This window comes from Chinchilla lanigera, unplaced genomic scaffold, assembly GCF_000276665.1.
Source record: "Chinchilla lanigera isolate Chin_1 unplaced genomic scaffold, ChiLan1.0 scaffold00111, whole genome shotgun sequence".
Taxonomy (NCBI): domain Eukaryota; kingdom Metazoa; phylum Chordata; class Mammalia; order Rodentia; family Chinchillidae; genus Chinchilla; species Chinchilla lanigera.
Genome location: NW_004955512.1, coordinates 247609 through 319697, shown reverse-complemented (window position 1 = coordinate 319697; position 72089 = coordinate 247609).

Here is a 72089-nt window from a genome sequence, read left to right as displayed (position 1 = left end):
ATAGCGTTAATTAGGCAGGCAAAAGGGCTAAGGGTAAGCGGACAAATGTCAAGTGCTCCAGTTGGATCACACATAGAATGCAAAGCAGTTTTTGTAAGGAAAACAGCAAAGACTAAACTCCAGGCAAAGAAGCCTCAAGCCACCCGCTGGGTTCACTAACCCACTATGAGTTTCCCTCCCCACACACTTGCTGCTACATTGTTTGTTTATGCAGAGGTGGAGGAGAGAAGCAAAGGCTCTGTCCTCACCAGCCTTCTGAGAGATGGCAGATGAAGTTCTGTGAAACACTGCTCCGGCCTGATGCTTGGCAGTGTTCAAAGCTCTTCTTCTGGCTCCAGGAGGAATTTTGTGTTTATCATCTTCATAGCAACCTGTACCTTTATCACATTAAAGGTAGAAGCGTGTTAAAGTCTGAAAAGATTAATGAGGTCATATAAAATGAGGTCACTCACTCATTAAATTAAGGAACTAAGCTTCTTTAATACCAACTTTGACGTGCACCTGTTTTACTAGTTTCCATCTGTGTTTGTGGAAGCCAGCGTTGCCCAGTAGTTAGAACTCTGAGCGTAAACTTGTGTCACGATATCTCTGTATCCCGAGCTGACCTCCACAGCCCAGCAGGGAGTACCATCTGTGGGAAGAGGGGGCTGATCTTAATGGCAGCAAAATCTGACTCTCTCAGGCCCTTCCCACAGCAGTGGATGACAGTCTAGCTGCTCCTAAATTGGTGGACAGAAAAAATAGGGACATTTTCAATCATTATATCATTATTTTAATGCATTGACCTAGATTTTTCTTGTATTTATGAAATGTCACATTCTACAAATCAGAATGGTGAATCTTGGGTCTGTGGATGAATGCCAAGGGTAACTGTAGAACCACTGATGTTTATTTAAACCATTCCACTCACCTCAGGGCATCTCTTCTATCCTCTACCATCTTCTAATCTTGTCAAATTAAAATGAATCAAATAACCACCCACAGTTGTGGGTGCAAGAAAACCAGTGTATACGAGAGAGCTCTAAAAAGCTCAGTGAGTGGATTAGCTCACTGGACCAAATAGCGTAATTGCTCTAGCTTGTGATGTTCATCCTGAACAGGCACTGAGCTGTTTTTCAGGCATCAGGTGTTAAGGGGACACAGATCAAGAGAATAGAGCCCGATGTTCTTTTTAGAAATTTGAAAAATATCTATGATAATATCGTATCTTTGTGAATTGGGAGCAAATTAGTCTGACTCAAGTCCATGTTGCTGGGGAGAGGGTAAAAGATGAGGCCACCACAGAAACAGATATTGAGGACATTGTGTGCCACGGCAGGAATTTTGTCCCTTGTGCAATGCTCACTAGGAGGGACAGCAGGTAAATGACTCATTCTGAGTATACGTTTTCTTGTTTGCTTTTTGCCTTTTCCATTTTGATTTCTGAACTTAATCCTTTTTTGGTCTGTTTTGGTTTTTTGTTGTTGTTTTTTGTTTGTTCTTTTGTCTTAAGCATAGCAGAGTTGAGGGGAGTTTTGTGGAGGAAGTTCAATTATCCACTTTGAAAAATAAAGGAGAGAAATGGCACAAGACTAAACTAAGGCATGAAAATTAGAAACAGAAGAAGACATTTGAAAGTGAAATTGATGTAACTTGCAACTTTTTGGTATTTGTGCATGGAGACGGACTAGCTGAAGATAACTAGGTTTTCCAACTTGGTATAAACATTTGTAGAGTGCAGAGAAAAACTCCAAAAGCTTGAAAATGTGAACAAATTGCCAAAATGTAATAAAGAGAAAAGAATTATCCTTGGTGACTCTAAGCTCTTTTTCTTACTTCAAGACCTAAAAAGGGATCAGAAGAGGTAATCAAACTATCAATTTGCATTTATCTGTGAAAAAACCAAAACTCTTGTTTGCAACCACAGCAGCACTGTTAAGAGTGGGATTGTTCAGACCAGTTTCATTTCTTCTGTGCTGGAACAACAGGCCAGGAGGAAACATTTGCTGTCTACTTGGACTTCAACTGGTGTTTGCTTCTGATCCCATTTTACATGGCATTCTTATTAACAAGTTAAGGAGAGGTGAACTAATTCCAAGATTGTGCTCAGAAGAGTCTTAACCAGGGACCAAACTAGCAGAGGGCATCCCACTCTGGTCAATCTAGTTATTAATGTCTGTCTCAGTGGCCATTGAGGAAAGCAACTAATCCTTGCTTCCTCATTTGGAAGGAGGTGTTAACAAAATTTTACAGTAACAATAATGGGCAAGGGAACATCCTCCTTGAATGCATGAGAAATAGAAAAGGAGGTCTTCAGTGTGTGACAGATGGCTGCATGGTGGAGAGAGACAGTGGAGCTATGTGGGTGAAGAAGCAAAGGTTATTATTCACACAAATACATAAGTCAACTGAATTCTGCACAAAAATCACCAACCTGCTCTGCAAAAACCTTCATCTGGTTTCAAGTCAAAGTTTAAAATAGACTAAAAGTAGTTGCAATACATCAGTTTTAGAGCTATTTGAGGGCACTTGAGAATGGAAAACAAAGTTGTTTAAGAGAAATTCCTGTTTTCCATGCATACAAGAATAAGGACGAGATTCTCAACAAAGATAAGATGGGCTTCTGGGTTTTAAATGAGCTGAATGCATAGCTATAGTAAGTAACTTTCTTAGAATGATTTGAAGGAGGCTAAGCAAACCTGTTACCCCCAGAAAGCACCTCCCCTAACTGCTGGATAATATCTGAATTTCCATCATTAGAAAGGGGAACTGAAATTTACTGAGTCACTCTTATATGCCAAACACCTGGCCTGGCCTGGCCTATCACAGACAACATCTTAGAAGAATTCTGCACGAGACACTGTGCTCTTCATCCTCAGCGAAGGAACTGAGGCTCAGAGATGCTAACTCACGCATCTAGAGTCCCACAGTTAATCAATAGCAGAGCCAGTACTTGAAGCTAAGCTGCTAACCTTCAGAACCTATGCTGTCTATAAAAAACAGGGAGAGGGGGCAGAGAAAAAAAGAATTGAGATGTGCTATGTGTGTGTGCCAATTCCCTACAATAAATGCAACATGTGTACTATAAATATGTACTACTAAAAGTTTTACAAAAACCAGAACCCATGCTTTTTATATTCTGAAACATAAAAAGGTTAGTTCTTTGAGTTAACCCTTCTTATACCCTTGAGAAATCTGACCCTTCTAATGTTGGCTCGCATTTGTACCTTAAAATTTTCAAGACCTCCTCAGAGATCCTAGGAAGAAATGGGTATTGTAAAGAAGAGAGATGAACAACTGTGGAGTAGGTCCTCGTTGCCAAATGTAGGGTAAGACTTCATTTAGGAAACATACAACAAAAGCAAACTCCTTAAGGCTGTTGCTTGTTAAGCCTATCAAAATGCACAGTAACAGGCACTGGCTTAAATTTCAATATGGAGAAAAAGCTGAGTGGTCCCCTTCTCAAAACATACACATACACACACACACACAAATATACATCACACAGAGACATTATACTTAAACATGAATATATTCAATTATGATCAACCTTAAAACTAGCTAAAAACTTTGGAAATGCTCTGTTGTCATTTATTCACTTTAAAGATAACAAGATGGATCCAGAGACATGAATTTCTACTCAGAGTCCCTCAGCTACTTCTAGCTAAAGGTTTATTCGATCTGAGGTCTTCTGACTTCCATGGATAAGTCTCCATGCTAGGGCATGATCAGAGTTCTTAGGGTTAGGTTCATGCCATTTTAACCAGTGGATGTGATCAAAACTTTCCCTTGGAAACTTATATCTTATTATCACATTAGTTTTTTGCTAAATCAAAACATAAGATAATACCAGAAAGCTATTGTACAGAACATTTTCTATGTTTGATTTTCCAGAATCCATTCCTTTTTCTCTTACCACTGGTGACAACATACTGACTACATTTTGACCTTGGCTCTCCCATTCATGGAACAGTGGAGAAGTTTGACTACACAGACTCCCCCTTGACCCTTGCTGGTATTTTTGCTGGTGAGCATGTGATCCAATTTGCACACAGGAAATATAAAGAAACACTTGTGAGAGATTTCTGGGAGAAGAGATTCTTCATACTTTCATGAGAGCTACAAGAAGAAGGTGCCATTTTTCTCTGGATACCATGGATTGGAAAAGTGTGTTCTAGAATTAACATGGCATTTCTCTTGCTACACACAAACGTTTCTTTTGTATAAGGGGATTCCAGTCAGAGAACAAATTCAATGCCCAAAGAAGAGCAAAACACATGAAACTAAATTAGGAAGCAGAGGCTTGCTGACATCAGGAACCTCAACACCAAATTACACCAGAACATACACATGAACCTGAACTGTCAAGTCCCATTTTGAATTTATATCTGTTCAAATCAAGTTTCATGGGTTCACTTTGGCAGCACATATACTAAAATTGGAATTCAGTTTCGTGTTACTGGTAGCATGAACATCTCAACAAGATCCAGCTGTACTTTGTATGGTTGGAAGCTGACCCACTGGAGTTTGACTGGTTGAAGCTAACTGCGAGTTCACAAGATGACAGAATCGTTAAGTATATTGCAAGGCCTTCCATGCACAAGGCATTGTGGAGTGTGCTAATATTAGCCCAGGAGCGACTTCGCTTTCCACAGACTGACTCCAGTTAGGGCAAGGGGAAACAACCGATGGGAACGAAAGCTGGGCAGGGCAAGAGGGCTTGGTACAGATATGAAGAGTTTTAGAGAAGCTAAATTATGGGAAAGGTCCTTTGACATAGAGTTATAAGGAAAGAATTAAAAAGTGGTGAGATTTGAGGTGTGTGTATGTGTGTGTGTGTGAGAGAGAAAGACAGAGAGAGAGAGAGAGAGAGAGAGAGAGAGAGAGAGAGAGAGAGAGAGAGAATGAGAATGGTGGTACTGATATCCATTTGGATTCTATCTAACACACCTGGAAACCAGGTGAGAAATCCTACAGTTCAGGGCTGAACATGTTCCCCAGTGTTTTCCTGTGAAGGACTTGTATCTAGAACAGTGTTCTCAAAGTGGGGTTCCTGGACAAGCAGCAAGACTAGCATCTGGGACTTGTAAGAAATGTACCTTTCAGGCCCCAGCACTGACCTACTGACTCAGAAGCTCTGGGGAGGGGCCCAACTATCTGTGCTAACAAGCCTTCTGGGTAATTCTGAGGCACACTCAATTTTAAGAACTACTGATCTCAAAGGGTTCTTAAGTATTTTTAATCTGGATGCTATTGGCTGAATATTGTGTCCCTCAAATTCATATATTCAAATCCTAACCCACGCTGTGATGGTATCAGAAGGTAGGGCACCAGCAGGTGATAAGATCCTGAATGTGTGACCCTCACAAATAGGGTTTGTACCTTTTATAAAGACCTCGGAGAGATCTTTTGCTTCTACCTGTGGGGGAAGACACACAGACAAGATAGCCATCTATGAACAAACAAAGGGGCCCTCATCAGACACTGAATCTGCCAGTCCTTGTTCTTGGAGTTTTCAGCCTCCAGAAATAAGTTCTTGTTGCTGATAACCCACCTAGTCTTTGGCATTTTATTATGACTGCTTAAGTAGACCAAGACAGTGAATGTTCACAGATTCGAAGAGGGACAGAAATTCCATTTCCTCTAACCATAATTTAGTATTTCCCTCTATTATGAAGATGGATAACAAACCAGAATTGTTTTGTATGCCATTAATTAGATTCAGAGATGATTTTGTGTCATATTCTAGGGGTTGCAGATATCTCCAAATATCACTAACACTCATTGCTACTTTGAAAGTAGGGTAAGTATGAGGCTCATTTTCAGATATTGTTATTAATGTGATAAAGACTTACAGATCTTAATTTACCTCAAATTTAAAATTTTTTTGATAACCATAGTTTATTTTTATTTATTTATTTATTTATTTACCGGGAATCGAACTCAAGACCCTGTGCTTGCCAGGCAGGCACTTGTGCCACTGAGCTATATCCCCGGCAGATAACCATGTTTTAATATAATTGGTTTCTTTTACAAGTTGATATATTTTGTATATTGAAACACTCAGTCTAGGAATAGGGCAGAGGTGTCACTGGATCTCTGAAGGGAGGCACACCAGTGCAAACACCAACCTGTGGGTAGGGCTGGTGTCTTCCCTAGCCCTAACTCACTGTTCCCAGCGGTGGGGTGGGGGTGTGGTGATGCTGAGTGGCCAGGGTTCTAGAACCTCTGGAACATCCTTATGCCAGCCTCCTCCTTGTCTCCTGCTGGATCTGCCAGGGCGCAGAGGTCGCTTGCTGGCCTGCACTCTGCCAAGCAGTGGGCTTGACAGTGTTCCAGCCCTGGCCCCGCTGGTGAGTGAGTCTGTACCATTCTGGGCCCACACGGGCCTAGATCTAATGCCACAGTTCCAATTCAGCTTTGCCTATTCACATAGCTAATTATTTTGATCTACAGCTGTCTGTTTTGTATCTGTCTCTTTTTTCCTTTTTTTTTCCCCCTCAGTGTAGATCTCACTAAGTTGTTCAGGCTGGCTTTGAACCCCTGGACTCAAACAGTCCTCCTGCCTCAGCCTCTGGAATAGTCGAGTACAGGTGCATGCTAACACACCCAGCTCATATCTGTTTTCTTAATTGGTTCCAAATTCTCAAACAGCACAGAAAAGCACCACATTTTGGCTTTATAACCTTCCCAGGAAGTAGGTCTATGTCCATCTCTTAGTTTTCTTCTGGGATTCGACTAGCGTAAAGGAAGCAATGCAGAAAAACAGTCAGTCATGTCTCCTCTCTCGGGAGGTTTCTTAATAGTTTCTTAAGTAGCACGGATTGTGCATGCCAGACAAAGGCTGGAAATGATGTACTTCCTTCTGGTTTGTCCTAGAAGAGAGTTATAAATTAGTTGGGTCATTGCCCTTTAAGAGAGAAGGAAAATATGAGGTGATAATAGTTGAGGTCATCACTGTGCATCCAGTGAATCCTGTAAACCAGCTGTAAACACTCTCCCTTGACCACAAGGCGTAGCGCCCCACACAGCTCTACAGAGAGGACTCTGGCTGATTTCCTAGGTTTTCAGACCAGACTTTTTCTCTAAGTGTCTCTTTCCTCTTTCCCACTATTAACCTCTTAGAAAAAATATAGTTAACCTTATTCTGGAAGAACAGAGAGCAGCCCTAATTAGTTATGCAGTACATAGGGCACAGCAGGACACATGGCACCCGAAAGACTGACTCTGGAACTGTGAGAGGGTCCCCAGAGCAACTTCCTCCTCTGCAACAGGTGCCACTTATTGACACACCAAGGACTGATGGCCATGGCTTTTCTTGTGTTGTTTATGATAGTGCTGTGAGTTGGGATTACCACTGTCCTTTTCCAGATGAGGGCATTAAGGTTTGTAGAAGTTAATGTAATTTCCCTACGTACATGGACCACGGCTGTGCTAGGACTGAAAAGCCTGGGCAGGTACTACTGTCCCAGAAATTATTTCTCTCTCTTTTTACTACAGATTTTAGCATCTCTCTCCTAAGAATCCTGCTGTGCCTTCAGCTCAGAATCCACAAAAATTTAGGGTGACTGACTCCATGTGTTTTCAGAAAGTACCTAATTTAAACCCAATAACAGCCATGTTACATGCATCATATTATCACCTGATAATACAGAGCAGAAAACTGAGACTTAGGAAGTAGAAGTAAATGCTCTGATATCAAATGCATAGCTAGTGAAGTATCAAAACTGATATGTGAACCCCGGACTTAACCCAAGTCAAAATTGTATAAATTCTGGAAAAGCTTCAGTGACAAATATTCTCTATCCTGTATCTCAACCCAGCCAGTCTTGTTGGAGCGAGGTAGGAGGAGTTGCAGTGCTGTAATGGTTGATACATTGCGTCAATTTGGGAAGTTTAGAAACTTAATTGAGTATTCAGCAGTTCTACATCCTAGGATGCCCTCTACATGCCCTTACCTCTAGGATGTTGTTCATTGTGTCAACTTGAGAAGTTTAGAAGGTTAACTAAGTGATTTAGCAGGGGGCCAGGGTCCTTACTTTGTAAACATCCTGAGCCTGTGCAAGAGGAGGACACAGAGATGGTGTGAGTGCCACACCTACCCTGGAGCAGGTAGGCTGCTTATAATATAAGGGAGGAAAAGAGACTTGTTCTACCCTTTTTGCTCTTCTTGGTTTTGCTGTCTTCTGCCCCTTTGAAGTGTTGCCCCTGTGCCATGCCACTGTGCCTTGGAGCCAGCTTACTATGGACCAAAGTCTCCCCAGTTTCCTCCTTTAACTTTGGGTGTCAGGCATTTTGTCTCAGCAACAAGAGGAAGGTAACTAAGACAAATGCAGTGTGCTGCCCAAATTGTGTCGACTTGTAGTCTACCTGAATTTCCACGAGTAATATTCGATTGTTTTCTTTAAGACCTACTGAATTCTTCTGAATCTCACTTCAGACAGCTATTTGTTCTAATACAGTAATAGTATTTCTGCACATGGCCTGTAGACTTTTTGAAATTTTGAAAGGAAGCACTGATGTAATTGTCAGATCTCCCCCTTGGAATAGAAAGAGAAATCTGGAAGGACAAAGCAGCTTTGACATTTGTCAGCTCATCAGTAGCAAGAATCTTGAAGAAACCACTCTGCTTCTAGTGGTTAGTCCTGCTCATTGTTCACTCGTGGAGAATGCAGTCCGAACAGAGAAGAAACGTCATTTTCCATGAAAAATAAATAACTGCATAAAGAATTGGGGAAATCAAGCCGAAATTGGCCTTGTCAGGCATAAGCTGACCACGCTTAGTTGGGGTCCTTAAGAGGCACTGCTTTCTGGAACAACGGTTTTCGACGCTCTTCCTTTGCGTGGAGACACTGGACAGGATCTCTAATTCTGAAGAGAAACCTTACTTCAAGGCTGATATGAGAATGACTATCATCTGAGAGACTGGAGCAAAGGCAGCTCAGAAAATGAGCTGAACAGAGGAGGTTTTCGTTGTTTAGCTAAAAATAAAAACCTAGTAAAAGGGAGTTTTAAATGAATTATATTTCACTATTTCTCTCACAATTAATTTTTGTGCAGCTCAATTGCAATTCAGATACTTCTACCCTGAGCAAGGCGGTATGCATCTGTTGGGGGCCGGCAGAGGGCAGTGCTGAGCCGAAGCTGGTGCTGACGCTTTGCTGCTGGCTATAAAACTGTGCTTGTTATGAAATGAAATCTTAAGGCTAGCTTAGCCACAGAGGAAATTAAACTGCTAATTATGCGTGTATAAACCACTAAAAATGGGTCCAGTTGTTGCTCGAGATTTCAGAAACACCCACCTCTTTGGATTTAAAATATGTAATTATTCCTGGAAATAGTATCTATTAACAATTGCATAGAATTAAAAAAAAAAATCTTGTAGCGCTAGCCCATCTCTTTCTAAGTAAATAAACAATAGATTGGTCCTTTTAGTTTAGTGTTTTTTAAAAAAAATCAACGATATCAATGTCTCTATCTGAGTAGTCCACATTCAAGGTATGTAGGGCAGAGTTCTAAATGATTGATCACTGCGGCATTTTTAGAGACTTTTAAAAAAAAAAAAACAAAGCAAGATTTCTGGGAACAGACTTGTCATGTTTGGAGAGGAGCTTATTCTCACCTTGGGGAAAGAAGGAGTGTGCCATCCTTATGTGTACCGCTTTTGAGAGGTGGTGTCATCGTGTACTTAAATTCATGACCCAGCCCGGACTAACAGAGGGGCTTCTGAGAGTGTCTGAGAAGTAAGAGAGCAACCAGTATCACTTGAGGTCCCTGTGCGGAGCCCCAGCATGGTTAGATAAACAAAAGGAAAGCAATCTGATACCAGGTGCTGACAAAAACATAAACAGAAACAGTGAGAGCCAACATTGCGTGAGTAATTTGAATGATTTGCACTGTTTGGGTCCGTGTATTTGCGGAGAGCTTTTTTTTGCATCTCTTAGGGCCCTGCTCCTCACATTGGGTCCAGGGTCCAGCCTTATCACTTGGTCAGAACCTGCATTTTAACAACCTGCAGACGAGTCCATGGTGCCCTCACACTTGAGAAGCACTCTTTGCAGTCCTTTTATCCAATCATTTGCTTTCCCTGAAAGGGGCATCCCTCCTGCTTTAGTATAGAGATGGTTCCTAAAGCCTACAGTCATTCATTCAGGATCAATTAAAGGAAGTCTTTGTGGTTGTTTTCCTCTTTCCAACAAATAAAGCCTTTTAAAGTCGGTAATGGATGTTTTTTTCCCAGCTGGATTTTGAATGGACCTAAAACATTGGCTGGTCAGGACTTGAGGAGAATCCTGTAAGAAGTAATGCACACCAAGGATGTGGTATTTGCAAATTTATTTTCTTATTCTAGCAGGTGGTCCCAGCGAGAACAGAGAAAGTCTGAGGCGTCACCTCCCCTTCGGCTAGCTGGCCTCTCAGGTTTATTCCGTGCTTTTCATAGCGTTCGGGAAAGGAGGACCTGACTTATGTTACTTTTCCATGGAGCGCTATGAAGATACGGAAGCTTCTTCACTTTTCTGGAGCCAGGCAGCGCGGTAAGGTCAGCCAATCAGAGTAATGAGGCTCTCCGGCCTGGCAAATGAGATTAATCTAAATCAAATACTTTCCACCTTGGCAATTTTAACTCGTTCCCTCGGGAACGCACAAGCGCCGGGCCAAGCCCTTCCAGGGCCGGGCAGGCCCCCTGGTAAGGCGAGGCAGGTAATGCCTTTTAAGCTTGTTAATGTCTTATCCTGCCGGCTCTACGAGCGACTCGGAGAAGAGCTGCGAGGCCGAGCCCAGCCGTGCAAAGCGCGGCCGCTGCGGGCGAGGGAGCGGAGGTCCGGCGGCTCAGCGGCTGCGTCGTCCTCCCGCCCCGCCGCAGGAATCAGCGGGGATCTGAAGCGCTCGGACTCCCGGCTGTGCGCGGACACCCCGAGCCGCGGAGGCGGCGGCCTCGCGCTCCCCGCGGCCGCAATCTGCAGGGCCCGGCCCGAGCCCTCCCGGGCTCCCCGACGCCCCTCCGCCCGCGGCCGCCGGAGCCCAGGCCTCGCGGCCGCACCGCCCTGGATCCCGGTTCTCCACGCGCGGCGGCCCGGCTGTGAGCCCGCCCGGCACTCTGCCCTAGCGCCGTCCCAGACTTCCCAGTGGGAATAAACTGTCAGCCAGCGAGGGGTCCAGAGTCTACATCCACAATGGGGCTGGCCCCTGAACCTTTAGAGATTTGTGTGTTGGGTTTTTTAAAAGTCTATTTTGTTTTTTAAGTTAGGTGGACTGAGATATAACTTAGGTGAAATCCGCCCTTTTTAGTGTGCCGTTTGGAGTGTGAGGAGTGAGGAGTACTGCAATCAAGACGGAACATTCTACTCCCCCCGCCGCTTGTAGTAAGCCCTGCCTCAATCCCTAGCAACCACAAATCTGTTTTCTATCCCTCCAGAGTTCCATTTAGTTCTCAGATATGTCTTTAGTTTTTACAGTCACCCTCCTTTTTTAAACAGGTCCTTTTTTAACAGTAACACACAGGTCAGGTAGCACAAGATGATACTCGAGAGAGGCGCGGGTTCGAACCCCAGCTGTGTCCGTTTGCTCTGTCGGTTTGGGTCCTATTACTTCACCCCCTCGGACCTCAGTGTTCTCCCCTAGTAAATGACGTCAACAGTATTCAGCAGCAGTCACTGAACGTCACACCATTTACTGACTTGTGTAAGTCACTGAGACCCTACCCAACTGATGTAATAATATCCTGGTTGCTTTTTGTTCCGTAATTGAACTTACTGCCCATAGCAGAGGATAGAAACCCTAAATCACACGTATTTTATTCCCCATATCTATCACAGTACGTAAGAGCTGTGTAGAATACGTGTATATGTATACATCAAAACAAGGAATAATAACATACTGAAAAGTAAACACATCCACATTTGTTGTTTTACTGCTACCTATATAGTATTAACGTTGTTTATTAGTATACCGCTGCAATAAATAATAAATGTATTCTCCGTGAGGTGCTGGTGCATAGACATAGCTCATCTTGATCCTTTAATTCCCCACCCCCTCGCCCATCTCGTCTCCCCATCCTCAGATCCCCTCCCACCTCCACAAAGTCCATCTCCCTACTTCCTTGCCTCATTCTTTTATTTTGCTCTTTCCGTTATTTGCATGTAACTTATATCTTTTGTGTATATGTTCTGAAATTTTACATGACTGTTTACACCTTTGTGCAGTGTGCCATTTCACCGGGAAGATTTTTCAGATGTATCCGTTAACTAGTATATTATATTCCATTTCATGAACAAGCTATATTTATCCATTCTTTTCATTCTGCTGTACAGAGACAGGGTGTTTCTAAGCTTTTGCTGCTCAAACCTGTGAGCATTGTCTTGAATAGGAATGCAACTCAGAAAGCCAGGGAGGGAAGGAGAGAGAAGGGATAGTGGGGAACTTTAGCTGTAGTCATAATATATATTTAAAAAGTAAATCACTTGCAAGCAGTGCAGCTAGCAAATTGTATCTCTTTATTCATTCTGGTTGATGAGTTGATGATTTTTCCTTATTTCAGTATTCTATTTTAAATTCTTTTATAATTAAAATGAAATTAAATCCTAAAATAAACACACCCACCCACATAAAATCAATGGAAACAGCTCTAAGATGTATAGTCTTCATCAGTGACACTGAATTTGTCCTCTTGAGTTTTTCACAATAATTTTTTTTCCATGACCAAGACATTTGTGATAAATCCTAGCTAGTTTGACAATAAAAAGTCAAGAGTCAAGCTTTTCCCCTCTTAAGTACTGCGCCTTCATCAATAACTAGGTTCTGCCAGGTTTTCCAGTAAGAGTCCAGTTGCATTTTTCCTGCTGTTCTTGTTTTTGTTGTGGTGAGAAGTAGTCAGTTTTATATGTGGAGAAACATGCACAGAACCTTTTGAAAATAACTAGATGAGGTTTATATGTTAAAGAAAAAAGAGTTATGAGGCACCTAGCAACTCATCACATCAAAGTCTCTGTTAGCAGGACTTGGCCAATGCCAGCATGGAAGAAATAAGCAGGGTTTTGCCTTCATTTTGTTCGTCTTTTACAACATAAAGAAAACTTGGCTTTGGATAGGAAATAGCTAAGCTTTGGAAATAGTTGTGAGGCTTATCCTATTCTTTCCTTTTAATGACTTTCCCTGGTATTTAATCCCATCGTCCCCTTCTTCTGTGACAACTCTTATTAGTATGCTCTTCAGGTAGCTGAGAAAACAAACAAGGCTATCAAAATCCAGGTCACACCAAATCTCCCTGGCTGAGGTGGCCAGGGAGCAGGTTCCCCTGCCCCCTTGTGGATTGATTACAGAATTCCTACTGTGGTAGCCCCCAGGGCTCATTCCCCTGGCTGACAGGCCAAGGAATGAGAGGTCCGTAATTATAACTCTGCCTCTGGTACAGACTACACGGGCATTTTATTAATAAGCATGCTTCATCTCTCTGAGAGCCTTTGCTTCTAAAGAAACTGTGGGCTCTAAAATGTTCCTGATCAAAATGGCTTCAAGAGACACAGACTTCAATTCAAGAAGGTCCAAGACTGAATTTCTATGTGGAAAAGCCAAGTATACAAAATACACTGGGATGTGCACACAGACATTATGAGTCAGACCAATAAATGCCTGAGAGTAGCCATGACTTTGGAAGACAGCTCTTCCACTAGATTCTGTGACATAATCTTCAAGATAAACCTACTTATTACAGCCAACAAAAAACTGTTTTGTGACAAAGTTTCTGAATGTCAAAAAATGTCTGCTGGATGGGATTTTGAGCTGAGGGATGTGTGTAAGACCACACAGAGTGGGACACAGCTTGTTACCAGTAAGAAGTAAGGGGCCAACTTCATGGTAAGTAAAGAACAAAAGTTGCATGGCTCAACTATCATGAATATTTTTGAGACAGGACATAGAAGAGAGCAATAAACAACTCTCAAACTGAGAGTTCTGAAAATCCATCGAGTGTGATCATCGTTTAATTTAGTCAGAGCATGCTTCCAAAATTTCTATTTCCCAAGAGTGAGTTGCAAAAGCAATCACTGCCCTTGGATGAAAAACTGATATATGTTGGATTATTACCATTTTACAGAGAGAAAAGCTGAGTCACTAGTGAGTTACAATTTTCTGTTGCAGATTGCATAATAAATCAGCTGCAGCACAGGAGACAGAAAGGAGAGTATCCCGTGCTTTAGGTAAGAACTGTTGTCTCCCGAGCAGAATTCCTCCTGTAACAGTAATGAACTGCTTTGCTGCTTCCTAATGTGCCATGTGCCTTCATCAACTTGTCCTTCTAGGCTGCTGGAGGCACTGGGTCACCATGTCACAATGCAATGTCAAAATGTCACAGTAATATCAACTGGGTGATGACAACAGAGATGCAAGCCAAGGGTTACAGAAACACATCAACATTTGTTTCATGCAGCATACAGATGGCATTGTTTCCCGTACCAGCATTCAGAATAAGTGCTTAGGAGTAACATAGGAATTAAAGAATAAAAGTGAATCTCCATACCCCTTCCCCAATAAAATAGCCCACTATCAGTTAACTAGCCTCACCTTTCCATCAGGCAATCATGTAGGAGTTACGTTTTGAAAACTGTAAAATGAGGAAAAGGCTGCATTTTGATAATGTAATCAAGCAGGTAATGTTTCTCAATAATTGCAGCTCTGAACTTTGCTATCAAAATATAAGTAGTCAAATATCTAGTATACTGTATGTGACATCAGTGGCATTTCCTTATATCTAAAATAAAGCTAAGGAGATCTAAGAAAGTAACATTATATGCATGAGTGTATATATATATATATAGTCATGCACTGCATAGCAATGTTTTGGTCAAGGGTGGACTGCGTGTGTGATAAAATTATAATGAAGTTGAAAAATTCCTATCAGCAAGTGATGTCACAGCTGTCTTAATGCCATTGCACATCACAATCTTCATATGTTTGTGGTAATGCATGTACAAATGAACCTCCTGTGCTGCCGATTGCATAAAAGCATAGCATATGCAACTATGCATAGAGCATAACATTTGAAAATGACAATAACCATTTTAGTAGTTTATGCATTTAGCATACTATATTTATTATTATTTTGAAGTGTACTTCTTTTACTTGTAAAAATGCTTTTATGTAGTATGCCGTGTGACACCAGCAGCGAGCAGCCTCAGATATCTCCTGTTTACTATGACTCCTGACTGCATCATTTCCTCTTGCGCTTCAGTGAATCTTCTATTGCTTTGTTCATCATAAGTATACAAGATAGCCTCGGTGGGTAGTAGCACACCAGCCAGGTTACTGTATGCCCTCTCTTACCATGTTCACACAATTAACAAAATTGCCTAGTAGCACATTTCTCAGAATGTGTACCTGTTTTTGAACAATGCCTTACAGCATATAAAAAGATGTAATATATGTGTATATATTTCATGAGTATAATCTAGAGTGAGATAAAATATTAAATTGTAGAATAATGATAACTGTTTTTTGGAAGCATGCCTTTTTGTTCTTCAAACTAAAACAGATACCCTATAAAGTTGATCTAGGACATACAGAGAGACCAGCAGACAGATATGCAGATTGTACATGATTTTTTATCCTTTGGCTTTCCCTAGCCTCTTCTGCTTTGCTATCTTGCTCCTTCCCTACAAGTGATGCCCTTGCTCTGAGCCCTGCCCACCCCCATTATGTGGCTGTGCTCCATGAGGTCACAATGACTATTGGTTCCTTGTAAGTTATGGATAGTCAGTCAGGGGCCCGACTGAATGTTTTTGACAATATGCATCTGTGGCTTACCTAAATACGCCGAATAGGATGCTTACCAAATGCTGATTAGTGTTCTCTACCAGACTTACTGAAACATCTTTTTGTTGTCATTTGTTTTATTTTATTTTGCTTTTGCAGTACTCAGGGATGGGACCCAGGGCCTTTGCAATGAGCTGCATCACTAACCCCTTTATTATATTTTTATTTTGAGCCAAGATCTTTCTGAGTCACCAAGTATCTTGGTTACTTTTCTTTCGTTGCTGAGACAAAATACCCAATGCCCAAAATTAAGGAAGAAAAGGTTTATTCATCTCAGAGTCTGTTTAGGTTTCAGTTCATATTTGGCTGGCTCCACAGCAGAATGGCACATGGCAGAGGGCAAATGTTCATGGTGGTGGTACACAGCAAAAACAACCAGAGCAAAAAGGGAGAAATGGCAGCAAGCATCCTCTTCCTCTCTCTTACACATGCAAACTATCTGCCCTAGGGCGGGTGTGGCACTCACACCCATAATCCCAGCACTGGACTACGGATCAATCAAATATCTACAAGCCTTTCCCATGACTGCATGAAGATTTGCGGGGACATGCAGACACAAACCATAACACCAGGTTCCCCCCGGCTGTGAACTTGTGATTCTCCTGCCTTATCCTGGAAGGAGTGTAGCACCACACTTGGTGTAGCACCTGGGAAGAGTGTAGCACCACACTTGGCTTGAAACAGATCTACGTTTAACACACAAACTGGAAAAACACTTTCCTAGAGTGGTGATCCTCAATAGGGATGAGTGAAACCTGAGAATTTTCTTAAAAATGCAGATGCAAATACAGATACTACAGAGCTGTCAACTCCTATGCTTGATGTGGTGGTAATGGTGATGGACAGGAGTCTTCACAGTACCCCCATGATACCAACTTGGAAATAACATATAAAGTTCAAGGGCTTCCCTTGCCACTGTCAGAGGGGTTCCTGCAGTGATGGGACAGTGCCCTCTTCTATGGGTGTGTTGAAGTAAGAATTGTCAGAATAGTTGTCCTTGGATTTTGCAATGCTCCTGAAAGCAAATAGTTAGACAGGGAAAAATTGCAATAACATTTCATATTTAACTTATTTATATGTTATTAATAGATTTACTTATATACAGTCACATAGAAAGTAAGCAAAGTTTTTGTACAACTGAATTGATTAGTAAATGCTATAAGCTTTTTTTCTAGTAATACTCAACATTATACTTTTGAGGATCAAAGTATATAAAATGCTAGCTTTTTCAAAAATGGTTACTTTTGGTAGCCATGAAGGTCTGTCACTTGGACCAGAGAGCATGACTAACAGCCCTTTTGCTGCCTGTTTGGACCAAGAGTCCCATTGACACCAAAGTCCCGGTGTGTTCAGGCTGCTCTTAGCAAATGCTTGAACACAGAGTGGGTGCCAAGGCAGGCCCACTCCAGGGAGATGCAGATCTTGGCAACTTTGGCTCAGGACTTCTCATTGCTCTGGGTGAGTTTTTCATGGAACTAATTGCATTGCAGTTCCTGAATCTTCTCACTCTGACTTCCTTCTTCCCTCTCTCTTTCTGAAGTTGTCACACCTGAATCCTGCTCACCCTTCCTCTCTCCATCTTCTGCTCTTCTCCTCTCCCATAAATCTCATGCCATCTTGTCTTGACCCTGCTTCTGGGAATGCCTTGCTTCGCTGGAAACACTAATCATTTTGGGTTCTGTCCATCACACTGACCACAGGCACACACAAGCACATGGACATAGGCTAAGCTGCTCACGTTTTCTTCATGCTACCTTCCCCTTGGCCATCGGAATCCTCATTTCTCAGCCCCATTCTTATTAATGCTGATCACTAGTAGTGTACTTTTTAGGTAACATGTCCTCTTCTGACACTTTAATTATTGTATCTTGTTGATTTAATGCTCTGAACAGGAAACAGGCAAAGGATTCCTACATATCCTTATAGAGCGTATCTAATTGTGGGAATTTCAGCATCCACCTAGGGAAATACTTGGAGTACCAGAGGCACCTCAAATGTCTTTATATAAGTAACCAATTGCAGTATTACTCTGTCAATTGGTATAATCATCACTTGCCTCTTCTTTCCCTTTCCATTCCTGCCTCTGAAGCAATGCTGGGAGCTGGGAATGTTTTCCCTTCCTTCTAAACTACCATGATAATGTCCTTATCTGCAATACACAGGAACTGTTTGTTACTTTTAAAGTAACTTTAAAAATTCTTTCCTATTTGGTTCTATTGGAACCATGATGCGGGGAAAATGAAAGTCTGCTCAATGGTCTATAGTTTAATATAACCAGGGTACATTCTTGGTTCCATCCAAGCATATACAAGAGAAAAACAATGGGGAGATGGTGAAGAGTCCCACAGTTTTTTTTTTTTTTTTTTTTTTTTTGTTTTTCTCCGGTACCGGGAACCGAACTCATGACCTTGCGCTTGCCAGGCAGGCGCTTTTGCCACTGAGCTAAATCCCCAGCCCCTCCCACAGCTTTATAGTGATATGCAGCCATGAACATGACCTAGAGACTATTTATGTAGTTATAGTTTCTGCACCTAAGCTTAATATAGAACATAGGCTGATACCCTAATCTAATATCCTCTGTGAAAAGCTCATGAAGATTGAAACATATAGTACTGTCAATGGCAAATAAAATAGTACTCTCCAATTTTTATCAGAATATTCAAGATATTTCAGGAAGAATTAATGCAATTAAATAGATGTTAAGGTGTGATAAACATTTCGAGTCAGTTCTAACATTCTTTCTAATTGCTTCTACATGTAACTTCAATTAAATTATATACGTACTGTCCCATTTGCTAACTATGGAATGAAACTTTACCATGCACTTTGAATAATTGGTAACTATAGCAATGGGAAGGATAGTACAGAATAAATATGGAAATGGCCACATTTACTTAGAAAGTCATTTTAAGAACAAGAGTTGCACATTAATTATGCAACGTTGTGGTGGGCTTTTCACTCAACTTATGTGTTTAATTCACCTACTTTATCCTCATCTTTGTATACGAATTCCTACTTAGAAGCAATGCCTTTACGATAGCAGTGAAGAAGATAGATGCAATAGCTTCCCATTGCTGAAGAAAAAAATCTCAGGTTCATTACTTTTTCAAATCCTATTAAAACCTGATATGTACTTAGTTGATACTGTATTCCTGCTACCTTCCCACATCTATCTTATACACCAGCCACACTCAGATATCTCACTCTTCCTAGAGGGGGATCCTGGACCACATGACTTTTCTTATACTCTCCCACCTGCTTAGAAATTGCTACAATGCAGCTCATCTCTTAAGATGCGGTCGGATCATAATTTGCTCCTTCATGACACCTCCCTTGACTGTTCAGGCACAATATGTCCTCTGTACCGTTAAGATGAATATCGCATGGGTCACAAGCACACATTCTGGATCTGAACTCTGAAGTACGATCTCCATAGTGCCTCTGTATGATCCTGAGCAGGCCAGCTAACCTTTCTGAGCCTTATGTCCTTATGTGTTAAATGGGGAAAAGAACAGTTTAAGCAAATATTGGTTTTGTAAATTAAATAAGTTTATTTTCATTGCACTTACAATTTTGATACATGCATATCTCATACAGCAATGTGGCAAACCCGTGGCACATGCGCTGCAGCTCGCTGTTATCATTGAAAGCCCTGGAAGGTTTGTGACCACTGCCATGTAGTCTTATAATTATTTTTGTAAGATTTATCTACCCTAGTAGTTTGTAAACACCTTGAAGTTAGGAATTATGGCATTTGGGGGGCTTTGTTTATTTGTTTTCTTTCTTTTGAGTGCATCTCTGTACCCCCACCACAGTTTGTGTGTAAAGGTATAAGAAGAGCTACTGTGATATGAGGTAAATGAGAAATTTCCTCTTGGGGCCACAGGTAGGCAGGACATATCTGGTTGTGACTTATTGGATTAGACTTTGGATGACCTTCCATTTTCCCTGTGTCTAAGTCTCTCCCTCTCTCTCTATTCCCCTTTCCTAATCCTGTGAAATGGACTCAGGGCTCCTGCATGCAAGGTAAGTGCTCTGTAACTGAGCCACACCCCCAGCATTTTTGTGGGTTTTTTTGTTTCATTTTAACATATTGAGACAAAGTCTTGCTAAGTTGCCTAAGGCTGGATTTGAATTTGCAATCTGCCTGTCTCAGCCTTCTGAGTAGCTAGGACGACAGGCATGTGCAACCATGCCTGGCAGCTTTTATCTGTTAATGAAAAAATTCCAGAGAGGTCTACAGGCCAGTAGGTTACAATATGTGCAACAGCAGAGAAAGAGCAGCTAGAGGTTGCCAAACAAGGCAGTTCCCAGGAAACTCTGTGATCTGGGGAGTATGAAAGACCCAGAGGGGGCTCGGAGGGCCAGAGGCTGAGTCTGGGTGCTCACAGTGCTGATTGCCACTCCAACTTCAGTTTATTGCACTAAACTAACATCTGCCTTGTTCCTTTGGATTTATATCTGGAAGCCAATTTTGAATGCCATCCACCCTATTAGCTACAACTTACTGGTATAATTTAAATATGAGTCTCACTTGAACACGAAATTATCTTTCTATATGTGATTAGTGACTAAACGTCTGAAAAAACTCTATATGATTGTTTTTAATATGTACACCTGATTGTAGCACATCTAAATTTGGTTGTGAGAATGAATTGGAAAATGAGTTTTGAGGCAAATTTCATTGTGTATGCACTGCACACCTGCAGGGTGAATGTCTATGGGATGGAAAAATGCTATTATTTTCTTAGATGCTTTGTTTTCTTTTTACTCTGTCCTTATTTCCATAGAAAGAAAGAGCAAACAGTCTGCCTTCAAACCTATACATCCTTAGGTAATGATTGGGGCTCTGTGAGAGTACAGAACCCAAGATATGGAAAGTAAGAAAAATGTCGTACTGTATTTTAGCTGTTATCTGAAATAAAAACTTTTTAAAATGCAGATTGCAGTCACTCTATTCATATTGAACCGAATCACTAATCCACCACATGCAGTAAGACTTGTGTGGAACATACATAAATGCTTGAAATCTATGTCTTAAGGGAGACCAGCCATATTTTTGGTATGCAGGTTGTAAAAGGGGATATTTGTTTTCATACCATTCTTTCATCATCATTCTAATATACAATGCAACGTTGAAACTATGAGAGACATGACCATTTTCTCGGTTATAGTTTGTGTTAGTTTTCTGTCACTATGACAAATACTGGAGATAGTGAACTTATAAAGAGTAGACTCTATTTTGGCTCAAAGTATCAGAGGTTTCAGTACATGGTCAGTTGTTCTTGTTGCTTTGAGCAAGGTAGTATGGTCATGATGAGAGGGCACAGCAGGGCAAAACCTTTCGCCACATGGCCGGGATGCAAAAGGCAGAGTGGAGTCTCTATCCCCCCGAAGGACTTACCCTCAATGACTGAAAGACCTTTCTACAGGTCCCCATCTTAAATTTTACACCACTAGCACCATGCTAGGGACCACACCTTTATCAAGTGGACCTTTGGGGAAAACTTAAGATCAAAAGATTTCAACCTCAGTTTATAAATGAGGAAGTTGAGGCATGGTCTGAAAATATTTTAGTTATTATTTAGTTCTTGCTCAACATCATACAGCCAAAAAAAAGTAAATTTTGGTTACAAAACAGGAAGTCTGGCTTTGTACCCTAAGTTCTTGACCATTGTGCTTTATTGCCTTTGAAACAGACCCATGACGTGTATTCTATTCAAGAAAACCAGATGGGAATCATGTAATGTAAAGCCCACTTATTCTTCATTCATTGAACAAATATTTATCATGTGCTTAGTCTGTCCAGCTTTTCAATAACCCCTTGCTGGGATTTTAAAGCTGAACAGGAAGAGGTCACCTCCTCTCAAAGTGTCCACAGCCTTCTAGAGGAGTGATTCAGTATGGTGAGGACTATGCTACAGGTTGAACAAAGGACAGTGAGGGTCCTTTCCAGGGATTACCAGCTTACCCAGGTTGTCCGGATTTGCTTTGTGGTGGAACTGGGGGACTGTTTTGGAAGATGGCCAGGGCACAGACAGAGAGTATCTCATAGAAGAACAGCAGGTAGAAAGATATAGAGATGAGAAATCCCAAGGATGATGTGTTTTGGAGAATTGAAAGTGATAAAGCAAAAACAAAATGTAAGCAGAAAATAGTTTACCAAAAGGATCATATCCAGGTTTATAAGTGCTATTTATGATCCTCAGATGGAAAAGCCAGGCCTGTTGTGTAGTCCAACATCCTGTCAGCAAAGCGTCTTGGTTTGAGCAGCTCAAGGTACAGACATATTCATATCTCTATCAAAATGCTAGTTCCTCCTCACTCCATACTCACTGCCCCTTCTCAGACATTTCATTTTCACTTTCTTAGATTTTGTAACCGAAATTTAATTAATTGTACCAGCAATTCTAGGTTGACCACTAAAAGGAAAAAATCAGACTTCATGTTGACAGTAAAGATGATAGATGTTTCCCTTATTTTTGAACAGTTTTACCAGGCATGATTGATTTAATAATAGAAGGTTTCATTTTAATACTAGTGACAACTAGGGGAAGAGTTGGCAAGGAGAATAAGAAAGCAATACTCTATAGCAGATATTTAACGAAGACAGCCTAAAAATCAATATTAATCCTTTGCTGGCAGCTGAAAATTTCAGACAACCTAAGCAGAGGAATAGGGCATAATGTTAGTCAGTAGTATTAGGCTATTCATCGGCTGACTCGTGAACTAAATGAGAACAGTTGTTGATTAAAAATCCATTTCACAGATGCTACCACACATGTTAAATAGTTCTCATTTTCCCCACAGGCCAGAAAATGTTCTCCCTTTGCTTTTTCAGGTCTGCCTTTAATCCCATCAGTCTCTCAATAGGTCTGCACTATCCTGTGGGCAAACTTCTTACAAATGCTTCCAAGCTCCAGAATCTCTTGCCTACAAGCTCAGTATCTCTTGCCTAAAAGACATGTCGGTGACTGCATAGAGCCCTCCCTCACAAAGAGTGTCTTCTTCACACAGAAGATATAATCCAGAGCTCTTGTAGTCACAGAGACAAGTCCTATAGCACAAACTTCAGCAAGACAATGTGGCTGGAGTGGTTACCCTTATGTGTGCACGCTGGTAGATCTATAACAACAAAGCTGTGAAGAACTGAGAAAGATTCCATAAAATGTACCCCTGGGTTAGGATTATACAGGAATTTGTCTATTTGGGGGACCTGCAGGAATAGATCTTCGGTTAGACCTGAGGCTGTCTGGAGGCTACCCATGTGAAAGGCAAACAAGAGGTGCTGGAAAAACGTGTTGGAATCTTTATGTTAATCAAGTGCCGCTGGGCACTTTGTGAGGACTTCACAGTCAAAGCAGCGCTCTCACTGGAAATGCTGTACTGTCCATTTCCCAGTGTAGTGCATTAGCGTATGCTCTGATGGCTTTGACCTGCACTATCAGAATGTACATATATGCTATTCTTTTGATTTTCTATGTCTTTTCATCAGGCAGGTCTTTGTAATCATCATGATAGTGTCCAAGAACCTAGGTTATCACATTGTTCTTTTCATGCTCTTGATTGGAAAAGATCTATCAAAATGCAAAGGTTTCACCAAGGTCTTTCAGATTAGAAATAAGGGAGGGAAATCTGCACAGTGCAATTCACTATGGGAAACTAATCCTTGGTATCAGATCCTGACTTCACACCCTAGAGGAAGTAAATTCTCTCTCTCTCTCTCTCTCTCTCTCTCTCTCTCCCTCCCTTCCTCCCTCACACACACACACACACACACACACACACACACACACACACACAAATTGCCTCTCTACTGAAGAGGGCAAACAAAAAATTTCAATTTGGAAATCTTATAGAATTTGAAATCCAAAAAATTGATGGAGGCTTGATTTAACCACAGATAACCTCCCAAATGGGCCTGTTGTTATCAGGTTTGGAAGGGTAAGAAGTAAAAAGGATCTAACTTGTTTTCATTTTTATGTGTTATAATACAGCACAAAGCCAGATGCATTGTATCATTATCCTATTGGACACTCATGACCCTGGAGAGCTTGGTATTCTCATGTGTTAGATGAGGTCAATGGGATTCCAACAGGGGGTATAACTGGTGAGTGATGTAAAGAATGTACACACTGGGGCTGGGGATTTAGCTCAGCGGCAAAAGCGCCTGCCTGGCAAGTGCAAGGTCGTGAGTTCAGTTCCCAGTACCGGAGGAAAAAAACAAAAAAAAACAAAAACAAGAATGTACACACTTTGCAAAGGCAACATACTATGTTTTTTTAAAATTAGCATATAGAGAAAGGTAAATAGATTAAGAAGCCATCTTTGATATTTCCCCTTCTTTCACACCTCCTATTAAAACTTTTTGGTTATGTGTACCCCTTTATAAGTAAAATCCAATCACCTGTCTTCCCTGTTAGTATTATGCTACTGCAAACCATTTTTTCTTTTCTAGATTATTCAATATCCTCTTAACTGGTCTCCCTGCATCTACCCTTGCTCTCATATTATCTAGCTTGACATAGAAGTTTGAATGAATCTTTTAAAAGTCAGATCCAGTCACTCCTCTGCTCAAAATTACCCCATGGCTCCCACTTCACTCAAAGTAAAAGACAAAAACTTGTGGAGCAGAGAACTCCAGGACTCTATCCCTTCGTAAAAACAGCAAATATACTGGCAAAAACTGTCAGAATAAACTTTTGCAGAACTCTGGACTCCAGTCAACCACGCAACATAGAATGGTTCACTGCCCTAAAATTCTTTTGTGCTCTGCCTACTTATCCCCCTCCCCTATAGCCACTTATAGTTAATTATCTTTTTAAGAGAACTTAGCTGTCTAGTTTTGCCCTTTCTTAAATGTCATATAGTGGGAATTGTGCAGTATGAAGCCTTTTCATACTGGATACTTTCATTTAGTAATATGCCTGTAAGGTTCTTTCATTCTCTTTGTGGCTTGATAGATCATTTATTTTTAGTGTTGAACAATAAATATTCTATTGTGTGGATGTAGATTTTATCCATTATCCTGCTGAAGGGCATCTTGGATGCATCCAAGCTTTGCCAATTATGAATAAAACTTTTAATATGTGTGTGCAGATTTTGTTTGGATGCAAGTTTTCAACTCCTTTGGTTAAATACAAGGAACATGATTGCTGGATTATTTTTTTAAAATATGTTTTTTAAATGTTTTTTTTTATTTTAAAGAGAAACGAAAACAAAATAAGAACAACAAAGATAGTTTTTAAGAAACTGTTTTCCAAAAAGCTATGGTATTTTGCACTCCCATCAACCATAAATGAGACTTTCTGTTGCTCCACGCTTTTGCCAACATTTGATATTCTCAGTATTCTGGATTTTGGCCATTTTAATAGGAGTATTTTACTATTAGTACAATTAATAGTAGTATTTTACCATTGTTTTAATTTACATTTCCCTGTTGACATGATATGGAGAATTTGAAGGGGTGTTTATTTTCCATCAATACATCTTCTTTGGTGCGGTTTCTGAAGGACTTTGCACTATATTTTAATTAGGTTGCCCATTTTCTAATTGTTGAATTTTAACATTTCTTTGCATGGTTTGGTTAACAGCACTTTATTTGATATGACTTCTTCAAACCTTTCATTTCCCAGGCTGAGGTGTATCTGCTACTTTTCTTGACATTGTTTTTTACAAGTCAAGTTTTCAATTTTAAGAAAATTCAATTTATAAATTGTCTGACTCTCATGGATAATGGCTTGTTGTTGTATTTAAAAAATCATCACTAAACCCAGGATCATCCAGGTTTTTCTCTACATTACCTTCTAGGAGTTTTACTACTCTGAATTTTACATTTAGGTCTATGATATATTTTGAGCTGATTTTTGAAGAGTATAAAGTTTGTCTTTAAATCCATTTTGTTTTACATATGGGTGTCAGATGTTCAGCCATTGATTGTTAAAATAATTATCTTTTCTTTATTTTATTGCCTTTTCTCCTTTGTCAAAATAAAGGTCTATTCATATGCTCACTTCTGGACTCTCAACTCCACAGTTCTACTTCATCTATTCTTTCACCAATACCATATCGTTTTTAGTATTATAGCATTATATAAGTCTTGATGTCAAATACACTTGATTTTCCAATTTTGTTCTTCTCCTTCAATACTGTGTTGAATTCTGGGTTTTGTTTTCAGCAGCTAATATGTAATAGACTGACTAATGCACTCAGCGAAAGACATGATCATTCACCCAAGTACATGGGCCAGACATAAGAGTCACTCTTGGAAATTTCTCTCCCTTCACTCCCCATATTTATCAATACCCAAGTTGTTGCTCTTACCTCCTACATGTCTCTTGAATATGTACAACTTTTATCCTCCACTTAGTTTAAACTAGTATCAGTGTCAAATGAGTGCAAGTGATATTTTTAAAATCTATGTCTGTGTATCTGGGTCATGACTTCCAATTACTCATAGCCTATAGTTAAATGTGGTCTTCAATTCCTTTACTATCTGACTCCAACATTCTCTGTGATGCCATTCAGAATCATCTTTCCCTCCTGATTTCTAAACCAGGTGAACTCCTTTTCATTGCCCAGAACGTACAGTGGCCCCAGCACCACTGGCCTTTTCCGCACACCGTATTTGCAGATCGTTGTCCTTTAGATTTCAACTCACAGTTTACTTTTTCATGAAAGTATTTATCCTTTTCCTTTTGACCAACAGACCCTATAATCCATAATCCTGTACATGGTCATAGTGCCCTTCATTCTTCTGCAGTGATAATTATCAGTAATGATTTCTTCATGTGTGCTATGATTTTGAGTTCATATAATTATTTGAGTGATATATTTCTAGCCCATTTTATTTAACACACTATGAGGACAGATACGCTTTCTACTTTGGTTGCTATTTCCTAGCCCAGCACATGGTACAAAATATGTATTGAAAGCATATAATTTACATGTAAAACACTTAGAAGTATGCCTGGCCTGCAGCAAATGCTAGGTATACACTTCTCTAATAATATTTAATCATATGCAGATATTGCCAATTCCTGGAAGGAAGGCCAAGCATGTAAAAAAATCTGGTGAGTGGTTGCAGTCCGAGAAAAAAAGATTCTTGAACACATGGTTTGGGATTCTTGATACAAGTCATACTGGACACCAAATGGAGGAGAAATTAAAAAGAAATTTTGCATGGCTTCATCCAATATATCAAGAAGTCATCACAAGTTCTGACTCAGTGAGATCTATGGTGGTGTGAGTAACCCTTCACTAATGGCTGGAGGGCTGGGGTTTCTGCACACCCCTGTGCTTTGCAGACTCAGGTCAGAAGCTGGGGTGGTCCCAGAGAGTGTCAAGCACCGGTGACTCAGCCCCCTTGTGGCCAGGAGAGGCTCCAGAACATATCTAATTATAGGCGTGGTACTACCAAGTCAGATGGAGAATTGAAGCAATTTTTCGAAGAGTTTAAGAAAAACAGAATCTTTTTCTTTTTTGCCGGTACCAGGAATCGAACTCACAACCTCAGGCTTGCCAGGCAAGCACTGTGCCACTGAACTAAATCCCCAGCCCCAAAGAATAGAATCTTAACACTCACTTTTTTCCTTGTATAACTATTTCAGGCAATTATTTTTCTTTAACCTGCTCATAGAGCAGTCGTCTTAAGTGTTCCCTGCTCGGCAGCAATAAGAGATGTTACGCGGAAAAAAGTTCTTTGGAATATGTCGCATTAAGTAAAGTTAAGCAGGTTTCATGATTACAGGACTCTTGAGAGTTTTTATGTGCACTGATACTTTGAGAAAGGAATGTAGAATTTGCTCAAATCTATTTAACCATGAAAGTCTTATTTTGTTTTTGTTTATTTGTTTATAGCAAAGTGTCTTGCCAGACTGCTGCTTCAAGTAATTGAATTTGGGAAATGCTAACATACTTTCTCCTCTTTGCTTTTTATGTAGCCCAATTAGGGAACCTAGCAGTCCCTGCTATATACAATCAGAATTGTGCAATGCAAGGGGTACATTCTGAGAAGTGGATCTTTAGATGACTTTGTCACTGCATCAGAGAATGTACTTGCACAAAGGTAAATGGTATGAATTAACCACTAAACATGGCCTCTGGATGAAATTAAAGTATAAGACAGCTTCTGTTAACCAGCATACTGTTTTATAGCAAACTTTAATAAAAAGTATAGTACAGTAAGTACATACAGCAGTAACATAGTTGCTCACTGTCATTGTGAGATATGATGCACTGTACAAGGTTGTATGTACCGTATTTACACACCACTGGCAGTGCAGTACATGGTTTTGCCAACATCACAAGCCGGTGAGGAATACCTTACACTACGATGTTAAGATAGTTATGGTATCACTAAGCAATCGGAATTGTTCAGCTCTGTTATAATCCCATGGGGGCACCATCATGTATGTAACCATCATTAACCAAAAGGTCATGCAATGGATGACTGAAATTGTTGTTGAAAGAAGTGTGGTTCGAAGGATGGATTATCAGGCTTAGAATTTAAAAATCTGGCAGCAAGACTGTATGTCACTGGTGGTGAACTCATGGCACATGTGTGATTTGTTTTCCTTTTTGGAATATTTTTTATTTTAAAGAGAGTAGTAAAAAAAAAATAGCAAAATACCAACATCACAGACATAAACCAAACAAAGCAAGAACATTAAAAATGATACAGGGTTTCAAAACAAAATGATAGGAATTAATAGTGGTTGTTATATTACATACTGTTATCTTCAAATAAGTTGCTGAGATTACCAGATGTAAAAATGGAAGATTGTTCAAATCATTAAAGAAAATAAAAAAAATTATTAGCAAAAACATTAGAGATGATACAGAGTTTCACTAGACAAGATTCACAAATGGTTGTTCTATTGTATATTGTTGTCTTCAAATCAGTTGCTCAGATTACTAGATATGAGGATGCAAAATTGGTCAAAATATAAACAGTTTTAAGCCTTACCTGTTCCTTTCAATAAATCATTAGGCATTAGCAGTACAGTTATCCCATCTATCTATCTATCATCTATCTATCTATCTATCTATCTATCTATCTATCTATCTATAGCCTTCCTTCTTTCTTTCTTTTTCTTCTTTCCCTCATTCCAGTTGTTCCTTCCTTTCAGCAATTTGTTTTTCTTTTAGGACAAAAAGTGTTAATGTATGAGTTCTTTTTTCTAAATTGAAACTTCAGTATTCAGGTTTAATTGCAGTGTTGGCACTTTGTGATCAATAAGTGGGTCTGGGATAGTCTGGGCACTTGTCTTTACAAGGTTGGCCATCACTGCTCTAGGGCTACTCTAGAGCTATCTGCACAGCTGCATTGTCCTGGAACAGCCACTTTGTCTGGGTAATTTGTAGTCTGTAAATGGAAGCCTTGACCTGGCTGACATTATATGTTTTACTTTGCAGACAACCTGAAATTCCAAGTAGCTTAAAGTATGATGTAAAATTTCCTCATTTATTATGACACTTGGAAATATTCCACAGAAACTCATCATTCTACCCCATTTTTTCCAAAACTATTTAGAAAAACACTGTATTTCATACCCTCCTCGATTTAAGAGGTCTCCTTTTTTATATGCTACATTATTTTGTAAATTTAGTCTATATCTAGCTTTCCTAATTTGTTCTCCTAATTTTGCTGCAACAGTTTTACACTATTTAATTATCACGACACTTTAATTGGCTTTGCATTTAATTTGACTACTTCAGATGTTAGCAACATTAAGGAAACTAATGGGAGTAGGAAATATAGTTCATTTGTCTTACTGAAGATGTAATTTGAATATAAGATATGTGCCTCCTATTCTTGACATAATGGAGGGAAGAATCAATCAGTCAAGAGGCCCTCTGTAGAATGCCATAATTACCCAGAAAGTCACTACATAAAAATATTTCAATGCAAATGTCATTGTGCTGTTCTCATCTTAGGCACATTGGGCAAACTGAGTCAGGACATCTGTATCATCACCCTTATGGCCTACAAAACCAACTCTTTATAACTTGAGTGTTTGTATCACGACTGTGGCCTTCTCTGACAACTTAAGCTTAGCCTTTTTTTTCCTTTTAGGAAATTTTAAGTGGTTCAGTTTCCCTATCACTACTTTTAAATAGCTATGCTTCAATTTATAAGCCTTGTTTAATAGTCTAGGATAATCACATGAATTGATCACAAAATTAAATAAGCCCATTTTCAAACCTGTGCATCCATCTTTGAATGACCAGGTTGGCCCTAATCAACAGCAAACACAGAATTTATTGGAGATAAAAGATGGCCCTGCCTACTGCAATGAATTAGTTTTAATCTTGCTATCCATGGAACAGAGAGGAAGATCATTTTGTTCTTTGGATGGTAGCAAGGTTTTCAGGGTACAGATTTTTCATTGATAGTGATATTGCTCTCTTGTAAGCTTTTAATTAAAGATATAATCTTAAACCAAATGACTGATGCCAACAGCATGTGCCATGGAACTATTATTCTTTTCTAAAGCTCTTAAAACAACTTTTATCATGCATGCCCCAAATGGAGCCTTTTATATTCACTGACCTGTGTGATTCTGTAGGTAACTGTAAGAAGTTTTCGTGACTATTACCAAAACCACTCAGGCTTATTTATATCACATTTTGTGTCTCAGAACATGCAGGTACAAGTTGTAGACTACACATAAATATATTTGGATTTAATGACCAGATATTTATTTTTAACTTCTTGCTGGGAGAGATTACCTAGTCCTTGCATTGTCTGCATCACAGTGCACAAATGGAAGATTTGTCAAGAAGATCGGAAGAAGGTGGAGCTGAGCCACAAAACAAGCAAATAAAAATAAGAAAAGAACCCAATGCTTAGTAAAAGCGGCATCACATTTTTCAGGAGTGAATGAGATATTCACACACTATATTAATGAGGAGAGAAATATTTAAAATAACCTACACTTCACATCCTGTGGATAACAGACACAAATCTCAGAAGTAATTAAAATAAAGATATCAAAGGGGAGGGCAAATACCCCTGCAAACTCAGAATGGTAAAATACACACAGCCTGACCTCAGTTACCACTGAATCAAATAAGCTGTTAATTACAAAAGGATGAACACTCTCTGGAGATAACAGCAGACTCCAGGCAGTCAATAGGATGTGATAACATCCAATACAATCAAGAAACAGTTGAGTTGAGCACAGGATTATACACGAGGATTGGAGGATTAGAAGACATGGCATTTCTGAGTCTAGTAAACACAGAGCATCGGATGCCAGCTGAGGAAGGTAGAGGGTGGGAAAGACAGAGTGATGAATTAATCGCAAGGAAGACAAGGAGATAATGGTTGGGTTCTGTTCCTCAGCTGGCAGGGAATGAATGAACCACCATGACCTCTCTTGCATTCCTAACCTTCAATTATGTATTGAGCACATGTGTGACTGAAATGTTAAAAATTCTCAAAGCTGAATAATTGTTGTTGGCTTTTGATTAAGTAGGAAAATGTATTACTTTGTATTGAAGTCATGGGAGGATGAACTGCGTCCCTAAAATGTCTCTGTAGAATGGTTCAGTCACTCAGGCATTTGAAGACAGGGAAGAACCATTCTGATAAACATAAGTGCTGAAGGTTTAGCCTGAGTTTTACCTATTTATTGCTGTGTGACAAATTGCACCAAAGCAGAATGGATTAGAACAATATATGTTTTAGCTCACAATTCCTGGGTGTCAGGAATATTGATGTAGCTGAGCTGAGTGCCTCTGGTTTAGGGTCTCTCACAAAACTACAATCAAGATGTTGGCTAAGGCTGCAGTCACTTCAGGTTTGAGTGAGACGACCAGCTTCCAAGCTCATCGATTACTCCTAGTTTGTCTAGTGGATGCTGGCACGTCTCAGGTTCTCGCTGGCTGTTGGCTGTAGACATCAGTTCTTTGCCATATGGATCTGTCCATATCCCTTTTTGTGACATGAAAGCACGTGTGTGTGCGAGAGGCAGAGAGAGAGAGAGAGAATGAATAAATATGCTCCATAATGAAAACTTTAGTCTTTTTGTTACTTAATCTCAGTAGTCTCTATTTCTGCCAATGAAACACTAATTCTAGAAATACTTAACGGGAAGCAATAAAACAAGGACATGAAAACTTGTAGTCAAGCATCTTTGTGGACAATCTTAGAGGTGGGTCCCTACATTGACTTATCACACTTTGTGGGTCAGCAGAACAATACCAACTTTTCTTCTTTTGCATCATATTTAATTGTTATGTAAAATCTTGTAGACACACAGATAGATATAGATACAGATACCATATAGATATGAAAGTATGCAGAGACAAGATGTGGAGATTATTCTAGTATGTGCAACTTACATCTTTCTCCTTCCACCTCTGTCCTTCTATCATATCTACTAGGTACACAAGTTGGCAGCCTAATTTGTATCACTTTAATGAAATTATCCTAGTAATGGTCTTCAAGGACCTGTGCATTGTCCATGAGACTTTTTTTTGAGAATTTCATTTGACTCCTTGGCAGAATTGAGCATTTTTAACCACTTTCTCCACTAAAACAACTCTCTAATTTTTGAGAGTACTAGTATTGACACAGTTTTCATTTAATGAAACACCTGAGGTTGGGCAACTTTATGAAGAGAACAGGCTTCTTTAGCTCCCATTTCTGGAGGCCAAGGGCATGGCACTTGATTTGGCACTGATCAGGGCCTCATGGTGGATGGTGAAACAATGATGAGTGTGGTGTGGAAGAACTTGATCCCATTTTGAAATAGAAAGCCCGAGAGAAACTCAAGAGTTGGCTCAGGCTTTTATAACAACTCATGGTAACTCAGAGGTCCTGTGAGAGTTTCCTTAATGCCCTCCAAAGACAGCTCCTCCAGTGCCCTAAATACCTCCCAGTGAGCTCCACCTTTCGAGGGTTTCCTCCTGTTGCATATGACAACATTCAGGGTCAAGCCTCTAATGTATAAACTCTGAGGAAATACACTCAAACCATACCAAAACAGTGCGGAATCCATTCTGCCCTTCCCTCCATCTGTCTGACTTTGCTTCTTAGTGATCACGATGTACTCTTCTTTCTCTGCTTGTGTTTTAGTCACTTTCTCATCTTTGAGACACAATACCAAACACCCACCACTTAAGGGAAGAGAGGCTTATTTCGGCTCAGGGTTAGAGTCCATGGGTGGCTCTCTCCAGCACAGAAACATCATAGCCCAGGGTAGGAAGAGGGGAGTTGCCCAGATCAAGGGGGGGGGGCAGAGATAAGGGAGAGGCTAGGGGGATTAAACCCTTCCAGGTCATGCCCCTGGTGACCTCATCACTTCTCTTCAGACCCCCACTTTCTAATAACCTTCCAAAGGCCCTCTGTATGCATGCATGAGGCCTTTAAGAATATTTGCTGTATAACTGTGTAAACCATAACACACTTATAACCATCCTCACTATCCATGTCCCACATAGTTTTCTCCTCACCCCTTTTCTCTATTAGTATCATGTATTTCTGTCCAGCAGCCTGCTCCTATTCATGGTCTTAGCATACTAAAATGTAAAGCAAAAAATTACAGTGCAACTAAATTATAATGCAGATTATAATGCAAAAGAGGGTTCAGAGGGTATCTATAACATATATCAACCCTCTTTTAACACACACTTCCATTAACACTTCATGTTCACTTTATTATTTTCACCCCATTGATTTCTTTCTTTACCAGCTTTAGAATCTCAGGTAAAGACACCACTTGAACTCTGTTGTTCAAAGTAGAAATGTGGTGGTCATTTTTGACCTGGCCCCCCTCTAAAAGTGTCTATCTGTATCACTTTCTATATTTTTCTTCCATCTTTCTCTTTCCTTCCAGTCCTGCAACAACTACTGCACTCTTTGGAATTGTTCTCTTCGCACCTGGATTAAAACAGTATCCTCCTAATTGATTATTGCCTTGAATGCCAACTTCCAACATGTCTGCGTATCATCAGAATGATGTTTAAATGATTGTAAAGCTCTTTCTGCATTGTCACTGTCAGTGTAAATCCAAACTCCTTAGTTTTGTAGGCAAAATCTCTTATTCTTCACCTTCATCACCCCCTTGTCTCATACACACTGAATGTTCCAGGCATTCAGAAGCATTTGTGGGATTTTGACTGATTCTTATACCCCTAGGCCTGTGCACACAGCCTTGTGCATTGTGAGGGCCTTTCTACAACTGAAAAGATCCTATTCATTCCCCACAGCACAACTAAAGAATTTCAGGGTCTGAGAAACCTCTTTTGACTTGCTGTCCTCCACATTTCCACATCCTCCTCACACACACACTCACACACACACACACACAGACACACACACACACACAAACATACCTACACACCACACAGCTACAAGCATGCCCACTGTGCCCTCTTTTGTCTTCCCATAGCATCCTGGACATACCTCTGTCATTGTAATGGCCTCTCTGTGCTGTACTTATCAGTTTACCGATGTGTCTCCCCTATAAGATTATCAACCTCATGACAATAAGGTCTTATCCATTTCTCTATTCCTAGCATCTAATAGAGTCTGAATAAAATAAGTGCACAGTAATTTGTCACTGAGTGTCTTAGCTACTTTTCTCTCATTGTTGAGATAAAATACTCAACACCCAAAATTAGAGAAGGAAAGGTTTATTTAGCACAATTTGTGAAAGTTTCAGTCTGTAATCATCTGACTCCAAGGCAGGGTGCCATGGCACAGGGACAACACTTCAAGGCAGCAGAAGACAGCAAAATCAACAAGAGCAAAAAGGGAGGATCAGCAAGAGCAAGCCTGTTTCCTTTCCTTATACTCTATGCAGGCTATCTGCCCCAGGGTGGGTGTAGCCCACACACCCATAATCCCAGCATTAGAACATGAATCAATCAAAAATACTAGAAGCCCACACCCATGACTGCATGAGGCTTTGTGGGGACATCTAGACACAAATCATAACACTGAGTGGACAAAAATGTGAAGGAATGAATGAAGAAATGAGTGCTGAATTCTTACATTTTGACTATATATTTCCTCCTTATTCACACAAGGTACTTTGCAAGACTACACTGGGTTCCTGAGACCATGGATAGTACTCAACTCTGTACACAGTATGTTTTCCCTGTATATACATTCCTGTGACTAAGTTTAACTTATAAATTAGGCACAGTAAGAGAGTAACAAAAAATTGTACAATAAGATAATTATAAAAATACATAGCAATGAAAGTGCTGTGCTTTCCCTCTTTATACCCTTCTCCCTCTCCTTAGATACCACAGTCAGTCTATTAATCAGTAGAGCCACTAAGCAACTCACAGGAAGGTAGTATATACAGCATGAAAATGCTGGATAAAAGGGTGACTCAACCTCCCAGGAAGGACAGAGCAAGATGGTATGCCATTATGCTAATTCAGAAAGGCACACAGCTTAGAACTTATTTCTAGAATTTTCCATTTAATATTTAAGGATTGTGGTCATGGTAACTGATACCATGGAAAGTAAAACCATAGGTGAGGATGGGACCACTGAAATGGGACCTTTTCTTTGTATCAAGAATCAAACTCATGACCTCGTGCTTGTCAGGCAGGCACTGCGCCACACTGAGCTACATCCTGGGCTCTGCTGCAGTGAATATTGTTTCATACATTTGAGTTTTATAAGAACTCCCCTTCACCCTCACAACACACTTTGGAGGGAAAATGGGGCAAAAGCTTTGTAAGAAATGTGAAGCTGTCTCCTCATCCCATGAGGTGAGAAGCTGTAGTTGGAGTATTAGCAACTACTTACTTGCAATGGAGAGCTACACTTTCGAGCTTGATTGCAAAGCCGTGTCTGCCAAGCACTTTCACCAACTGACCTTTGTCTCCTGTATGCTTCCCTGTAATTTTCTCAGTGCTTGCAACCACTTGGCTGCTGTGTTGTGATTAGTCATATTCAGACAGCTCCCTCTTCTTTGGGAATGGAAGACTTTCTCTGTCTGTGCCCAACTTTGCTGCGCTGCTGGGGCCAGCTGAGAGGATGGAGTGGAATTGTTAAAGTTTGCCCTGGGTAGGTGCTCCCAGAAAAATGGATGAGAGCTGTGATGAAAGATTATGTTCAGTCCACCAAATTCAAGACCTGAGTTTCAGTTCTTGTGGTGGTGGACGGTTCTGAATTTCACTGTAGCAGGATTAGGTATACTTGTGCTGAATGAGTCACTGGATGACAATAACACCGCATGAAGTTTGTTTCTGGCATTTCTTCAGAGTTGATATTCCTCTCAGATACCATCTTATTAATTCTCCAGACATGCCTGTATGGTGGAGGGAAGCATTGGAACTATTCTTACAGGTAGCTACTTGATTGTGTTTTACTGCCTGGGGCCAAGACCACACCCAGCACTTGTTAGGAAAGTGAGATCTACTCTGGTTTAATTGTGGGTCCTTAAAGCCTTTTATCCTCCCTGGAGAGGAGTTTCTCAATTACAGTTTAGCTTGTTATTACTAACATTATTAGTTAATCATGCCAATTGAGGGTCCCAAATTCACTTCTGTGTGTGGGAGTGTGAGAGTATATAATTAAATTGACTATGACAGTTTAAATTTGTCTGTCTATATGTATATGTAGAAATAATGTGAAAATTTCTCTTGTTTTCTTTTCTGTCTTTTTCTATTCTGAATTCACTCAGAAAATCCTGAGTTTCATCCTTTCTAAACCTCTCTAGTTCGCAGACCCAGTTATCACCCATCTTGAGCGACATTTTTGGTCTTTGGGCAGAACTGAATTTGGTCCTACACTGACTGCTTCATAGACAAGATGTTCCTGCTCCAGCATCAGGAAAAACTATGAGAAAAAGCAGTTTGTGACTAGAAATATTCCCTTTCCTGGTAGGGCACTTCTTTGCATCCCCCGTGTGTCTTGTCCACCTTGTGTCCACTTGGCCCTTAGGTTATTTTTTCTCCTCCTCCATTGCCTGGTGTTTCATTCGCTGTAAGGAACCATTCTTGACTTGTACTGAAACAACATGCTACTTTTTCAAAATACATCAACATTTTAACAAAAGCCAGATGTGAAGTGAAGGTCAGATCTCATATGGATATGTTTGGAGCATCAACTAGCAGAGAAAGGAGACTTTTTCATCTGAGACTTGTTTCGCGTACTATATCACCCTATAATACATGTATCTTACACACTTCCTCTTATCCTCAATTCAAATTGACAAAACTTTTCAAGCTCCTTATAACTTCCCTCAGGCCCAACTGTTTCACTTCCATTATCAAAACTATCCTATCAACCTAATTTATTCACATCATCTCTGACTTGTACAATGAGGTGCCTAATTTACTTCAAGGGCTCCATCAGCAATATACAATAAAATATGTTTTGTGATTCAATGGCAAAACCTAGCATTAGTGGGGAGAAGAGACTTGTGCATTCTCCTACATTGCTTTTCTCAGTGATTTGTGGTTTTAAATGTGAAAGCTAGGCATATACATACACACACACACACACATATATATATATATATATATATATATATATATATACACATATATATCCTCTGTGAACCTTTTTTTATTGCAAGCCCCTTTACCTTCAAAGAAAAACATACTTACTCTTTTACACAAAAAGAGTGTAAGAAACAAAACTTACTTGTATGCTACACTATTCGTTTAATCAGCCTCTTCACATAGCACTCTACAGTGGTTAAGCTGTCAAGTAATCATATGAAATAAACCATGGTCAGTGTGATGTTTTCATACATCACTATCTTCTCATAAAATGATGCCCCTACAACCAAAAAGTGTGTGCCAACTACGACTATAAACCACGAGACTCTGGCTCAATCTTGGAAAGAAAATGAACAAATTTCATATTTTGAAAATGAAGGTCAGCAAAAGTGTTCATGCAAATAATTCATTTACAAATCACAGTTCATTCTTAACTTTAGTTCATTTGTTGTCTGTGTTATTGATCTACCTTGGTACTCGTTTGAGTCCATGAATCAGTGCATATATATGCACTTATCGGTAGGGTACAAAATAAGCTGTTTAGTATTTCCCTGGTTCATAAGATGGAATAAACAAGGAGTTCTGGAATGAAAAGCAGATCTATTATGTTCTACCACTTTATGAATGGAGGTGTGATGATGCTCACAAAGCTATTTAATTTTATGTAAGGACAGGCCATTAAACAGGCTACAGAACCTACAACTGAAGAAAGGTGGTAAAAGTGTCACTGTTCTCAACACCAATGGTATTCATATCAGGTCATTTCCTATATTAACTAGTAGAGAAATATTAACAAGCACAGGAAAGCATAAATGTATGCTGAATATTGCACATATTTAAGAGGGCATCATGCAACTTAAGCAACTATAACCTTAAATTGGGACAGCTTAAGACAACGTTTTTAATGTTTTGGGGTGGTTTTTGTAGCTTGTTATTATTGTTATTTGACTTTCAATGGATATCAACTACTTGTGTTTCAAAGCTACAAAGCCACACTGAAGCCACTTTGAAATAATTTTGAGAGTAAATAAAAACTCTCATATATTTTCCAAATTAGACCTAAAGATTTTTAAGTACTTCAGTAATGTATTCCTAACCACGGTTTTAAATCTCACTGGCTCGGAGGATAATTGTTTTATTTCTTTCTTAATTATTCAAGAACCTTAATCTACTGGCTTTTAAAAATTCAAATTTGAACTCAAAGGTTTATGTCTCCTATTATTTTTATTTTCCACCAATTAAGAAAAAAACTAGGATTTTACTACATGTCTTCTTTTTTAAAAAATTTACAATAAAAATAAAGACATGAAGTGTACTTGACTTTTTTTTGTACTGGGAACTGAACTCAGGACTTTCCACTTGCCAGGCAGGCGCTTGTGCCACTGAGCTACATACTTGGCCCAGTAATTGACTTTTTACACTTGGTGATTTCCCTGAAATTTACCAGCCACATCTTAATTTAAACATTCATCCCACTCAGTACATTGCACTGATCTCAGTACAGTCAGTTTTTACTTGACAAGCATATTCATGAATGGATACAACTGCTCTGCTTTAAGAATTCCATACTTCAACTGTTCCTTTCAATAAAGCAATAAAAATCAGTAGTACAACTATGTTAGCTATCCTGTGTATACATATATACGTATTTTCCCCTTCTTTCTTTTCTGTTTTCCTTCATCCCAGTTGTTCTTTCCTTTTGAGCAGCTTCCTTTCTTTTCACAATATCTATTGTACCTCCTAAATTTTATTCACTCTTTCAGGTTCTTACCCTAATGAGCCAATATGGGGTCTACAAATGCAGATCTGATTTATTTCACTTATGAGTATGGTCTCTAGTATTGTTTTTGTGTTATTTTGTAAATGTATGTGTTTTTTTAATGTGTTTTCATTCTTTTATCTTTGAAATAAAAAGGTGTAGATTTACCTCTTTCCCTCAAATCTAGTATTTTAAATTTATTTTTCATTCATACATGTTTTCAGTACATAACAATTACATTCATTGTGGGAGCTGGTACATGTACATGACTTTTCTTAACTCTCTTTTTAACCCCCTCTCCTCCCCTCCCTCCCCTTCCCTGCATCTCTGGGATCACTTCATATATAAACATACATACATATATGCTTATAGTAATGGTGATCACATCTCACATAGGGATTTTGTATATGAACACAGCACTTCACATTCCTCCAACCTTTTAAAATCTTATTTCCCTTCCTTCCATCTGTCTTTCATTTCCCTCCCCATATGACAAACAACCATATCCAGTATTTAAAAATCTCATACAACAAAGAAAACTTTTACTAATTTAAAATTATTTGCAAATAAACAAAAGGAAAACAATTTTTATACTGGTCTTTGAACAAATAATCTATAATAAACTATATTAACATGGTATGCAAACATTTATATAACATATTTGTAATGTATTTTTAAAGTAATACTCAATACAGTCTGTTAAATATATATAATAAATACTTATATTTATAAAATAGTATTGTTTATGGTACATGCATTATTTTTAAAACAAATTTGTTAGTGTACAGGATATTTATGCATATCTACTATATTAAGAGCATTAATGCATAAGAACATTACATATATTTATATTTTTCTCATTAATCCAACATTTACCCTTTTTCTGGAGTAAAAAATTTTGAGAAACCAAAACTGAACCTAGGATGCCAGCAAACAAACAACTTTGTTGTTCTCTTATTAGGATTAATGAGTTAGAGGTGATTTTAAAGAGAATGAAAGAGTCACGTGGAAGTGATGTAAAAAATACTTTGACCAATTTTGCATGCTTATGTCTGGTAATCTGAACAATTAATCTGAAGACAACAATATGGAACATAACAACCATTATTGAATTCCTACCATATTGTTTGGTGAAACTCTGTATTGCTTATAGTTTTTTGTTTTTATTTTTTATTCTCTTTAATGGTTTGATCAATCTTGCCTTCTTACCTCTGGTAATCTAACCAACTTCGATGAAGATAACAACATGTAATATAACAACCTCTGCTAATCCCTTGAAGCCCTGTATCATTCTTATTGTTTTTGCTTTGTTTTGTTTTTTGCTATGTTGTTTGTATTTTGGTATTGTCCTTTTTAAAAATTCTCTTTAAAATAAAATTTTAAAATAAATAAATAGAAAAATACTAGACAGAAAAATTTAGACTTTCTAAGGAGAAAGGCCAGTTAGGAGGTTGTAACTGTAATACATATAAACACTGGGCCTCTGTGACATGGTGCTATTTGGAAGGGAAAATAGAAAAAGCTATAAAAGGCATTTTGAAAGAAGAAATAAGTTTATGAGGCCAGCTGAAAATAGGATAGGAAAAAAGACAACTCTGAGATTTTGGACCTGGAAACTTGAACCATTAACTAATAGAGGGAAGCTGTGAGTTTTGGGGCAAAAGTGTCAGTTTTGGAGCAAAAAATAAAAATTCAATTCTGGATCTACTGAGTTTCTAAACTCTCCTAAGTGAGTGTCATGATTGCTATGGTTTTGCAGGTGAGGAACTTAGGAAGGAGGCCCTAAGCAGTCGGCCAAGGTGGCACAGCTGAAGCTAGGCAGCTCTCCTTCCTAATGTGCCTATGGAATTTTAAATCCCTGGATGTACCCAAATCTGATCTTTTTCTTTGGAACCAACTATAGAATGATTGAAAATTACAATTGCCATCTTGTCTTTGTCAGCCTAGAGAAGTGGCTTGAAAAGAGATTTCTACTTTCGTAGAGACCTCATACTCAAGAGCCATCACTACCTGGCTCCTAACTCAAGTGGTCCACGTACCACGATCCAGCACCCTGCTTCACCTGTTAATCTAAGCCTGGGTATTGAATCTAGCTTGAACCATCACTCATTTCCTTGAAAAGATTTCATGTGAAACCAGGGAGCTCCTTGAAGTTGCAAACATAGGTGTATCTAGTAGCCATGCTTTTCTGAGATCTAGTGTAGAATGAAGTGGTAATGGAAGTTAGGGACAGGTGAGACTCCTGGCAGCATTAGAGCTTGAATCAGTTTTCCTTGAGGCCCAGCTGAGTTCCATCCTCCCCATAGTTTAGTTAGTGAGTCAGTAATCTTCTTTGTGCGTAACAGGCTTTAAATCAAGTTTGGACAGAAAACATAAGCCCCTTGCTCATTTGCAGGTGAGAGAAGAGACCATATATTTTTCAAAGGATAAAATGATATATGCCTTTATTCACTCAAAACTCACTTTATTACCTTGGAAAGTACTAGGCACATTCCTGAGTTTTTTTATTTAGTGAAGCTCAATGGTAGAGCCCTTGCTTAGTGCATGTGAGCCCCTGAGTTTGAGCCACAGCACTGAAAAAAAGTTAAAAACAAACAAACAAAGATGGGAAGACAATGTGGCTGCAGCAGCAGTGACTCCGTAGATAACCAAGTTTCACTCTTTCCTTTCGTGTGGTAGATAAGCTCACATGGGACAATCTAACTCTCTAGAGTGTTCTGTTACTCACCGTGGAGACTTTCATATTGTTTTACCCTTCCCTCCTGCAACACATCCCACAGCTTTACATCATGATGAGAAACCAGAACAAATGTCTGGTAGGTTTCTCATCACAGAGCACATGGTATGGCATAATGGCTAACACTGAGGAATTCCTCAGAAACTATTATGTAAAGATTAAACACAACAGTAAAGAATGATCATAGACTGACCACAGAATGACTATAGAATGTGATGGTCTAATTGCAAATTCAAAAGCCTCAGTAAGTATTCATTAGTGTTCTAAAATCCACAGCAGAGGTTTTTAGTTATTGTCTGTCTTTATTGGTGTTTCATGTTAATTTTCAAATTTGTATATTAATTCAAATTCTTTTTTTTTTTTCTTGCCCTTTTTGACTTGGTCTACCTCCTTCTCCCTCTTGTCTTGTTCCTCCTCCTTCTCCTTTCTTTGATACACTGAAAACACAATCCGGATTCAGAGACCCAGGTGCTAAATATCTCACCTGTGTTCTTTCTTGTGAACTATTATTACCTGTTGGGACTATCTCTGTTATAACTCAAAACAAGGAGGAAGGATCATTATAATGAAAGATCAGAAATAAAGCCCTCCATCAAACACCATGCTGTAATAGTATGAGCACTTAAATTACTGTGAGTTTTTGGTGTAAACAATGTCACAGTTATTAGTTTTTACCAAGTAGGTTGAACTTAAAAAAAAAAATTCCCCAATGGTGATAGAGAAATAATAAATCTAACCTCTTCCAAGTTTAGACTTACCAACTTTATTAGCAAAGACACGAAATCTGAGAGAGATGCTCCTCTACCTTTTTTAGGTACAAGAACCAGTATTTATGGAATATGTGTGTATTCTGGGCTCACCGGTAGTGAAGAATGCAAAGCAATTAGCAAGCTGCAGCTTCCAACGTTGGTTTCACCCATTTCAGCAAATGCTGCCAAGATCTTCACGGCTAATTGAGTATCTTGTTCATAGGCGATAGGTAGGTGATATTTTCATTATAGGTAAGAAATAGGATTCTAAGAAATTCATTACTTTTAATGCCAACTATGGACAGTTGCTAGGGATCATTGCATACCATAGCAATCCAGAATTAGGAGGGAACAACAGAAGCAGAAGTTTAATTGGACTGAAATCTATGCAGCACTTTATTCTCTTGAATGGAAGAGCTGTATTTTCTAGAAGCCCTCACAGTGTACATTATTCTCTTTCAAATGCAAATGTTTGCTGCCAGATACCTGCTTAGGATGGATGTCTTGGCGACTTTCTCATTGCTGGTACAAAATACCCAACACCCACAACTTAGAGAAGGAAAGGGTTATTTTGACTCATGTTTCAGCCCAGAGTCAGCTGACACCAAGACAGGATGGTGTGATAGAGGGGAGCTGCCCAAGGCATGACAGACAGGAAGCAGAGCATAAAGGAATGAGCCAGGAAGGGAGATATAACCCTCCAGGTCACATCCACAGTGACCCGCCTCTTCTGACCAGACCCCACCTCCTAGCAGCAAGTCAGATATAATGCCTCTGTAATCCATTCACCTTCTAATGTTCCTGCCTAGGATCGAGGGAGGCTGGAGGGGCCATCTAGATGTAAACCATAACAATGGGAAAAGACAAAGTTAACCCTTTTTTAGGACAGCCTGACAAGTAAGCTTTTCCTTGAAAAGAGAACGTGGCTTATCCATTGGAATAATGGTTATCATCATGAAAAGTGCCTTAGTCACTTTCCTCATCCCTGGGACAAACTACCCAACACCCACAAAGTATAAAGGAGGAAAGGTTTATTTTGGCTCACAGTTTCAATCCATATTTGGCTGTCTCCAAGGCAGACCTAGGATGGCAAAGAGGTCTGGTGAAGGAAAAGTGCTCAATCTACAGCAACCAGGAAGCAGAGAGAGAAGGGAGGAACAGGAAACAAAAATACACCCTTCCAGGTCATGTGACCACCTCCATCCAGGGCCCCCCTCCTAAGAGCACATCCAGCTACTATGCTTATCAATGTGTGAATCCACTGATGAGGATAGCTCCCCCATGATCCCATTACCTTCCATAGACATGAGAATCTAGGGGAACATTTCATATCTAAACCATAACAAAAAAGTTGTATGAAGTAGGCAGGACTTACTGCACTATGGATATGCATTTACACAAAACAACCCTCAGAAAAGTCATACCTTGTATCAATAAGATATGTGTTGTAGTCAGGGTTTGCAAGACAAACAATACAGGACACATAATTTATGGGATTATTTTATTATACTTACCCAAAGAGTCAAGCAGGAAATCTGTCCACACACTAAAGACCAAGAGAATCTAGCTGAGGGCCTGGATCCCAAGGCAATATCTTGCATAAATTCAGCTGAAGACCTAGAGTCCATAACAATACCCGCCAAGAGGCCAACTGGAGGCCTAGAACCCATGACAATGTCTCATGCAGGCCTATTTCACAGATCTCCACCGGCTAAGACCCAAAGGTCAGTGGTGGAAGCTAGAAAGTTCATGCCAGCAGGATGAAGGATCTGTGCTAGCAGGGTAAAGGATCTGCACTACAGCCAGGAAGTGACACTGAAAGTAAGGACCAGAACTCTACCAAAAAGTGCCACAGCCATCCGCAGTAACAATGAGGTCCCAAGTTCCTCCAACAATGAGAATGGCTGAGTCTATATCAGGAAAGCCAGGGCAACAAGCTTCTCCAGGACACTGAACAGTACACCAACTTTCCCTCCAGAGCCAGGGAGTGATGCTCAAAGCAAGGGCCAGAGCTCCCCCAAAGTGAACTGCAGCCATTCTCAGTGACAATAATGTCCTGAGCCCCTTCGATGATGAGAACAGCCAAGTTCATATGAGGAAAGCCAGCATGACAAGCTTCTCCAGGAGAACAAACAGCACCAGGAAAACCAGCAGCTCCCAATAGCTTCTCTTTTTTTTTCTCCAGTTCTCATTTTTATGTTATTTGCGATAATCCTCAGATGGGCCACCCATACCCAGCACCACACTGGTTCAGTTCTGTGGTTGACCACCAGTTCTCAAGTAAGGCATACACACACACACACACCATGGTAATAACCAACAAGATATCTATTTCAAGTCTCTTCTATATTACCAATTTAAAAAATATTAAAATATCTGCATAGTCACTTATACATTCTTTTATCATGTATCCGTATATAAAAAGTTAATTTAGCTCCGGTTTTATTGATGTCTCCAAGTAGTTAACAGATCTGCCTCGGACCATAGGGGTGGGAAAGATCAACATCTTTCTACTAAACCACATGCAACATTATTTTTATGCACTTGAATAAGTTTGGCCACAGGCAAAATCACAAAATTGGTAAAGATTGTCTTGACTGAGCTCCCTATTACAGGTTTTTCTCTACCCTTATAGTCCTTACCTTCTTAAAGTTCTCTTGGTCTTTGTCTCCCATCACTCTTTTTCTCTCCTTCCTAGAAATGTCTTATTCCTCTTTACAGATACTTCTCCCTGTGTCCCACCTAACATCCTGGTGTTTCTCAGAATTCTCCCCTAACACTTTCTCTCCCTTCACTCCAGTCAATCTTTTTGGAGATCTTCCAGCCCTGGAGCTTCTGTCCCCATCTGTGTGTTGACTGTATCCAAACTGCATACTGTTAGTTCACACTTCTTTCTTACTCTACATCTGCCTTGATAACCCGAAGCTCGTGCAGACACAACATACCATCAGTCTTACTTCATTATATGTCCTCCTGTGCTTGCACCTTGGCCTGTTTCCCTGCCTCATTCAGTAGTACCACCAGCCACCCAGATGTCAAGCCAGGAGTCCCAGGGAAGTCTCTGATCCTTCCCTCTTTCTCTCACTTCTAGAATCGTACTCTCTATATTCAGGATCAGCTTTCTATACCCTTTGCCTTTCCATCCGCCTTGCTACCACACTAATATTCATCCTGCCCACCTCCACCTAGAACTGCTGCTAAAACCACCTAAATACTTCCTTGTTTATCTATAATCATTTTATCACTGAGGGCGTCTACTCTACTCCTTCCACCTGGGAAACCTGCTTCTAAGCATAGTCAGGAAAATAAGGAGGATCATATTCAAGTGTTTTTCTTCTTGCAAGCTAGCAAGTCCAGACTTTACCATGTTCCATGTCAACTTGAACTGGCCAGATTTTGTGTCATTGACCTCCCAAAACCTCATCAAGGTAGGGGGCCCTGGCAACAGGAGTCAGCAGAGCCAAGTGCTCCAAGGCAGTAGCTACTTCACCTACCTGATTCTTGGCAGCCGATTGCATTGACTCACCCACGTTCCCCACTTGAAATGACTCCAACAAGCTTTTCTTTAAGCTTTTATTCTTGACTTGTTTGAGATACATGTTATGTAGACTTTAATGCAAACTAAAGGGAGGACAATAAGGAGCCAGATCAACAATAGCACAAAAATATCGCCAGAGGAAATAAGTGGTGGCAAAACACTGGCTCTATATCACCAAAAGCATCCATAATACCTTGTGCTCCACTCCTAAAACTTCTAGGGGCAGGAAGAGTAGAGTTTCCACAGCAACATGAGGTATGTTCAGAGAAAGCACCACGGCCCACCCTTGTCTTCTGTTTTTTGTTTCTCTCAAAAGAATCTTGTCATTATCTTAGTGTAAGTTAGGTTTGTAAACTTGTAAAAATATAAAATTCATCTTTTCTTTTTTAGTTTTAGATCCTTATGTAGCTGCAGAAATCCAAGCTAAAACTTTCCATCAGATAACACACTCCTGGATTGTTAGCCCTGGAAGAAATCTCACAGAGCTTTGGTGAACTTATTACTGAGAAAAATCAGAGCCCAAGTAGGAAAAGAAAAAATTCCACACACAAGACTTGAGCCAACCTCACCCCTTTTGAATGATCATATAAAGTTGGCAGTCTAAAAGTACATTCATTTTCAAAAAATGTGCCGTGTGCCAGTGGGTACATGTAAACATTAAAGCCAGAACAAGTCAATCCAGATGCTAACGTCCCTTTCTCACTAAGTTAGTTAAATGCATGGCTTTCTTTCCCAATATGTAAAATGGGTGTAAAATTAACTATCTCATGGAATTCTTATGAAGATTAAGTAAAACTATGGATGTGAAAAGTTTAATGCATTACACACAGCATACATTTTTAAGTACTAAACAAATAAATAGTAAAAGCATTCGATATGATATATTAATACTCACCATCTTTGTCAGAACTCCAAGAGAAAAGAAATTAAACACATAGCTCTTGATTTCAAGGAGCATCCATTCCAAGTTGTAAGCACATCACTTAATCTTTCTTCCCTTGAGACTTTTCCTGGGAAAAGAAGGAAGCTAGCACCTCCCTACCCCAAAGATTAGTCCATAAGCAGAATGACTCATCAGTGTAACCACAGCTCCAGAGACACAGTTAAAGTTTTTAGTTAACAAAATAGGTGTGGCAAAAGCTGTAATTATACCATAAATAATACTGTTAACAAAGGGAGGTAAAATTGAGTGCACAGTTGAGCAGGGAGCAGGATATTCATGGGAAGAAGGAATGAGGAGGGGGAGACAGACAAGAGCACAGAGCCTCCCAGACAAGGCGGGACCGGCTGTGTGTTGAAGTTTGCAGGGCAGGAGGGGCCAGATTTTATGGTGAAAGGGCATTTATGTGTGGGAGAAATTTTTGCCTAGATTAAGGTTAAGCAATTTGTTTCCTTTACAGTGGATGAAATATTTGAGCTTTAATTATACTGAAACAACATTGTGTAACCAGACGTTTATCTTCTGTCATCCCTAATCTTGCCAATCAGCATAGTCAACAGTGATACCTTTGGCTCCAAGGCACTCCCAGCCTGAGTATTTCGCCTGAAAATCAGGGACTGTCTGGTCGAGGTGCTTCACTACCACCTTCTGTTGCAACAGAATAGACAAGCGGGGCACTATCTCCTCATGAGGTTTTTGCGAGAGCTGCAATTAAATCAAATTTAAATGTGTACTTTTCCCTATTCTGCCTCTTCAGCAGAAGTTGCAGCAAAGAAACTTTAATTTCTTATAAAATTACTAAGGGAAGAAACTGGTAATAACAAACACAAAGGAGTACCTGTATCTGTACATAAGGACTGCTATGAGCAAGACTATAGAAGATTCCGTGTGTGTGTGTGTGTGTGTGTGTGTGTGTGTTCACGCTTTAAGTAAATAAAAATTCAGATGTGAGAAAATTCTTTTCTCAGCTTGGGCACAGTGGACCTTAGAAACTCAAGAGCACTGATTTTTTATTGTGTTTCTCACTTGTGAGCTGTGGGATGGGAAAAATTATCTGGCTCACTGGTTCTCCAAGCCTGATTCAAGGAGCCCAAATGTTCCACAGCGGTTGACCCGTAGACCATGTGGGAAGGATTGACCCCGTTTCCACATGTAGTTTGTGTTGTAGGCAGGCACCAGCCAACAAACACGAAGGATCCATCTTGGAAAGCACTTGTGGCTGTGACTCTTCAATTTCCACATCAAAACGTGTTTGTTTCTGGGCAGGTATAGCGTAGGAGTCCATCGTGCAGGTTCTAGCTGGCCAACTACCATGGAACCTGCACCAAGCACTGCAGCTTCTTTCAGTAAACATATGCATCAGCAGGCTGCCTGCCCTGACACTGAGCTCTGCCCCACTCCTGGGACAAGCTTCTTCCCCTGCTCTTCTTCATGCAGCCTTTCGTGCCTTCAGTCTCCGAGGAAGGCTTTTAGTGAATTCTAGCACCAAGCTTCCCTTGAATTACTAAAGAATGATTTTCTGAAAATAACAGGTTTTAACCTAGAAGTACAAATGACTACCATAACAAAACTCCACATCTCAAATAGGAGTTTGAGCATGTGGGTGAGGAAAGTGTGCCTCAGGAAGCAGCTCTGTGGTAACTTCCTGTATCCCTGATGGCACTGAACCCCAACCCTCCCACTGAGCACTGCTGGGACAACTAGGGATAGCTTTTATGATTACTGACTAACAAATTCTGTGAACAAGCGTGCAATAAAGAAGCATCCAACTTGGAAGTATGTATCAATTAAATATATTCAAACCTTGAGCCATTTAAATGGTGGTTATTAGTATGTAATTTATAAAACAGATTCTACCCTCTGTGCAAAATCTAAAAGCCCTTGATTAATGTTAACATGTTTTTTTGCATAAGGTAACTAAAGACCAAGGAACTGAAATGAGTTTCTCAAAATTACACAGCTTTAGAATGCTGGAGCTGGGACTCAGGCTGCTGGCATGTGACTTGTGCAGGGTCGTTGGCCCCACATACCCCATGCAGAATCAGTCACAGATGGCTGAGTACGAAGGGACACTACAGTCCATTTAGTCCACTTGTTTCCTAAACAACCAAATAGTAAAAGAATGCCTGAATCTCAGTGTGATTCCAGAATCCCTGCACTAGCCCATGTTGGGGGCATAGCCTCTTCAGACTTCCTTCTTCCCAGCTGGAAAATGAGTTTTCTCTGGGTAATTCTTCTGGGTACCAGTTAAGTGTAACAGCCCCATGTCAGTTGTTTTGCCTTTTCCTCTTCTAGGTGATAGTATCCCAATGACTGTTTCAGAATTTCATTTCCCCCAATTTCAGTCACTTGTTTTAGGTGGGAAAAGTCCTTCTGCTCAGGATGGACAACTGTCCCAGGCTGGCTAATCAGAATGGCACTGGGTGGTCAGGGTGTTCTACCTGTTGTAAGCTTTGCCAATGAGAAATAGGTCAGGACCTCGGTTTCTCCTTAAGGTTGTGTACCTGATAGCAGATAGGCCTGGGGCTGCTGAGGTCCTCATGTAAACAGGATTTGCCTGAGAACAAAGCCACAGAAAAGAAAGCAGAGATAAAAATGGGAAGGCAGAACTTTAATGGCATCTTCTGAGCCTTGATTCCAAATTCATTAGCCAAAAGAGCTCCCTTTTTAATATAAACTGGTTCAGGTTAGATTTTGGTCACTCAAAACTTACATCCTAAAAAAAAAACCCCTTGGGACATTTCAGTGTTAGAGTTGTACAGCATTGTGGGAATGGTGTCAGCACCAAAAAACACATTCATACACACAGAGGAAATAATTAAATAAAATTTCCCTAGAGTGATATCTTAGGAGCTCTCTGAACATTTCTCATTTTCATTCCTTAAAGATACTGGGCAAGCTCCAGTGGTTTGGAAATGAATTTTAAGAGAGCATCTTACTTGCATCAGTTATCTATTCTTCAGCCTTCAGTCATGAGGAGAAAAGCAGTGAAAAGAGGAGGAAAAGGAGCAGCACCATATTTTTAACAGCTTTACAGATGTATGCATTTATTCAATTAATAGTTGTCCTAATTGATTGGGCAATTTTATCATTATCTTGAGGTTTCATTCATTTATTATATCACTGCCTCATTAAATATTCTTTAAGAGGATTTCAGTTGAGTAGGAATGCTTAAAATGAGGTGCTATGAATCTTTTATTTCTTTAATGAATTTATTCTTTTTTAAGGAGTTGATTAAAATCAGTTGTGGACAAGAGATACGCAGTAAATGAATAAAGTAGTGTTCAGGCAAAGGTTAAGGATTAACTGCCATTAAATGGAATGAAGCAAGTTCAGAAGGCAACTTGTTAATGGAAAATTTCATACTTAGATGCATCAATAAGAAGTTCATTACTCAACAAAATTACACTCTTCTGAGATTACTGCCTCCCCTTCTCTCCCTTTCCTTGCATTTCTCTTTCCCCCTTCCAGTCACTTCCCTTCTTAATTCTACCGTTTCTTTTAAATGAAGATAGCTGCCTTCATTCCTACTCTGAGATGCTTCTCTGCTGCTGCTTCTGGTCAGTCTGGATCATGAACTTATCACAGTTACCTTGCTGAAATCCACAGCACTCATTCCTGGAAAGGCATGGTGAAGATGGCGCAGAGAAAAGAGGACACAAGAACAGCGAGAGACTTGAACTTTCTAACTAGGGGAAACATCATTTCAAATTTAATTCACAAACTGGGACTGGAAATGTCATTGCCTCACTCAGAGGGTTAATCACTTTCTAATTTGAACTGGCAAATTTTATAATGACACTGTGAAATTAGCAGCATTTTATTGTGTTAATTATCTGCAGGACACTATATCATTACTTCTAATAAATGTAAATGAGATTGTGTCTCCTAGGACAATACACAGACAAGGTGAATTTTTATTGGCTATTTACGGGATTCCGAGACTGTCTTTCTTTTTTGTTCTTCTCTTATAAAATCTTTTTGGTGTCAGCTTAGCAGGCCAATTGTCCTGTATTGTATTTAATATAGTATTATAAAGGTCATTACAGATCTCCTTACCTTACTGGAACTCATTTTCACTCAAAACAATGCTGATTATTAAAAACCTTGTCAAGTGCCAACTCAGTCAACCAAGAATAAGAACTGCAGTCCTACAATATGAATATTTTTTTAATGCAGGCTTTCCTTTTGAAGGCATTTAAAAATGTGTTGCCATTCACTGACTTGATTCAACTATGTGCCTGTGTCTACAACTCTGCAATGGAATGAGCCAACAGAGGGTAGAGGTCAGTGGTAGAAAGAACACAGTTAGTTGTGCTTCTCTAAATCATTCAGCAAACAGGGAAGTTGACAGATACTAAGTACTGTGCCAATCAAAGTTAACAAATATTGCTGGAGGCCAACTTTGAGTGAATCATGGTGAAGAAAAGGGAAAAGAGAGTTTTGATCCTGAAAAAGTAACAAACTAGGAGGGTGGGATAGAGATATTTAAAAAAAAAGGATGAAAAGGGCATTATAGCACAAAGAAAGATTAAGATTAAAAAGTAAATGATGTTAGTCACCTGTTCATTATGGATAACATGGAAGCAGATATTATTTAAGCTGAGCCTTAAACAGAAAAATCAGTTTTAATAGCCTGAAATACAAAGAAGGAAAAGTGAGACTGAGTGATAATTATTTTAACAATAATAACAGTTACTAATTGAACAACTGCCATGTGTCAACATATTCTGTATATCAACATTTATTATGTTAACGGCCTTGCAATGTAAATATGATTCCTGCTCCATATAGGAGGAAAGTGGGAACAAAGAAATCAAATAATGTATCCAAGTTCACACAGAGAGCAAGTATAAGAGTCAAAATTCTAACCCATTTCTGTTTAGTGTAAAATCTTTCCCTATTTTCAATATAATGCTGCATCTAAGAGCAAAGTTCAGCAGAACATATTTTCACAATGGAAAACCAATAGGTGGTATCACTTGGTGTCAGAAGCAAATTGATGTGCATTTCTACACTTGGCTCTAACATTCCAAAATGCATAAACCCTTCAGTTACATTACATATCTCTCACTATCTCTATAGGTCTCAGATTTCTCATGTTTATAAGTAAGGAGAGCAGGAGCAACCTATAGTTTTATAGGGTGTTTTGTTTTGTTTTAGTGTTGGGGATCAAATGTAGTGCTTTGCACATTCTAGACATGTACTCTGCCACTGAGCTACATACCTCCTAAGAATTACAAGGCAAGAATTATATCAGACCACTGACATGAGCATTCAGCATTGTGCCTGGAACGAACTGAAGGCTATAGTTACTATTGCTGCTGACAGCGATTGTCATGTCCGGTAGGTTTGAGGTCTAGGGGACCCCAGACACCCTCCCCAGGCTTGTCTCTTTCTGACATGGAAAGAGGAAGAGTAGTCAGAGAAGACCAGAGCAAAGTAAAAGTAATTTTATTGCAGGCGTTGCAGAAAGCAGCACAAAGCCACCCAGGGAAGGAGTGAGGGTTCTCAGAGCTGGGACACCCCCAAATCTGAAGCTGTAGTCCCATCTTATGGGGTAGGGGTCCCGTCTCCACCTCCTTGAGGGTTGACACTTGACTGACTGGACATTGGGCTTGTTGCTAAGGGTTCACTCGTGTGGGCTCACAGGGGAAGTTAGGTGGGTATGGCAACACGCAGGAGGAGGGGCCGTGCTGCCTGCGCTGAGGCAGGTGTCAAGACACAACCTGTCAGCTGCAACCAAGAAGCTGCTTAAGAACTGCTTGTTGCACATAGCCACACAGAGCCTGCTTTTTCTATCCTTGAAAGGGGCTCCCTTGGGACTTTTAACCTTCCCCAGGGATCTCTTCAGATGATAGGTCCCCACCTTTCATTTCCTCTTTATTTCACTTGGTACGAAGGGTGAAGGTTACAATAAATGATTGATCTCAATCAGGCTGCTGCTATGGTTTGAATGCTTGTTGCCTTCAAAACTCATTCTGAAATTTGACTGCTATTTTAACAGCGTTAGGAGGTGGAGTCTGTTGGTTGTGATTAGGCCATGAAGGCTCCACACTCATGAGTGGAGCTAATTCTGTAACAAGACAATTTCAGCCCCGTTTGGGCTGTCTTCATCCTTCTTCTTCTGCCATTTGACCACATAGCAGAAGGACCCACAGCAGATGCTGGTGACTTGATCTGAGACTTCTCAGCCTCCATCACTATGAGAGAATAAATGTCTGCTTTTTATAAATTTCCCAGTCTCACAGTCTCCGATAGCAGCACAAACTCACTAAGACAGCTACTATATGTTCTTCTAACTTGTACAGGCCAATGGCAAGAGAAATTTGAAACAAGTAACAAAACTTAATCTTTACTATGATCAACTCAAGAAATAAGTAGGTGGCCAGTGACCCCACTATTTATTTCCACTTTAGAGTATTGTGGCTATATAGAAAAAATAGAAGGTAACATCTACCATCAAGGAAATTACTGTTCAGTTGGTGAAGTAAGACAATCATGCAAGTAACAATGAGGTAATAATAGAAACTGGCTATAATGTGTGGATTAATGGTGAAATTTAAATCCTGGAAGTTATAGAAGACAGAGGAAAGTGGATTACAGGAGATAGGGGTGAGCTTCCTAGTGGAGGCGGGCCTTAAATTTTACCTTGTAAAATAAAAATAAAGTTGAATAAATGATATGGGGTTGCATGTGAATTATATTTGCTGAGCATATTTTGTGGTGGTGATTTACCTAAGCTCTGTCAGGAAACTGTTGGCATAAATTAGCTCTTACTGTGGAATTAGGTTGTATTGAGGATTTGAGGTGGGAATTTCTGAGTTAAGCTAAGTATGACTGGGATCATCCTGGACATGTTAGTTTTGTGGTACTAACATAGGACTCAGCGATTATACACCTACTAACATGGTTCTTCATACATCTCAGAAAGACACATAGTGCAGATACTACTAATGTTAAATTGTGTCTAGTAGCTGAGTTTGTATAAATGGATAAAACTGAGCAGTAGGTGGTAATAAGTAGAAGGAAATAAAGCATAAGGTTTTCCTCCATGTTTACAGAAAAATAATTAGATTTGTTTCCTCCTCTATTTCATTTATTCATTCACTGGATGACTTTGGAAAACAGAGTTATCAACTAAAGCATCATTTTTAAAAAGATAAACAGTTGTAGAATATAAAGCAAAATGACTATTTTCTAATTTACCAGAGAAAAATTACTTTTAGAGAAGCAAATCATAGAATATCATAATAGAAGTGCAAAGCAGCATGTTAGCTGACAAATACGAAGTGTGTTACATAGTTCCTATGTTAAGAAAATGACTATAAAATCATAAAGCATGATGATAAATGTGTAAGTAACAGTTTAATTGGCAGATAGATATCAAGATGGATAAAGATTTCTAAGAACAAAGACTGAGATTGGGTCAAAATATCTCACTGTATGTAATGTGCAGAGACATATATAAACAATAAGTCATTCAGAAATACTGGCTGCATCGCCAGGCAAATGCAAACAAAGGTAAACACAAGAGATGGTATTTAGTTAAAGCAAAGCAGACCTGGAAGTAAAAATCATTGATAAGTAGGGTCAAATAACATTGACTAAAAAATAAAATTTACAACTAAGGTTATCTGTCATTGATTCATATGTATCTCATTACATATAATCAAAACATATGAAACAATTATTGTTAAGCACTTACAAAAGTTGACAGTTCAGCAAACAGATTACTGTTGCCTAAATAGTTCTACAATAGTAGTTAATGTTGCTACATCATCCAATTGAATTGTTTTTGAATGAAAACATCAGCAAATGATTCAGCAAACCATTTTCATTTCCTCCTGGGCACACAGATAATGGTATTTCTCAGCCTGCTGTGCACTTGGCCGGGGTTATATGCACTCAATTCTGACTAATTGAGAATGCATGTTAGTAACATATTGAAGCCACCTCTAGGCCTGTCCCTGGAGCCCTCCCACATGCTGCCACCCATGCTTCCAGTCCTTCTGCACAAACACAGTGAACTTGGATGCTCTCAGGTAAGGATGCAGAGCCATAAGTGGGAGTAGTCTGAGATCCTCATGTGGCCGATCCAAGCACATTTTTTCCAGACATTACGAGTGAAACCTAAATGTGTGCGGTGTTCTAAAACTGGACTTGATATCAACTTTGCACTGCCTTAATACAGACTATAATAAGCCTGAGTGTGTTTGAGCATGTAAGAGTGAGAGAATATTAGGATACGGCTATTTTTCTTTTCATCCATATCATACTTTATTGCACTTTTTGGCTCTCCTGAGCATTCGGATGTAGTTTTAATTAGATGTGAATAAAAACCATGTTTATCTTTGGGTGCTAAAGCTAAAGTTCAATTCTGCTTTCATGTTTATTTTGATTGTCTAGGTTATCTAAAAGGAGCTTGTATTACCTTTATAATAAAAATATTAAATTTTTAAACATGAGAAAATGCCTCCTTTCAAAGACCTTTCAAGTGCAGAGGCAAGCTTATCGTACATTAATGACTTGTGAATAAACTTACATGTTTTAAGAGCTTTTAAGAGCTTGCTAATCACAGAAAGCACTAGTCACGCTTTCATTTATTCATCAAACATTTTTTGAATGCCAATTATTTTCCCAGGCACAAGCCAGACACAGAAGATATTCCTTTACCGTCACGGAGAAGGTGAAGTTTCCTTTCAGTCAGTCATGAACGATGGCTCCATGCAGTCAGTGTAATTAGATGTTAGTAGTAGTTTTATATTTTGAGCTTTTATGTAGGGTAGTGGTAGCCCAAACAAGAAAATAATTAATGCCATTTAGTAGTCAGGCTGATTCGTCCATGAGGAGACAGCAGAGCTGGGTTTTGAAGAAGGATTGGATTTGCCTGTGCCTGAGCAGGGAGAACACAGTGCCTTTGCTGACAAGATAACGTGTAAACGACTTAAGGATAATTGCAGAGCTACTCCAAAAAGGAAAGACCAGCTGGGGATATAGCTCAGCAGCATAAGTGCCTGCCTGGCAAGCGCAAGGTCCTGAGTTCAATTCCCAGTACCAAAAAAACCACAACACATTCTCAAAAAGGAAAAACCAGAGGAATCATGAAGCTGGAGATGAAATTAGGTGGAAACAGATCACAAAAGCTTTATATGTCCAGGTTCAAGAGAAACCTGATCAACTGGTGTTGCGTGTTGAAGTGATGAACGTTTGAAGATGAGGGGGCTGGAGGCTGGGCTAATGCAAAGAGGTTCTCAGGTTTTGCTCATCTCAGGCAAGAGCTGGACAGGTCTTTAGAAGGATGCATGGTCCTTCAGGCACCTCCTGCTGCACCCGTTGTAATCTGACAACCATGTGGCTCTCCCTAAATTGATGATCTCCCGTCATTAACCGTGCACCTTGGGCAGGTAAATGGACTCAATTAGCATGTGGTGTACAACAGACATTCCTCTCTCCACTGCCACCCATACAGAGGACATCTACCTGCTCAGATCATTCTTCCTGCAAATGGACAGTCTGCAAATGACTGAAGCTGATTTTTAGCTTTTTTCCTACAGCTAAGATTTGAGACAACTTCAAAGTTATGTCTAGCGCACAAGCCACATCCTTACAAAATCTTCACACATTTCCATTGGCCACTAACCACTGGCTCGTTCGCAGCTGTACACTTCGAACACCTCAGTGCCGCTGCTCAGCGTTGCCATCAGCTTGCCTCCCACACTCACTGATGCCAACGCTGTAACAATTTTCCATCTGTCTCTTTCCCTCTCACCATTCCACAGACCGAGGGACAAATCATTTCCCTTTCTGCTCAGCCCTCTGAAATGTCATAAATACAAACCTGAGGAGAAACAAATTGGTAAAGAGCAAGAAAGGCAAGAGGGTTGCATTTTATTATTATAGTTTATTAATACTTAGCAGATATCATACATCTTGGTTCACATTCAGGCAAGACCATGTTGGGCAAAGCTAATCTAGGTAAAAAGAAACAGGTATCCATGAACATATCATCACAAAATTAGCATCTGACAACAAAAGAGACTTATTCCTTCAGTTCTGGAGGCCAGTGCCCCAAATCAAGCTACTGGCAGAGAGGCACTCATTCCAAAGGCCTGGGTGGGGAGATCCTTTGCATGCCTACCTCCTGACATCAGGTGGCTGCCTGTAGTGCCTGTTTTTCCTTGCTTTGTGTCCACATCACTCCAAGTGCTGCCTGTGTCTTCACATCACTTTCTTTTCTCTGTTGTCCTTTATAAGGACACTTGCCAGTGGACTGAGGGCCACCCAGAACATTTAGGATGATCTCACTTCAAATCTTTAATGACACCTGTGTAAAAAAACTTTTTCCAAGGAAAGCAACATTCTTGGGTTCCAGAAAATACAATGTAGGCATATCTTTTGGGGTGCCACTACTCAACCTACTAGGCTTAAAAGAAGACTCATAGCTAGAATTGATGTGTAACTAGAGCATGTATAAGGTCTCTGAGGCAGGAACTCTGTTTTGTTCCTTGTGTAGCAATCAGAACCTTGCAGTTCACATGGTGGAGGCTCCACAAAACCAAAGCTAGAACCTCAATTTGGAATTCAACAGTTGTACAGAATGCATGCACTCAAGTAGAGGATGTGGATGAACACATCTACTCCAAGAACTTCTGAGCATTTAACTTCAGTGCTTTCATTTTCAAAGAGCAACTCTGCATCTTCCTATGCAATTGCATAGGAAGACAGTCACATACCTACCCAGATCCTCTAATTAATAATGTTTTATTAAAAACAACAAAACAAAAACAAAAACTCTGCTTCGTATTGGTCTTTGCCCATATCTGTCACATGAAATGTGATGACCTCACCCTAGAATCCAGCATTATAATGAGAATGTTCCAAGCCTCCCAGGCACCTGAAGGAAACCTGCACTTGAATAGTTGTCCCAGCAGAAATGTACAACTTGATATGAGGAGGCCCCTCTTTCACCGGCCTGTGTGTGTGTGCATGTGCATGTGTGTGCATATGCATGTGTGCGCACGTGTGTGTGTGTGTGTATACACACATGGGCACTCACCCACATCCTTCACTCCCCCACTCTCTGGGTTAATGACACTTCTGGTTGATTTATTGATTTCCTGTAACACCACTGGCTTTTCTCGAAGCACTTGTGATCTTCCCAGTTGTAAGTGTCACCCCCAGTGGAAAGTTGCCCCTAAACTGGGATGTTTTGATTGCTGTTTGCCTTCCTCAACTTGACTGGTCAGGGCTGAACCTTCTCAGCTTCCCTGGAATAAGCTCCTTAAGCCTTTTCCCTCCAAAGCATCTGTAAACAGTTGAAGGTCATGATTGTTCACTCTGCAAGATCGATATGCCATTAAATTGTGACAAAAAGGACTGCCAGACCATTAAGGCCTCCCTCATACCCTCGGTAATCCTGATAAAGTGATGAGCTGTTTTAACCTCTCCGGCTCCCATTGCTAACTACATAGAAAATGCCTCACTGCTGAGATAACCCTTTCTGCAAAGTCAGGGCGACCCACAAACGACTGGAGCCGATTTCAAGCTCCTTCTCTTGTACCTTCTTCCTGCTACCGTGCAGTCACTTTTTGACAGTCTTTTTCATTTTTGTGCACACAATCTAGTGTTATTCTCAGAACTATTTAGATTCAAAGGAATTTTGTTCTAGGATGAACCAGCTTCCAAACAGAGAAATATTCATAGGAACAGAGAATGGCACAAATCTGGTTCATCCCTAACAGTGGGATTTGCCTAAACTGGGGCAATCTTCCACATGTGCTGAGCCCACCATGCCGAATTCTTGTCTATTCCATTTTCTTAGTCATCAGTAAAAGGTGAGAAGAAATGGGATTTTTTTGTGAGTGAGAGAAAAGGCAATGTTTGTGAAGTGAATGTGATATCAGTGGATTCAACCTTTATGGAAACCACTTTAAAATTAAATCTAGACCAACCAAGCCTTGCTTGACATTGCATAAGTTCATTTATTATTTGAGGAATATTAATGTTATCCAGTAAATGCCAAAATTAACTGCTGCTATGAATGGATACCCAGTATGTTTGAAAAGTCTGTGACTTTTAGCCAGATCAAATTGATCTCACCCTCTTTGCTAATGCTAATGTCATCGATATCTGAAGCACATTTTTAAGTTTTTGTTTTTGGCATAGAAGTTCTTTGCCAGCCATGCTGGCTTTTACAAACTAAGCAGTGAAATTTTAATGCAGTGCTGAGACTTTACACCTAATGTGTACATGCACACATATGCATCCCCACAAACACACATAGTTCCAGTAATCTTTTCTGAAGTAGTCTACAAAATAAGTACATCATCTCAGCCGCAAAATCGTGCTTGAAAAATTATTATCTTGAGTATTGCATGTTTTCTTTAAGTCTTAAACTGTTTAGAAGAGAACTGTACTAATACCTAAAGATCTGAAATTCATTGTCCCAAATATGATTAAGTGCAAGGCACTTCCATTTCAGTTTTCAACACTCTGTTGCAGGTTCATCTGTTCACTGCACTAAGACTTTCTGGCCATAAATACATACGTCATCACACCATTTTCTATTTAGCTGATTTGCAAGCATGAGGTTTCACGGAGAGCTTTACCTCGAATCGGGTCTGGTCCTAAATAGCTTATTATGTCAACAAAACATACCTTCAAATGAAAAACCAAACACTTGAAACCAGCAGGAGTTGCAGGTAGTAAACACAAAGAAAACAGGCTTAATATCTGCTGAGCCCATTAGCTCTCACCTGCATGTCTGTCTCCAGCATATCAGTGGAATAATCTAGGCGGGCATGAGAACAAGAACAAAGCTTCAGGTCAATGAAATCATTTGCTGATCCACCAGCAAAGCACGATAAGTGGTGTATTAGCTTAAAATCTCCTATGTGCTGCACAGACATCATTGGGATGAGGCGAACAGACCCTATTAAAAGATACCAAAAGCTAGAGGATTTTTTGCTGCTTTGTCTTGTTTGAACCTCTGAATTAGTTCTGAGTTTAGATTTTATGGCTCTGAGTGTGCACTGCAGAGCCTGCCACATGAGGTATTTAAATGGATAATGGTATCTTAATGAAACCAAGGGTGTCTTATTCCTCCATTTACACTTAATCATGTCTAGACCCATTTATGGATTTCTGGCTCATGTTACTCATTAACATATCAAATATGTATTTGGTATATACTCGATGCCCCATAGTTCGCTCATTTCTGGGGATACACTAATGAGCAATGTTAAACAGCTTCTATGCTGCTTAGATAAGTGCTTCTAGTTTCAAGATGTTTCCACTAGAATTAGAGCAATATGAGCTGCAATAGCACTGCCTTTTGCAACATGTTTAATCCTTTGAGCTAGAAATTTGCTTTCTCTCATGAGTTACCAATGATAACAAAGTAAAGGTGGATCACCGGTAGAAAGCAGAACAGACAGATGTCCTGAAGCCGCTCCAAAGAGTGGTTTACTGGCTGATAATAATTTTTGTTCTTCCTTCCACTGACCTCAAGTCTCATCTCTCCATCAACAAATGAGCTACCTACCCTCTGGTCTAACCCACAGCCAGTGTATACCCATATCATCCTTGATGTATTTCATAGGAAGGCCATTTTCCAAGCACACGTTGGGAAGTAAAATTATCTATCAGTCTTGTACAAGGTGTTGCAGAGTCTGCGTCTGCCACGGAAGAATTTCAGGAGACTTTCCAATATCAAAAATCTTCCAGCAGGAAAATATTTACTTTTTAAATAAATTGAAATACTTTCCAATATATTATCTCTATTTAAAATTTTCTGCACTTTCAAGGAGAAATGGGAGATAAGTGGGTGGGAGTATGTGGAAAGACAGAAGAAAATACATTGACCCAAAGTAAGCAGCCCCATTACATCATCCCAAGGATTGTGGTATAGCCTATTTATCTTACCATAATCTTTGCTCCATTGTTTGTCATGGAGAAAAACTTGAAAATTAAAAAATATGTGTTCACATTCTCCCTGGGAGGTATGTGGGATTCTAATAAATCTGTTTTACTGACTCCAGGAAATCTGCCTCTTCAGCTTGCATCACACCCAGCTGTTTGCATTAAAGTCCATCCATTTTGATTTTCATTTGTCAAACTGATCCCTTTGATGTCAAAATTACTCTCTCCTTCGCATTCAGTCCTTAACAGTTTCCAGCTGCCGTTGACTCTGTAGTTGCATTGAGGTCTTAAGCCAGCCTTTGGTCATATTGTTCTGCTTTATAGTTGTCTAAACTATATCTAGGTGACCTCATTCATCTTGATGACCTAACTCAAGACACTTATCCAAGATGTCTTCAGAGCTGCTGTTCTTGAAGGTTCTTGTGCATTACACTCACCCTCTGGTAAGCAGCTTCGGCTGCGTCTACTTCTCACAAGAGCACACAATTCATACCAGCATTTTCTCTTCATTTGGACAAAGAATATGTTCAATTCTCTCTGGAGTCATTGATTGCCACCTGATTTACAATGTCTCCTTTTCTCCTTCAGAACAGACTACCTCTCAATGTTGAATGAGTCACAAATTGGTTTGGGGATCCTAAGTAGACCACAGAATGTTGAATCAACATTTAAAGAGCTCTTAAGTGTCACAGTATTCGGCACTATTTCCTGGGATTCTTTATGAGAGACATCTATTGTTATCTTTCTTCTATAATGGAGGAAACCAGGAGGCTAGATGGAGTGCCCAAAAGACTTTTTTTTAATAACTATCTAGGCCAAAACTTTGCTCTCCAAACTTTGAGCCATACTAAACTCTATCTGTAAGAATCTTTTTATTCTTTGTATTGTATTTGTAAGATTCTCCTATTCTCTTCTATCAGCCTGCCTCTCTGTCTAATTTACCTATCTATTGATTGATTGACCTGTCCTCTATCTCATTTATCTTTTGTGTATTTGCTCTCGATAGGGGATACAAATTTTCCCACATTTCACTCTCTGTCCCAGTATTATATTTTGCTGGTTTTATCACTCATTTGAAATAGGACAAGTTATTTATTTTCTCTGATAATCAGTCATATTGCTTGAAAATAAGAAATGGTGCTTTCTTTTAAGCTTGTTAGGAGAATTAAATGTGAAAAAGTCACCATCACTGGCTCTGAGTAGAAGTTTGAGAAAGGACAATTCTTTTTTTCTCCTCACTATGAAGTTCGTAACAAGCACTGAACAAAAATAAATGCAAGTAAAGAAAAAGAATATTATTTATCTGGCACAATTGCTTTGAGTTAGAAATCAGACGTTTAGAGGATAGTTGGGTTTGATTCTGCAAAATTTGTCAAAAAAGTAATTTTTTCTCCAAAGCTAATATACTGGTTCCTATTGCTGCTATAACAACTTATCACATATTTAGTGGCTGAGAACAACCCAGATGGAATATCTTACTACTCTATAGGTCAGAAGTCCAAAATGGATCAGCAAGGATGCACTCCTTCTGGGGCTAAAGGAACCATCATCTCCCTGTATCTCCCAATTCTGGAACTGCGCTCCCCTTTGTCATGGCCCACCTGCTCCTGGCCTCTGCTGCAGGGGTCGTGTCTCCCTTTCTCACCCTGACTCTCCTGCCTTCTGGTTTTCTTTCTAAGGATCCTTATGGCATAAAATGGGCCTACTTGGATAATCTACTATTATTTTCCATCTCTACATACTTAACTTAATTACAGCAAAATCCCCTTTGTTATGTAAAGTAACATGTACACAGGTGCTGAGGATTAGGTGACAGATGTCTTTGGGAGGTCTTTATTTTACCTGCCATAGCTAAGCAAAACATTGCACTGTGATTTGCTTTTGAGGGTCAGCTCTTAACCACACCTGTAAATGGAAACAGATCTTGAATCACTGTTTATCTCTTACTTACCTCATTATTAATATTTTAGCTACTTAAATCTCAGAAGATAGACAATCTTTCTGAGTTTTTAAATAAAATACAATAGATTTGGGGGCTGGGGGTGTAGTGCACTACAGTGGCAGAGCACTTGTCCAAGATGCACACAGCCCTGGGTTTTACCCCCAGCCCTACAGCAAAGAGGAAGGAAGAGAGGGAGGGAGGGAGGGAGGGAGGAAATACATTTTTGGCTGTGTACTTCTTGTAACACATATTTCATTTTTATTTAAAGCTATATTTTAGTTAGATAACTCCTGTGCTTCTTTTTTGTGAGTCTATTTCTGTCTTAATTGCCCTCAAAATATATGTTCCTAGAAAGATCTTGCCTTATTTTGTTATTTTATAAAAGTTTGTCTGATGCCATGTGTATTCATAAGACAAATCCTCTTTAACATTACATTGTTTACCTTCTATTCCTGATATTTTATTGGTGGGAAAGTAGGCAAACAGCAATTCTGAAGTAGATTTTTATTTCCAAGATTTGGCCTGTTATTTCCATATTTTTATTTTACTTAAAAGGACTTACTATATCAAATAAATTAGTAAAAGATGAATAATCTTTCAAATATCTACCACTCTAATTATATTGTATACAAATCCAATTACTGTTTTCAATATTTTACAAACTATGGTTGAATTCTAGAAATATACAATACAGCTAGATAGAAACAGAAAAGAAATTTTTGTTTCTGAACTTGTGTGTGTGTGTGTGTGTGTGAGTGTGCATATATGTATTTGAGTGCACAATTTTGAAAAAGACATTCACACAAATGATACTAAATTTAAACTGAAAGTGGATTACTGACTTTTTCAGATCTCTAAAAATACCTCTAAAATCAAGTTTTTCTTTTCCACCTTTTATTAAGACATGGCTGAAGATAGGCTGCAGCTCTGCATGGCATTTTGTCATTGAAGGCGGTGGAGTTAATGGGTACATTCTGCACGGTAGTGTCCTTTCAGAAGATACACTGGATAATGAGTTCATAAAGGCCTCAACTTTCCATTTCTGGTCAGGGTGCTTCATTTTTAAAGATCTTGCACTGTGTAAACCTTGTTCAGCTCTCTTTGTTTATCATGAACTTCTGAAGCCCTGTGGATATCAGCTAACTACACTAATGGACTTCATTGGTCTATAACTAGTTTTCAAAAGTTGATCTCTAGAAGCACTGTGAAGGCAATGTCTAATGTGTATCTCTGAATATCTATTGCCTCATCTCCAATTTTTTCTCAAATTGTACTATAATTAGAATTCCAGAGGACTGGAAACACTATAGGAAAATATTATCCTTAAATTTTCAAAAATTATTAGTATGCTCCACGTTTAAGACTAGCTTCATGCATTCATTTTTAAGCACTGGCTTTATCACTATTTTACCAAAATTTGGAATAGCAATTTTTCTTCTTTCCTTTCTCCCTCCAGATCTCCTTCCTTCCTGCTTTCCTTCCCTCTTCTCTCTCTTATTCTTTATGTATCCTAGTTTTTCCTTGATTTCTTCCTTGTTTCTTTTTTCTTGTTTCCTTTTCTTTAGAGTTCTCTTTCCTCCCTTTCTTCCCGTCCTCATTTTCTTTCTTTCTTTTTTATTTTCTCTTTTATTGGTACTAGGACAGGATAGTATATGTGAAATGACAAAATCTAGTTTTCTCCTACACACATATGATGGTAGATTGTGATTCTCTGCCCTTTACCTTTTTATGATGATCTGTGCAAATGTCTAGTAGCAGAAATAAGGTTAAGGTCCTGATCTTTTTGAGTTCCATGTAGAACCTAAGTATTAAAATGGTTCATTTCCTTCAAAATAAACATCATACATGAATACATATTTATTCAGTTTCTGCTTCAAAATGGCATTTCTTGGTTTAATTATTTACCTTGTTCATCAGATTTGGACACAGAATCTTTTGCTTATTTCCAAATGACAACCAAGGATGAGAGTTTACCAATACAAAGAATACTGATGAGGATATACCCTCATAAGGTTCAAGACACCTTCACAGTTTTGCCCAGTAACTTGCCATAGCAGAAATATTGGATAAAAATCTATGCATCCTGTTTGATTCATTGGTTCAACCTAATGTATTAGTTAAAATTAAGAAATTCATTTAATAGGTAAATATATATGATGAAACTAAGTGTAAAACTATTATATAAATATGCTGCTACACATTTATCTGCAAGGAATGACTTTATCATGTTTAGAACAGTTACTTCTGCATGAGCACATTATGGGTGATTTATATTTTCTTTTTCTCTAATTTCCACTGCATCAATTACTTATCAAATCACATGAAAAAAATAACTAAAAGAAAAAGTTCCACAAGCTTTTAAAGATAAGTTCAAATACAAATTTGAAAATACTGGGGCTGGGGATTTAGCTCAGTGGCCCAGCGCCTGCCTGGCAAGCACAAGGTCGTGACTTCGGTTCCCAGTACCAGAAACACGCCCCCGCAAAAAAAATATTATACGACACTGCTACTAGAATAATACATAATCTTGAATGTCTCACAAGTATGTGGATACATTTTCACTCTGTTTGCTTAGAAATAGTCATATTAACTTAAAGTAGAAACATATATGTAGAGTTATACACATTTTTAAAGGGTAAATAAATATTTCCTGTTACAAATGAAACAAACTAGAGGAATATATAACATAAACTGAAGTCCTTAGAAGTCCATTGTATTGAGTCATGGTCAGAATACCATAGAACATATGGGTTAACAAATGCCTAGCTAATATGACCAGGGTCCTGGCTTCTGGGGCCAGGCTGGCCTCTAACTAATGCAGTAACACATGCTGATAGGCAAACCCTTACTTTCTCTGGGGCCACTATGAAATAGATTTAAGATCCCCTCCATCCCTGATAGTGACTAAATCTTTCACCAATTGGCTAATAAATAATTACTAGATAGATTGCTGTTCCCTTAGTAATGCTACTCACAGCACACAAAATACCTGGCAGCAACAAAGAAAGGATTTGATGATTATCTCTGAAATCACACTAGAACTCCCCCACATCAGCTTGGCAATAGAGTGCAGGATCTCACCAACCACCTGAAAAAACTAAACGGACTGCATTTTCACCTTTTCCAAAATCCGGGTGGACCCCGCTTTTACTCTATGGTAAGGTTTTCAGCAAAATCTCCTACTTGACCGTTTCTAGGCCTAACTCAAGTCTGTGAGGCATGGGGAATGTGGAAAGTACACAGTACCCAAAGGTCCCTGTAGTAATACAACAGGGAATTTTAAGAATCCAGCTGTAGTTTGGATCTGGAACAGACCACGAAGGCCCCTGTGTTAAGGGCTCAATCTCTAGCTTGGTGCTGTTCGGTGGTGGTGGAAACTTTTGCGCAGGGACTTGGTGGAAGAAGTCAGGACGTTATGACCGTGGTCCTAAAGGGGGCAGTGAGCCCTGAGGCAGCCCCCACCTCTTCTACTCTTATATTCTGGCTGTGAGGCCAGCTGCTCCACGTTTCTACTCACTTTCATCCCCAGGTCCTGTCCAAACATCACAGGGCCAGCCCACCATGTGCTGAAGCCTCTAAACTGTGTGCCAGAATAAACCTTTCTTCTCTTGAGCAACTGATTTCTTAACCTATTTGTTACAATAAAAGAAAGCTGATTAGCACAAATCCAAGCTTTCTTTTTGCTTTTATTCTGTTAACTTGCTGACTACCCATCTTCTGGATTTTATTTCCATATTATTCAGAGTAACGCTAGAGTCTGTATATTACTAGAAATCCCAGACGTGTTTCAGATTTCAAATTTTTTTTTCAGATTTTTAATACTTTTGTGTAGACAATGAATTATCTATTGGATGAGATTCAAACCTAAACATAAAATGTATTTGTGTTTCATATACGCTATACACACAACCTAAAGGTTATTTTGTACAATAGTTTTAGTGCACTTTTGTTTTAACTGAAAGGCATTTTATTTGGTTAGGTGGGGGATTTTCCATTTGTAGCATCAGGTTGTTGCTCAAAACTGTTAGATTTTGGTTCACTTTTGATTTTGCACTTTGGGCCGAGGGATGCTACACCTGTACAAATAAATAGTAAATTTTTAAATTAATTTACATCACAAAGTTTTATGTTATTTTCTTGTGACAGTCTGACAAGAAGCTTTCTTCTTGGTCATGACTCAAGGCCCTGGGATCCTGCTACATCATGGGTATGCCAAGCCTAATAGCTTCCATCTGGCTAAGGCAAAAAGATGAATAAATCCCAGCCACTTCTTAAAAGCAGAGCCAGAAAGAGAAACACACAACATTACCACACTACACTGGTGAGAACCGATCTCAGCACACCTGCAGGATAGGAGTCTGGGAAATGTGATTCACCTGTGATAGCCTCTCCATCATGGAAAGGGCAGAATAAATTTTGGCATGGTCCCACACCTCTGCCAGATTTCCTTGGCCTTTTGTCTGTAAAGATAATTTGTTTTTAAAATATGAGTATGTAAAACTCTATCATGATACTTTTATTCTTACCTGCATTAATTTTTCTCATTGAGTAAATGTTTATTTGATAGTCTACCATGGCTCTGTATATTCTAGCACTGGGGCTACAATAGTGAAAAAGGAGCTTATGTTTAGTAATAGCTAAACCTCTAAGAGCTTATGTTTAGTAATAGCTACAAATAATAAATAAATACCTAGGTAAATCATCACATCTTAGAAAAGGACTAAGAAGGAAATAAATAGGATGCTAAGATATTGAGAATCTGAGGTTCGATGGGAGGGCTGCTTTGATTGGATGATCAGAGAAAGCCTCTCTAAAGATCAATGAGTAAAGGGCAGTTGGGATGTGGGAAAAGAGAAGGGAAAGAAGGAGAAATTTTATATGTACGTATATACAGGATAGTTAACGTAGATGATCTTCTGTCTTCTATTTCGTTGCTGAAAGAAACAATGATTCCTTGATTGATCAATATTGCATTTCTCCGTTGGTTTTCATGAGAAACCACTTTGAAAGTATGAATATGTAATACAACAAGCTTTGTTAATTTCCTACCACTTTGTTTGTAACTCTGTATAGTCTGTACTGTTCTTTTGCTATTTTGTAAAAGGTTGTCTATCTGTTAATGTTTTCCTCCTTTTATTTTTAAAATAAAAAAAGCAAAAAAAAAAAAAATCAATGTTTAATCCTACCCATGAAATAGGAGTTAAGTATGCAAAGAATACAGTGATGAGCGCAACATAAATAAAGGCATTTAGGTGGGAAAAATTTAGTCTAAAGATTAGATTTGCATCTTTAAAATAATGAAACTCATCTCCCCTCAGATTACACATAAATTACCAATAAAAAGGGAACATTTACAATGCAAAAACGTGGTGGGCAGTATCTTGACCAAGTGATTGAACTTCTCATCACCTGTAATGAAATAAATGAACAAACTCTACCTTTGCTGTATGTCCTGAGGATGTACCACCAGCTCCATAATGTTTTGGAAGAACAAAAATGAAAAGTTTCAACCTGAAGCTAATCTGAGAAAACAATCGGATGATTCCAAACTGAGAGACAGTCTGCAATACCATGACCTGGACTCTTCAAAATAAGATTAAAGAGATATGACAGCTAAAACCAGTGCTAAATTCAATCACAGCTGAAACATACACAGAGATGATAACAACCACAAACAAAAACAGAAACAGAATAATAGCTATGAAGGGCTCTTTTGGACAATAGTGAAAGTTTGAATATGAATATATATTACATAATAGTATTGCATCAATGGTAAGTTTCCTTCTTTAGTTTCTTTTCTATTAGAATATGTTTATGATACATAATAACTACATTCATTTTGAGGAGCTGGTAATAGAGATATCACATCTTTATCACTGCTACTTCTCCTCCCCTATCCCGACCTCCCATCTCCTGCCACCCCAGGTCCCCTGAGAACAGCAGCATGACTGTGCAGAAGGATACTATGACCTTCTTGACCTGACCATATCCTGGTAGCACTGTGCTGGGAATGAAGACTTCAGCACAGACATTTGGTGTATGGAACACAGGCATTTAGGCCACAGTACTTGCTCGCATGCTCTGGAATAAAATGCAAGCCCAGTGACAGGTACCTGGATATTCATCATATCATGCCTACAAATTTTCTTTATGTTTGATTTTCTTCAAAATAAGACTTAGGGAGAAATAATTAGATTCATGTTTTTAAGAGTTACTTAAGGTGCTGTGTGGGCAGAAAACTAGGGAGGGACAGTCAGGAATAGTGAAGAATGGCTGGGGGCTGTGCAGTGGTCCAGAAGAAAAATACTGGATGCCTCCCTTGGCAACTGCGGAAGATGTCAGAAGTTCAGCTGAAGGTAGATTTGGATGTGTTCAAGTGTAGAATTCATAACTGTTTCCCAGACTGAATGTGAAAAAAGGAAAGTTAAACAATAGAATAGTGACAGGGGTGCTATGGTGCCCAGAATATATCAGTCTTAGTCCATTGAGGCTCTCATAGCAAAATACTGTAGGCTAGGTGGGTGATAAATATCAGAAATGTAGTCCTTACAGTTCTGGAGGCTGGAAGTCCCAGATCAGGGCCCATTTGCTGTTGGCAAGGGTACAGTTTTGGGCTCGCAGATGGTGCCTTCTCTCTGTGCCCTCACATGGCAGAAGGGGTATGGGGCCTGTCTCTCCTGAAGCTTTTTTGTAAGGACACTCGTCTTGCTCATGAGAGAGCTGATCTAAAGGCCCCACATGCTGACAGCACTGTGCTGGGAATGAAGATTTCAATACAGAAATTAGGTGTGTGGGACACAGGCATTTAGACCACAGCCATACACAAGGGGTGAAGCTCAATCTCACTGAAATGCCAAGAGCAGAGCAGAGCTGAGTGAATGGCGCAGTCATATATACAAGTTCCCAGTGTCCATGGGATCAGAATGCGCCCACTGGCTCTGCCAGACCAGCAGGGCAACTCTTGGCACTGAGAACTGCAGCATTTTTCCTCTGAGTTCTCATAAAAAACGGTGACTACAATGTAAATTGCATCCCTCACATTCATGCATTTCCAGTGACCACACTATCAGCAACTGAAACGACTCAACTGGGCTTTTGGCAGGTAGACATATTATCAACGGGCATCTTCAAAATTCCTGTGGATAGAAAACCCCTTAGGCCTGAAACTATAAGCTTAATGCAATCTGAAGAGAATAAGCATTTTTGCTTAGTTCAGGCCAACACATTCCTTGGTGTTTTATGCAGTCACACTGAGAGGAAGATTCAACGTGAATGGTAAATTATAAGAAATGCCCACACTTCCTATTTTCTAGATCTATTTTAGCTGGTGGCAATTACGATTTACTACGCAACACTCTAAATACAAACGGTGCTATGTGAAAGGATGTATCAGTGACAGATTTGCAACCTAGAAGTGTGACTTCAAAATATTGGTGCTGAAGAGTTTTCCAGTTCCGGAAGGCAGTGGAGACTCGCGGTGCGAACCCCCGCAGGTGAGGGCGATGGCGAGGGAAGAGCGCTGGGCACGCTGGATGTTGACGTGAAGCTGTGCTGAGCTCGCGGGAGGCGCTGCAGCGGGCATATGGAGGAGGCCTTCGGGTGCCAATCGCACCATGCGATGGCACAGATAGCGAGCAGAGAGGGAGTAAATCCTGCTAGGCAGGGAAACTGGGAGCATAAGGCCGGGAGTTGAAAATCAAGAAGGAAAGCCAAGAGCTTCAGGAAAATGGAGAAGCAGGGTTACATGAGGAGAATGTGCGGGCGTGCTCCATCTCCCCTCCAGCTCTTCCCACCCTCCTGTGCGCTGATCTTTGGCCCAAAGGCTGAATCACCAAGGCCTCCATGCCCCTCCTGCCAGCTAGGTCAGCCAGTGGACACTGAAGAAAAGCCAGAAGAGGAACATGGAAAGAAGCCATTTCTTCTCTTCCTCCATCAGCCGGCTGAGGCTGTGATAATCGCTGCAGTCTTGCCCTTTTGCTGTGAAGACTCGCACTGTTTCTGAGAAGACACCAGGACTTGATCCTTGCTCTCGACCCCGTTCCCCTGGTCGATAATGGCTTGTGCTGGCATTAAGGGTGCAGTATCATTCCATTTTTGTTCTCCCTACCTTTGCTCACTCCTTCGTAAGTAGTCACTTCATTAAATGCGAGTGAAAATGCCAACTAATTCTGAGTAGGACCCTCACTCATGTAGGGTATTGCAAGTTCTCATATTCCATCTCAAGGAGAATGATTAAGGACAAAATGGAAATTGGAGTTACATAGTGAACTACCCAATGCTGAAGTGGGAAACATACATATCTCCACATTCCTAGAAGAGAAAGATAATAAAATCCTTCATGCTCCTGCACCTGCGTTAATCTCAATCTTTGTGACATTCGTACTCCACGCATCCAGTGTCTCTGGTATGTCTGCCTCAGATCTAGTCCCTGCCCATGCTGCAGTCTTTGCACGCAGACAGGTGAGCACCTAGAGGTCTGGACAATGCATGACCATGAGGAAATTCACCTGACAGCACTTCATTTCAGGATAGTTAGCCCATATTTCATTTTAGTTAAACATCCCAAATTATGAGGTACATGCATCTCAGAATTAAAGTCAAAACTTCCTAATTTATGAACAAACTCATTCCCTTTTGGCTCACCAACCCTGGGTTTTGCAATAATAGCTGAAAGGAACATTTTTCTGCAGTAATATGCTCTTTTAAACCAGTCTGGAAGATCTGCTATGTGTTACAGGGATCATTAGAACAGTAAGAATGCGACCTGAGTTTTATTCACAATAGAAATGTTATGCCTTTTGCTAAATTACTAGAACAGCTTCAGGCTATTTTCTAGGGCTCTAGGGTTGCACTAATTAAAATATTTGCTAACTTATAAAAATGCATGTACAAAAACACACAAAATATACCTCCCCCCATCTCTGCCATCCTCACCTTCACCCACACTAGACTTCTGCTTTGTCTATGGAGTGCCTGTGATTGTTACCTTGAAAAGAAAGCTAATGCACATAGATATCAGTGGTGTGCAGAGAATAGGAAGAAACTCAACTACAATAACTAAAATTAGAAGTTGCACTTGAAAATCTGTCCAGAAATAAAAGTAATCAGAGGACTCTACTTGATTGAATTCAAGTGACACTGTTTTAAGCACAAAGTGTAGAAGTGAGGGACATTGGTACCTCTTAGACACAATAGCATTGGCTCAGAATGGTTTGTTATTAAAACTACTTAGAAT